We start from the raw sequence: 71,386 nt of genomic DNA on the forward strand, positions 1-71,386 counted from the left end.
ACACCAATCGACCTAGCAAACGCAATAGTCAATGGGTTCGTTCGCATGGACAAATCAGGCTCGACATGCTTTTTAGAACAAAAAGTTTACCCTCAATCTAACCTGCTAGTTTTTTTTTCATGTCGTAGTGTTACAACTCAAAATGCGGTTCTCAACTCGCAAAAGTTATGTCACATGATGTGAACAAACAACAATATGCTCACATTGTCGTGTACGAGCCAATAAATTACATACAAGACTGAGTTGCTGCATACGACGTTACCAAGAGTGTAAGGTAAGAGAGAGAAGCCAACTAAGACTTGATGGATAGGAAGGGTGGTCCTATCTTTTACTCATTTGGATTAAACTTCAAGTTTACTCTATGTGTGTTTTATTAAAGTGGAATCTTCTTTATGTGGTAGTGACATATCTGTGAACAACGTAATGAGACACTTATGGCGACTTCATTAACATCTAAACTCTGCACTTTAGATTTTTAGTAGATGCTATGTAAATACATAGAAATAGTGATGTGAGTCAGGGCCGTCTCTAGGAATTTGAGGCCCCGATGCGAAATACAAAATAGGATCTAAAATTAGAAAAATCATATAAAAAAAGCATACTTTCACTTAATTATATAACTTCAATACATATTATTTCTTACAATACTTAGAAATATATCAAATATTAATATTAAAAGAGTAAAGGTAGTACTCAAGCAATAAACTGACCTCATATTCTACTGAAAAGCATCACCTTTTTAGTACTTATTGAAATGAAATCTTCAATTATATTTTCATACTTAATCTTCTCCAAAACATTATTTTCAAGTGCTATTATCGTCAATCTATTGAGTCTTTCTTGTGTCATAGTAGAACGCAAGTAGGACTTCAACAACTTGAGTTTAGAAAAACTCATTTTCGCAGATGCAACAGTGACGGAAATAGTTAATAAAATTCTGTATGCAATAACGATATTAGGGACACAGCTTAGCTATTTCAAATACTTTAGAATATAGAGTGCCCATAGATTTCTTAATAAGATCTTGGATAAACTTTTAACTCCACATACAATTCGGTTCCGTCAATATTTGAATGTTCTCCACTCTTAAATGCAGCCTCAAGATTAACAGAAGAAGAAAATAAACTCTTATCATTTAAGGAGCGTAGCTTATCTGAATTAAACAAGAAATCAAAAATATTTTCAAAAATTAACACGAACAAACACAAACGAAAGCGGAACATACCATAGGCCACATACCATGATCAAAAATTAAGTATATACCTAATCAAATTAATTAGAATTTTAGATCCTAATTATTTGGAGGTCCTGTATGACCACCCATCTTACCTCTACCACTCGACGGGCCTGTGTAAGTATGTACATATATCAGCGTGTTGTAGTAAGGTTTATAGAAAAATATCAAATAAGAGTAAGACGCTGATCAATATTTGTCGGAGGGTTAGACCCAGACCCCTCCGATAACCCTAAGCCGAAATATCACCGCCGTGCGTGCGCAGCGACGGGAAAAAGAGAGAGAAGCATTGAAGCAAGCACACCCAACGCGAGCGCCTCACCCAGAGCCCCAGAGGACAGCGACCATGGGGGATTAGCGGGGCCGCTCACCCGTATAAAGGGAGCGGCCGGCGAAAGAAGCAGACTCCCCTCCTCCGCATTACCCAAACAACCCCTCGCCTCCAAGGGGCCAATCATTCCCTCCGCGCCTCGTCGCCCTCGCGCCGCCTCTCGCCTCTCTCTCCCGGGCGCTGAAGCTTCCGCGCCGTGGGCCGGCAAGTCTCCCTCGCTCCCACCCCAATCCCTTGTCCGCTCCGAATCCATCTCGTCTCGTTCGCGTGTTCCGCTTTGCTCGCGGGGGTCGATTTGGCTGGGAGGGTTTAGGGTTTTGATCCTGTCGCAGATCGTGCGTTCCGCTGGTGCTTGGTTCGGCTGGGGTATAGTGGAGCTGCAGATGTTTTTTTCGGTTGTTTTAGAGAATCGTGGTGTTTGATGTCTTGTGAGTTGCGCGTTTCCTTTTGTTTTGGTGGCTGGGCTAATTATATTTGGTGGCGTTGGCTTTTCGCCTGAGCAGGAATATGGCGGGGAAGTCCAAGGGTGGGAAGAACAAGGGGAAAACCCAGGGCGCAAGCCAGGCCGTCTCGGCAGAGCCAGTGGTGCCGGTGGCCGATGGGGCCGAAGTGGTGAAGTCCGAGAAAGATGAAGTAAGTGAACCCGCTGCCGTGGAGGGTGCTGCGGCGGATGTCGAGAGAGTGGATGGGAATGCGGCAGTGGCTGCGCAGGCTGCAAAAAAGCCAGCTGAAGGTGAGGTCATCGCTTGTTTAGTTTCGCAGTGATACTGTATTTGTGTTGTAATACTAGAAACGTAATACTGTGATCACGTTGGGACATTGGGTTTTACATGGGTACATGTGGTGCAATTACTTTAATTTAATGATGATGTAATTTGGACTGAAGCTATGCTGAATGAGTAATATGTTGTATGCTGCTGCCTTTCTGCATGTGACCGAGCTTACATTGATGATGCTGGATATATATTAAATATATTAGAAACCTGTCTCTGGTACTTGTGTAATGCACTCAAATTTTTCCGGCCAAACCCTATTAGAGTCATCATGGCACAGACGTACCTAGACAAAGTACAACATCTTCCTTGTACAAAACAGGGTGCCTATATCTGCACTGTTGGCTGTTAACGTTTTATACAAATGGCTTTTAGCTTTAGGTAGCTATCACCTATATTGGGTTACACATTTTCAGTTAATGGACTATGAGGATTTTGTATGTATGAAAATTTTAAGACTTTGTACGCAGGAATATTGTTTTTATATTATGGTGCCTTTATCATTGTGCTCGTATGTTTTTGGAACGGGAAAGGTTCCCCCGGATAAAGAACTTCTCTAACCGGGATACATTATTGTCTCGAGCAGGAGAGCTTCATCTATACCCTGTGCCAGTTAAGACACAATCGGGTGAAAAGCTTGAGCTGCAGGTACCTGTAAAAACCTGTGCTTTGTTTCATTCTTTATCTCTTTTTTTAGTAATTTATGTTATGCTATTATTTACAGCTAAGTCCAGGAGATTCTGTGATTGATGTCAAACAATTCCTCTTGGATGCTCCTGAAACTTGCTTCTATACATGCTACGATCTGATATTGCATACTAAAGATGGTTCAACTCATCAGTTAGAGGACTACAATGAAATATCTGAGATTGCAGATATAACTTCTGGTGGCTGTTCATTGGAGATGGTTGCTGGTATGTAACTTGTTTCATTTCTTTCTCTTTTGTTGTTCCAGTGAGAATTGGATTTGACGGAGCTGAATTTTTTTGTTCTTTCAGCAATATATGACGAGAGGTCTATTAGGTCACATCTCCGCCGTGTCAGGGAAATACTATCTCTCTCTAGTCTTCATGTTTCACTATCCACATCCCTAGCTCTGCAGCAGGAGTCTGCTCAGGGAAAATCTGCAGGTACATCAGGCACCATGTTGGTTTTCTTGCTCTTTTAATCTGTAGCTTTACTGATAATCTCTATATTTAGTATGAATGCCTCCTGCAATGTTAATGAATAGTTCTATGATTTGCATTCCAGTTTAAATGCAACCCGATTTTGATAATTGATATTTCTTACTTGCTTGTCCCCTCTTATGAGCAGATGCAGGGAAAACTGTCATTCAGGAGCTTGACTGTTTAAATTTTATGGAGGACACTACTGGTGCTCTCACTAATTTGTTGGCATCTGCACCAGCAGAGATCAAATGTGTAGAAAGCATAGTTTTTTCTTCTTTCAATCCTCCGCCAAGTTATAGGAGGTAATTATGCTGTTTGCCATTGCTTTCTTTGTCTTGTTATTCTTGAATAATTTTTGTTGAATCAATGTTCTAAAGATTAGTCAACTGGGCCTAATAATCAGTCCTAATAATTAGCTGTGCACAAGGGCTACTTGCCATTCCAGTTCCACCATAGTCAGCCTGTTATACGCTGTATAAGTTCTGAAAGGCGGGGTTAGCTTTATATACCACTGGGAATAGGGCAATATGATTTTATGTTCAAAATTGTTTCTTTGCAATTAAATGATTTTGATTGGCGCTTCCGTGCTTGATCCTTCCAATGGGAGTTGCTCAAATCTTAAAGTACTTGAAAAATCAACCTTTGGCTTGTGCTTTAGAATTTGCGCAACTCTCTTAAGGGTGAAGCATAGAAGCACATCTTAATGTTTTTTTTCTAAACTTTGGTTGGGCATTTGGCAGAATGTTGTTCCTTCTACCTTGGGTTGCATTGCTTTGCATATGTTAAGAATGCATTGTTATACACATGCTTTGATGATGCAATTCTGGATAATTTAGAGTACTGTTTTTTCTGTGTATTTTTCCAGAAACGATGATTGGTTTTGTTTCTTGTTGCTATATATTTGCCTAATGGGGTTAAAACCTGAACAATGGTAACATTGTCGTAAGCTTGTCAGCCACTAGTTTGGTTTCTGTGGAATTAACACTTCTTGATGGTGCAGGTTACACGGAGATCTCATGTATATTGATGTTGTGACATTAGAAGGAAACAAATACTGCATTACAGGAAGCTCCAAATCCTTTTATGTGAACTGTAGCACCGAGAGTATTTTGGATCCAAGACCTTCGAAACAGGCCCTGGAGGCCAGCACTTTAGTTGGTCTACTGCAAAAGATCAGTGCCAAGTTTAAGAAAGGTTTCTTATTAATCTTGATTGTATTTGTAATGCGTCAGTTGTATTACACAATGTTTTATCTTTGCTGAACAACTGGACAAATCTTTTGAAGGTTTTCGTGAAGTTTTGGAACATAGAGCGTCAGCCCATTCGTTTGAGAATGTTCAGTCCTTGCTTCCGGTGACTTCTTGGTTAGGTGCTTATCCTGTGCCAGGTAATTTTGTCAGTACATTCCCATGGTGATAGTATTATCAAATTCACCTCCAAAAAGTGAGCAGCTGTTCAGTTACATATTTTTCGGGTGTTCATTTCTACTTGCTCTTATATGTATTTAAAGTGCTCCGGTGCCAGTGTAGAACTATGCCATATGTTCTTGCCTAAGTTTAGGTTTTCCACACCTTTGTGGCATTAAAATTGCCCACATAACCTTAGGAAAACTTTGGCAAACACTCTAGTCTATGACATGACAAGTGGGCCACGCGGCTAGGTAGTCAGTTAACATATGTGTTTTTATGCGAGGGCATTCGAAAAAAAAGTTTGATGCCACCAGACAGATTGTTTCACATTCAACAATAACTATGTTCGAACTACTTCATATACCACATAGGCATTGCAGCCATGAGCTGTTAACTGGTTCCTTTTCAGCTGGTGCTAACCTTGGCTTGGAATTTCACACTCTTCTAATTTTCTTTCTTACTGATATTTGTGTAAAGAGAGACTTGAAGGAATAGAATATCCCCAAAGAACTATACACAGATAGAAGCGCGTGGAAGTTAGCAATCCACATGCCAAAACAATAACTTATGCATCTATCTCCTTCTACCGTTATTACTTTTTTTTTAACTATTACTAGTACCTTTATTATCATTATTGTTTTGTCATTATCTTTTTAGTTGGATCCTGTGGTTTCATCTCTAGCCTACCCCAACTTGCTTGGGACAAAGGCTTTGTTGTTGTTGTTGTACTGATATTTGATATTGATCTAGTTTGTAAATATTTGATATCATCTTCCTATTATCATCTGTTAATTAAAACTTAATGCACTCGACATTCTTATTTATAACAGAACATAAAAGGGATGCAGCCAGGGCTGAAGATTCTGTTGTGTTGTCATATGGTACTGAATTGATCGGCATGCAGAGAGACTGGAATGAGGAATTACAGTCCTGCCGAGAGTTTCCTCATGGCAATCCCCAAGAGCGGTACTTATTTACCATCTCACTTTCTGGATTGCCTGCTTTATAACTATAGTGACATATTATTTCTGGTTGTTGTAGGATATTGCGTGGCAGAGCACTCTACAAAGTGACATGTGATTTTGTTGATGCTGCAGTAAAAGGGGCAGTCGGTGTCATTAATAGATGTATACCTCCAATTAATCCAACTGATCCAGAATGCTTTCATATGTGAGTACACCGTAAATATAATCCCCTTAACTATTAGAATAATGATTTCCATAGCACTTCTATCCATGTTCTCTGCTTTAAGACCAGTCTGCCTGATGTCAAAGGTTATCTGTGATATTGAAGCAGTAAGGTCATATATGTTTCTAGCTAAGCATAGTTTCTATATGGATTTTTGAAGCCAAAGTTCTTGGCAGTTTGTTTAATGTTTAAGTTGATGATTTAAAAAACTTTGAGGAGGCTAGAGATTCAATCTTTGAACTGACACATATTCCAATTGTTTACTCTCCGCCAAGAATAGAGATCTGAATCCCTGCTCTGCCCTGTTCTGACCTGAGGCGCCCCGACCCACAATAGGGCAGGTTGTATGCAGCCCCGACCTGCACCGCCGTGAAGCACAACTATTACAATTGTTGGTAGCTTATCCCCTAAATAGTTAAGAGTGTTGAAAAATAGTCAAATTTAGTTGATAAAATTTAATTTTCAGATGAGAAAAAACGCTAGACTCATAACCTGCCCTGACTCCCTGGGACACTGTCGACTAGTCTACTCCGCCTGGACCTGACTACAGCCAGGGCGGGGGGCGGGTCAAGCAAAAATCCTGATAGTACAACCTGATGCTTTAAAATCTGTCACACACTGCCTATGCAAAGGGAGAAAAAGTATTTCAGGGAAATTAGTGATCTAAAATTAAAAAGTATTAGTTTGAGAAGAGCATCTGTTCTATATTGTTACTTCAAACATCTGAATAATGTCTATAGCTGGGTGCATCATGCAAACTCTATTTGGATGCATTTGACTTAAATCTGGCGGATTATTTGCAAATTTGCTCGTCCATTTAAAGCTCCACATCCAAATGACATCACTGGTAACATGTTGGCCATAAAAATTTGATATCAAGATACCTGTTCATTAAGTATCCTTAACTAGTATAATCCCGCTTGGAGGTAATAGCATGCAGGACGATTTGCTACATGCTTAAGTGCAAGTAATTGGATGATTGCAATATATTATTTTGTATTGCACATATGTGTTACTCAAATAAAAATGTTTTCAAGATCTTGCATTACCTTTTTTTCTGGTTAAAAGTATGTCATTTTTTCCTACTTGCATTTCCTGGAGTTGGCCATGTCAACACTCCTCAACTAGTCTGATTATTTTAAGTCCGTGCTATATCTTCTAGCAGTTTAAGTTTTCATTATGAATCACTCCTTAGTTTACGAGGTACTATATCTATTTTTTATGTTGCAACTTGCGTGTTATGCTAAAGATTTTACAATGAGGGTTCACAATGAAGTTCTCCAGACTATCCAATTAAAGTATCACCATTTTGCTATATCTCCTTTAGAACCTTCTGAGTGAGAAGTGTTTGTTGTTTGTGCTCTTGTACTAAGCTTAGTGAAATCTTTCCGTAAATGGTTTGAATCTCGGCACCAGTGTGGCATGGAGTTACTTTCTTCATGATGATGATATAGATTGTGGTGGGCATGCAACGTTGGGAGCTTACCTTCCTGTTGCAATGTGTGCATGCTGTATCGTCCTGTTTGAGTCTCTTGACAAGGTTATTTTAGTTTCATTTCCATCATGAGAAGCTTACCTCTGCTCTTACTACTTCAGGTATGTTCACAACAATATTTTCTTTAGTTTTGCTGTTGACTCCGACTACGAACACGTTTCGAAGGACCACAAGCTAGACTGTCGAAATGGGTCCAGCGGGAGTGCTAAAGTGTCCTCCTCAGACGTAGGGGCTAAACCAGATAAGAACCATGTAGCTTCTAGGGAGGCAGCTACTTCAAAAACTGAAGAATCTGCAGAGGCACAAATAGCAGACAGTGAGCAGGCAACATATGCTTCTGCAAATAATGACTTGAAAGGAACTAAGGCTTATCAAGAAGCTGATATTCTTGGGCTTTATAATCTTGCCATGGCAATAATTGATTACAGAGGTCATAGGGTTGTAGCTCAGGTCTGTACGCAAACCCATTTCCTGGTATATATCATTTTTAGAATATTTTGCTGCTTTTTTCATGCTTTTCTGCTATTCCACTGGACTCCTATTTTTGCATGCATTTTTTTTTTTTAAAAACTATCTCTTTCTCTGCTTCTGCCAATAAGTATACACTGCTATTGATGATATTAAGAGAGTTGCATTATGTGCTTTGTTTTGTCACAAATGGTAAGCTAAGTTCTCACTAATGTGCCTTTTCCAATCATACTGGACTTGCAGAGCATCATACCTGGCATTCTTCAAGGAGACAAGTCCGATTCCCTGCTGTATGGTTCTGTTGATAACGGCAAGAAGATATCTTGGAACGAATCATTCCATTCAAAGGTCAGTTAGCTTTTTTTTGTTCTACAGACATTGTGGTACAACAATGGATTACTAGAATTACACTAGAGAGTATAAGAAAGGTTTAGCGATTATACTCGATTGTAATGCCTTGGTGGCAGGCTGGCAGTGGTGAAGTTAACAAGTCTTCTATTATCATACAGCCCAGTATTTGTTCTTTGCTATGTGTCAGTCTGCTTGTGTTTGATTTTTAGTTATTGTTATTTCATGACAGCATTTTCATTTAAACTCTGAAGCAACTACTGTTAATGCTACTTTGGCTATTGATGTTTTAGGTAGTTGAGGCTGCAAAGCGACTCCATTTGAAGGAGCATGTGGTTTTGGATGGTTCTGGCAATCCTGTAAAACTAGCTGCTACAGTCGAATGCAAGGGCATTGTTGGGAGTGATGACAGGTAATTTAGTTTTGAAGTTAAGCATTGAGGTCTGTTTACTTTTTTGTACAAGTGGTCAAATCAACCGTTACCTCTTCTGTTTCTTAAAGGCCTTTTGTTTGGCTGCACTTGATAAGTACTTACGTTTTGTTAGGTCTTCGTGGCCTTGTTTAAGAAGCATTAGGCATGTAAACAATATAACTGTGTTGCTGAGCTCCTGAATGTTATTATCGCGTACATGAACCTTCAGGAGTCCCAATATTGTTTTCTTTGTTTTTGTTGTGTTTTTATGCTTAGCCGGTAGTCTTGTAGTCCTATCAGTTTATTTAGCACTGTTTGGCCTTTTTTTCTTTTTCTTTGTGTAGGCATTATATTTTGGATCTGATGAGAGTGACTCCACGTGATTCTAACTACATTGGACAAGAACACCGTTTCTGTGTGTTGAGGCCCGAACTTGTAGCCTCATTCGTTGAGGTCAGCTCATCACATATTTATTTTCTAATCCTCTGTTTCATCGCTACACAATTTATTTTATGGGAAATCCTAATTACATGCTTTCTTTATATTGGGCAGGCTGAATCCACAAAGCAGTCCTCTAAGCAGGAAGTTCCAGATGCTCCGAGTGAATTTAATGACCAAGTTGCAAGTACTTCTGATGCTACGGTTCGTGCTGAAAGCAATATCAGTGTTCTGGCTTTTTCTCTGTTTGTTCAGAAGCATCTGTACCTAAATAAGCAACTGGCAGTTTAGTTCTTACTATGCCACTCCAAAAGAGCAAAATCGTTGAACATGCAATTCTCCAGTCTTATAGCCAAAATATTACATTATTTTTACGACATTCATACGTCCCCCTTGCTTTGTTGGTGCGTGATCAGAATTTAACTAATTTGATTACCTAGAGGTCACTTCTCCATTGGCATATAACAAATTGCCCTTGCCAGTTTTACCTCCCATGGATACTAGATGAGTTTGTGCACTCATATATCGAATGATGCAACTGGTAAAGATCTAATAAAAGAAGGGTTATATGTTGTTTTACATATGTAACCTGGAAAGCTATCCCCATTATTTCAGGTTATATCTGTGGAAGGAGATGACAAGTCTGAGGCAAATTCTACTGTTAAACCTGCTGAAAATGACTCAATTGCTGAGATCCTTTTCAATCCAAATGTGTTTACAGAGTACAAGCTTGCTGGTAGTCCAGAGGTTAGTTTTGAAACTACTCTCTCCAGTCACAAACAAGTGTCATTTTGGGTTGCGTGCAGTCAACTGTTTCAAACTTTGGCTACAAATTACTTTTTATGTATTAAGTTTGGATATTTGAAAATGATGCAGGTAGATTTGTCTCGAAAAGTACTTTCATAGTAGTATACACCAATATATTACAACAAAAAGTAGTAGTCAAAGTAGTTATCATTATGTCGTCACCATAACGATGATATGGCGGCGTGGTGGTGATTTGCTCCTCGCCACGGCACCGGAGTGAATGGCGTCCGCCATATCGGAATGGCGTCGCCGTGGCGCGATAAGGTGTCTTTTGGCGTCCTTTTCCATATGGTGGGCGCCATAGTCGAGGGGATGAGAAGGGGGAGGAGAGCTCTGACGCCATACTGGTGCTGCTGCCCCTGCTCCTCGCCGTCCGCCACCCCTACTCTCAGACCCGTTACTGCAGCGCCGATCCGTCCACCTCTGCCACTCCGCCTGCACATCTCAGTCTGCCTGCCCAAGACCCGTCCACCTGCCCGTGCCCGAGATCTTGCAGTGCGCCAAGCCGCCGCCACCGCCGTCCTGTCCACCACTGCACAGACCAGCTCTGTGTGTCCCTGTCCGCCGCCCTCTCTGCCTCTTATTTCTTCTCTCTTGGCTACTTGTGTGCTCTGCACGACTGCGTCTCTGTTACTCTACTACTGAGCTGTGCTGGTACATGCGTGGGATCTAGCTGCTACTTGTGTTGCCTCTCTTAGTTACTCTTGCTGCTCTAGTACATGTACATGTGTGGGATCTAGCTGCTCTGGTGCTTGGTGCTCTAGTACTCTACTACTTGCTGCTAGTACTAAGTATAGCACATATCCCACTTAGCACATATCCTGTTAGTGTTAGCACTTAGCACATATCCAGTATAGGTATAGCACATATCCTGTTAGTGTTAGCACAACATGACAGCACTCAGTCACTCACAACATGTCAACAGTATAGCACAGCAATACCACATATTCTGTTACTTGAAGCATGTTACTTTTGAGAGATGAGAGTCTTCTGGCTTTTGTGCTACATTTACATTGCTATTTGTCTTTTATGCTACATTTACATTTCCTAATATCCTAGACTGTAACTATTGGGCTACATTTACATTGCTATTTGCTAATAACCTAGACTATAATGTGTGTATTCTCCACGTGTGTATGGCATTGCCACGCTATGCGCCATGGCACTGTAAAGTTGTGAAGGTGGTGGGCCGCCATGCCTCGCCATGCCGCCGTAACAACCATGGTCAAAGTTGTGTTTTGGGGACCATGTTGATGTCCAAAACAACGCTTACTTGTGATTGGAGGGAGTAACGCATAGCAGAGCTGCGCCTAATACTTTGGCATTTCGTTTAAATCCATATACTAATTTTGATAACATTCTACTGTTTGCTCTTTATAGGAAATTGCCTCTGACGAAGAGATGGTAAAAAGGGCTGGTACATATCTTCTAGACATAGTGATCCCAAAGTTTGTTCAGGATCTTTGCTCCCTTGATGTCTCCCCTATGGATGGACAAACTTTAACCGATGTACTGCATCTCCATGGGATAAATGTTAGGTATCTGGGCAAAGTGAGTCTCTAAGCTGATCCAGCTGAAATTGACATTATATGGAATCTACAATGTTCATAATATAAATCCTGTCTCAGATTGCAGGCATGATCAAACATTTACCACATTTATGGGACTTGTTTTCTGCTGAGATAATTGTTAGGTCTGCAAAGCATGTTATCAAGGTAATATATCTATCTTGATTACATTTTTGGTCGGGTAGCTTGCATGACAGAGTTTCTCATGATCCTCATCTGAATGGATGGTTTACCAAATGCGATTTGTTTAAACATTGAAATGTGTAAACTACTAAACTTAGAGTAAAATGTAAAAAATTAGGGCTTTTCTACTGTGCTTGAAATGACAGCAGTCCTACTCCAGAGTACCAATCATTGTTATTCATACTTAATACAGGATGCATGCTGTCATATCAATCCTTACAGTTCCCTTCATCAGACTATTAGACAGCTATTTACATTAAATTCCTTCTGTGCAGTGAACATCCACTTGTATGTTGACCAAATTGCTTCCTTTTTTTCTCCTTCCAGGAAATACTGAGGCAAAGCCCAGATCATGATATTGGACCAGCTATTGCTCATTTCTTAAACTGTTTCGTTGGCAAAGTTTTGGATGCCCCCACAAAGGGTAGTCTTGACATCACAGTGTCAAAAACTCAGAAGGTATGTTATCCCAAGCCTAGCAGTCTCGTGGTATTCATATGCGCTTTTAACTGTACTGTTGAATCTTAAGACATTAGTAGTAGATATGGAACATACATGTGCTAACTTTTGGTATTTCAGCTGGCATTATAACTATAATTAACAGTATCATCTTTTTTTATATTCATTTTTCAGAGTCATGAAAATAGTCAAAATCATAAATCCACAAAGGGCCAAAAATTAAGCCACGGTGCTGCTTCAAGAAAGGGCTTATCAACATATTCTCATCTAACAACTGATGGAATTTGGTCTAGTATTAAGGAATTCGCAAAATCTAAATATCAGGTACTTACTGTTCCTGCTTCTGTGTTTCTTTCAGTTCTTCAGTTTCTTATTTGAATAACATCACTAATGGATGCATTTTCTTTAGTTTGAAGTGCCAGATGATTCAAGGCTTGTGGCTAAAAGGGTTGCGGTCCTCCGCAATCTTTGCCAAAAGGTTACAATCATTAAGCCTTTCTTGATACTTCTGTTTATAGCACGATAATCTGCATGTAGAATACATGCTCTCCATATTATAGAATGCCTGCTGAGATTATGATATGTCATCATTTTGTACATGAACTAATTCAGGTCACTTGCCGCACCTTCCGCATGTAACAGGTAGGAATAACAATCGCTGCTCGCAAGTATGATCTGGATGATACGACTCCATTCCAGCCTATAGATATCTTGAATCTCCAACCAGTTGTCAAGCATTCAGTTCCTACCTGTACAGATGCTAAGAATCTTATGGAAGCAGGGAAAATCAGGATGGCTGAGGTATATTTTTGTGATATAATCTTGTCTTTTTCAATTTTCAACTTGTTTTTTACAAACTGATCTGCATACTTGTTTGATTCTGTCCTATTCTCTTCATTTGTACAAATTTTGTTCATGCATTTCAGGGAACACTGAATGAGGCCTATGCACTGTTTTCAGAAGCATTTTCACTGCTTCAACAGGTATATACATAATCTATTTAGCTTGAATGATCTGCAGAACTTCAGATATTTACTTGACATTTGAAATTATAGATAACTGGTCCCATGCACAAGGATGCTGCAAATTGTTGCAGGTAACATGTTAACTTCCTGATGCAGTGTTATTGGACTAGTATTTGCTTTCATAAGGAAAGTACATTAATAGGAGTTTGTACATTCGAATGGATATGTTGCACTGCATTTCCAGAATTGTGAATCATGCTATATGCTACATGCCAACTATTTTTCCCCTTCTGAAATACTTCTTTTTGTCACATCAGGCTATATGCTACATGCCAACTAATCATGCTATATGCTACATGCCAACTAATCATGCTATATGCTACATGCCAACTATAATGTTCAGTCAGATGTTCAATTGCTAATATGTAAAGCATGTTTAGAAGTGCATTTCCCACAATTTGCTTTTGTTCTTGTATTCGTACTTTATTCACATTCTAATCCTTATGTTTTTTATATTTTTCTTTTTATTATAGATACCTTGCTATGGTTCTGTACCATGCTGGCGATACAGCCGGAGCAATTGTGCAGCAACATAGAGAACTTATCATAAATGAACGATGTCTTGGTCTTGATCACCCTGACACAGCCCACAGGCATGTCTTTGTTTAATTTTATTCTTATTGCTAACTTTTGGTGTTGTCCTTAAATCTACAACAACAACAACAAAGCCTTTCAGTCCCAAACAAGTTGGGGTAGGCGTTGTCCTTAAATCTAGCTTAAACTAAACTTCATGTTGTCTTTGCAAAAACTTACCCCAGTGCTATGTCACATGTTTGGACTAAATCCTTAAATAAAGCAACTGTGGAGGTCGTAACTGAAAAACTGAGATGTGAACTGATGAGCAATTAAGTCTTGCAGAAACTTAAGTGCAGAGGTTAGCTGCGAAGTATATGCTATTTTAGTCGTGCAAGAAATATAATTAGTTGAACATTGTTCAGCTTGTTGGTGTTAAAGCATTTCTTTGATGTTATTCTTATATATTACTCCCTCTGTTTCGCTGTGTTTGTCCATGGCCTTGGGAGTATCCGTTTCACAATATTTGTCCATCAACCTTGTGCTAATGGTTGGTCTCTTGTTTCCAAGAGATTTTAAATGCAAAGTGTGGCTTTTAGAGGAGAAAAACCAACACATGTAGTGTAATTAAGGTAGGTTCACATGTTCCAAGGGGGTGGGCGCCTAATTCTAGGTTTTTTTTTTTTGCACCTTTTGCATTGCTTTTGAATTTCCTTGGTCTGTGCGCAATGGTGAGCTTGGACAAACATAGCGAAACGGATGGAGTAGTTTCTGTGCTTTCTTTTTATTTGATATCAACAATATGTTTAACTATTTTTTTGTAACTATATCTTTTTCACTTTCAGTTATGGTAACATGGCTTTGTTCTATCATGGGCTCAATCAAACTGAACTTGCACTGCGTCACATGTCCCGCACACTGCTTTTGCTAAGTTTGGCGTCAGGTCCTGATCACCCGGATGTTGCAGCAACTCTTATAAATGTTGCAATGATGTACCAGGATGCAAGCAATATGAATACTTCTCTTAGGTATCTTCAAGAAGCACTTATGAAGAATGAGCGGCTTCTCGGCCCAGATCATATTCAAACAGCAGTATGCTATCATGCTCTTGCCATTGCATTCAGTTGTATAGGTGCATACAAGCTTTCAATTCAGGTTAGTTCTAACAGAAGATTGGCAAAACAATATTTCAAACTGTTAACCTGATGTGTTGTCTTTTGATGCCAGCATGAGAAGAAGACTTATGATATACTAGTAAAACAATTAGGGGATGATGACTCGCGGACTAAAGACTCAGAAAATTGGTTGAATACATTTAAGCTTCGAGAACAGCAGGTATAATTTCTGGAATTGTTGATTTGCAATTTACTTTTCAGAATTGTGCAAGGGAATATGCTGCATATTTATCTTCGGAATAACAGTGGATTATGAGTGTTTGTTAATTTGGTTGTTATATCCTTTGTATTTTACAGTACAGCTAGAAATTTTCTAGGTTTCTTCTCTTTGCCCCCAAGATTCTTGTGCATTTTATAATAAGTAATTATGACGCGAAATCTCAATGTGTAAAAATTGTGTCTTCTCTTCTGTTCTGCGTGCCTTTCTTATCCACAGAAGATAAAACCTTTTTCTTTGCACAGGTTAACGCCCAGAAGCAAAAAGGCCAAGGAACTAATCCATCTGCTACTATTGATTTCTTGAAGGTAAGTTTATTAGTTGCAAGCCTTCCTGTTATGCCAGCTGAAACTCATTCCACTTGAATGCTGAAATAGCCATATGCCACAGAGAAAAGGTAGATGGTTCTTCGTCAGCCAATACATTTATAACATGCAAATGGAAACTTGTGATTTTCTTTCTGAGGGTACATGGAGAACTCACACACCCAACTCGCGCTACATACATGTGCATTACACATGCTAGTAATTTTGTGGATACTAAGATCTCATGGATTGGGGATACATGCTTGCTCACGTGTGTATGCTTTTTTTAAATAAGGTACGCCACGTTGATCCTAGGGTTAGAACACCTTCACTTCCATCGCAAGGCCATTGTTCTGTACGCTTGTTTTCCTATGTCTGTGCAATAGTTTTAGTCTTGCGCAATAGCTCATGTCAGGTGGCAGTGGAATATTGCCATCATTTTTGGGTATTAGTTGAAGTGAATGTGAATATGAATTCTGAATTTCTGATAAGGAATTTTTACACTTATCTAACTCTGTTTTGTATGTGGTTTTTGGTGGCATTCAATCCTTACCTTTTGTTGTGACAGGCAAATCCTGCACTTTTACAAGCTATGAAGGCTGCTGTGATCCAATCAGGTGATGGATCGGCAAATGTCAAGAGGTCACTCAATGCTGCAGTAGTTGGAGAAGGCGTTCCTCGATTAAGAGGGGTTGATGAGCGAGCTGCTCGAGCAACTGCTGAAGCTCGGAAGAAAGCTGCTGCAAGAGGCCTTAATGTGCGTGATGGATCTGCTGCCAACAGTGGGTCTGAACTACAACAGATTCTCAGGCTTCTCAACTCAGCTGCTTCTGCGTCTGCTACCTCTGACACTGCAAACGCTCAGAAATCGGCATCTGATCAGGTGACCAACGGACCTGCTCCAAACGGCACTATCACGGAAGCAAATGATGCAGATACCAACGGGCAATCCGCCAAGTCCGGTGGTAACGCCCCAGTAGGATTAGGGACATCATTGGAGTTGAAGAAGCAGAAATCTAAGCAGAAGTCATAGAGAAACAGCGGCTACAGAAAGTTGTTTGAAACAAACAATTTTGGGTTTCTAGGGTGATTTGGCGGTTCTTTTACCATAGGATTTTCACGTCCACATGGTGGCAAGAGTGATTTTATTTAATTTTTGGTGGGGTTCTTGGGATGGGTTCAATAATGATTACGAGATTGAAGACAATTGTTTTGACATTGATAGACCACTGATGAGACAAAGGCTAATCCCTGCAACTAATAAATCTGTAGTGAATACCCACTTCGTAATTTGTTAGGCTCTACTTTTTGTGTAACTAGTTACACTATTTTGTTTGACTACATTGGCAGCGAGTTATCATGCATTATACCCTTCTGGATTGCCTGTATGCGTGTGTGTGAAGGGTATGAACGACCCTGGTGATTATCAAAATAAAAGTACTCTTTTGCAATTGAAGACATCGTGTGTTTATTTCCTTGTATCGATATTGCATCGTGGGGTGTGTTTAAGCACTTAAAATTAAGTGCTTGTATTAAAGGAGACGAATCTTATTTTAGGATCTGCCACTCATACAACTGGTGCTTTAGGATTTGCCACTTTACCCAACAGTGACTCGTGTCATCCGGATTTGAGCGGCAAATTCTGAAGCGTCAATTTTTTGTGCGGCAAAATCTGAAATCTCCCTAGATGGGCTAGTTGAAACGGATTAAGTCAGAGGAATTGGATCCGAGTTGAAACAGCGGTACAACAAAACTTTTGTCCTAAGCAAGTTAGGACAGGGTAGAAATGAAATTTATAAGATCCAACTAAAAAGAGATGTGAAAGTAGTTTCTGTAAGTGCGTGAACTCAACAGAAAACATGTAAATGATTCATCGTCTTCAGGCCAATATTGATTCATGTCTTGCAACATGATAGTTACTATAAGTGCTCCAAGTCAAAATTCACGAACAACCAAAAAGCTTCTGGACTATATTGTTATTTCCGCACAGATTCCTGAGGCTATATCACGCAAAAATTTCTTCATTTCATGTTATGCACCAGGGGTAAATAGACAATTCAAATGGCAGTACAGTGTGCCATGTGCTTTTATTGTGATTGATGATCACAAGAAAGCAGATCTGATAGTTATTCAGTGTCGTATCTCTCCCTCAAGCATCTGAGATAAACATGTTGCCATGGATTTGCAAATGAACTAAGTGCATCAGCAAAACAAACATAAAACCGCACATCAGCTTCAAAATTCACCAAGCTGATGGTCTACAAGATTTGTGCTACAGGTACACAGCTTCAATCAGTGAGTGGGCTTCTTCTCGGTTGTGTACGCATAGTACTCCTTGCCATTGTCCACTCTGGTTGTATTGCCGCCAATGTCCAGTACAGCAGACGTGAACGCCAGGCAAGAGCCTCCGATGAGGGCTGACTGAATGCTCCTTCCTGCCAAACGGGCATTTCCAGATTAACACAGACACCAGTATTGCGAGCCAATATACTGGATATAAACATAAATACAAGTTATTTAACGACTGATGAGTACTGTCCATTGGATTGCATGCAGCAGTATGAAATAAGTACTGTTGACAAACTGACACTTGCATATAGGATTTATTAAGCAGGAACAAGAAAGATATATTATTTGAGTATCTGAGTATTCATCACTGCCAATATCAAACTTATTTAAGGACCTCTTAGCATAAGTTATGCCCATCCATGGGTTTGTATAATCGTATTTCTCATTTCTCAAGGGGTCAGGGGATTTATCTGCCAGTTAGGTTCTTGAAGTTGAAGTCAAGAAAAATATGATAAATTAAACAATTAAATAGGAAGATAGCAAACACATAAGCAACACAAAGTGCCAATATTGCCATTATGAAACAAGCGCTCTTCAACTATAAAGTAAATTGTTTACAAGATAGAATAGACGCTGTGCAGCAGATGTTCATCCTGTACCCATCACTGCATCACCCCTTATTGTCTAGTTACACCAAACTGATGTTGCCAGAATAAACCATGGTATTGTGCAAAACTATCAAAGAGCACACAGAGCGTCTTATATGCCCAAATTATGGCTCCGTTATCACTGCAGACATTAAAAGAAGTGGGAACTTCTATCACTCATAACTCATAATACTGGGGTTTCCTATGTTAAGTACTTCGAAATGAATAAACATCATTTAAAGTCAGCTAAGAGGCACATGAACATACTATTGTTATTGTATGATAGACTGATAGATATGATCGTTATGATGTTATCTGACGATGTCAGCAAGTTCCAAATATTTACTGGGCTGTTACGTCTAGTTTAGCCTTCTCTGGATTAATTAATAGAAACCTCAAAGAGACATTATTTGGTAATCTAGAAACACTTCCTAGTAAACCTTAGCTTGCATGTTCTTCAAAGCACAAATTTGTTTAGCCTAGTTTATAAGACTTCTAGGCTATAGCCATTAAGTTCAGTGAAATCACAGCTAAACCAGGGAACCCATCTTGTGAAACAAAGCAAGTATATTTGAAGCAAATGTTTGACCCGTATCTGTCCACACAATAACTCTTACTGTGTAGTCACCAGAAGTCAACTGATCTAGGAGCACAAACTATGCCATCATCCAAATTTAGGATGAACCAATCCATAATGCTCCAGCCATCTAAATATCAGTTAATTTGTATTTTTAGTAGTTAACATCCTATAGCTAACTTCAATTTTTAGTAATTGCTCATGGAACTATTCATGGAGTAAGCTGTGTATATTGTTAGAAGAGTTGAGCGTATCCAGTGACACGATTAGTACTCAGTGATACAAGAGTCAGAGCAAACATCTTCCCAACATTCCAGTCAGAGAAGATTGAATAGCATTTTAACATGGCCAAGATTGTGATCATACTGATCTATATCTTAGACCACAGAAAAACGTACTGAATAATTCAAACCATTGATTCTTTTCTCGTTCTGCTTTCAATCAAATAATGTAAGAGAACCTACCAATCAATTAGGGACCAGTTTGAACGAATCATCATATTGTGTTCAGTATACCACATTAACACTTCCGGTTAATATCTACATATTTGCATTCCAGTATCGCCATAAACACGACGAAGTGGCACAAGACCTATTTTATCACTAAGCATCTCCAAAATACGGCCCGAGCATGAGCATCTAACCTCTGTAGCCGCAGACGGTGGCGCCGGCGACGAACGCGCCGACGGCCCCGTTGACGAAGTCGCGCTTCTTGCGCTGGCTCTGCACGAGCTGCTCGACGCCGATGTAGAGCCCCCCGATGGCGGCGAAGGTGGCCCCGTAGTTGCCGCACATCTTGAGCGTCCTGATGAGGCCCGGGAGCGCGACGTGGCGCTCCACCCTCGGCACGTCGTACCAGGTGGCCACGACGGTGCCCCAGATGGTCCCCGCGGCGAGCCCCGTCACCGCGCCCTTCACCGTCTTCGTCACCGGCGAGTCCTCCTCCATCGCTCGCTCCTCCTCTTCCTGCAGGTGCAGCAAAATCCGCGCGCGCCCGCGACGGTGAGCCCAACCTCAAGTAGGACGAGACGAGATCGGGATCTAGCAAGAGCGTGCGCTCGATTCGGGTGGTGATGGGGAGTGCGGGGAGGCGCCAGCGAGGGGCCAGGTCTGGAGGGTACACGAGAGCTCCGTGGCTTACCTGGGGAGACTGCGCAGTGTGCGCCGGCGGCGGCCGCGTGCCGAGGCGGGGGCGGAGAAAGGTTGGGAATTGGGGGCGGACGTACGGGTTTCCGGGTGGAAATAGGGGGGATCGCGTCGTGGAGACTGCGAGTGGTCTCTCGGCGGTGCCCGGCCGCGGCGCTGGTGTACATTTGGGCCTGCTACTTCGTGGGCTGCTTCATCGTAGAGAAAAACCTGGTCGGGCCGAGTATTCCAGTCCAGACAGCCTTGCGAAGTTACAGTCAAACTGCGTAGTGACTGCTGAGGGACTGTGCTCTGAACTGCACTCGTGCCGGTCACGGTCGAGTGAGCGACTCGAGTCGAAGAACCTACAAGCCTTATTTTGCCAACGAATTCCCATGGTTTTTGGTACGAGAGGGTGCTCGGTGCACCCAACTGCTTTACCATGATACCATCACGCTCGCTCGTTCGTGCACTTCCCATGCATGAACAGACCATTTATGTGCATTTGCATACAGGCTATACAAATACGATCTGATCAAGTGCCAGCCACCGATGAATGAATCTGCCGGCTTCGCATCCTGTGGAGTCCGGACTTTGCTTGTGTGGGATCCCGGGAAGTACGAACCCTGGATGACGCATCCACTCCACCAGAAGAAAGTAGCAAACGCGCCTGGCTGTCTCCGGTGCTATGTCTAATTTTTTACCGAATCTAACGTACCGAATTCGAGTCGGATTTATCACTAGTTATATTTTATATGTCTAATTTTTTTTGCTAAACCAGACACTAAAATCCGAGTCATGTAACAATGGCGCTATCTCACTCAATGGCAGGACTCCCGGGCATGAACCGTGTGGCAACGTGCCGTGGTCAGCCGTTTGTCGTCCCGCCTGCCCACTCGGAAGATGCAAATTACTCGCACTCGACGTGAGTGTCCAATGGTATGAATAATGTTAGATATTTATAGCTATGTGCTTAAGGAAATAAAGTGTTAGATATTTATATAAAAATTATATTTGTTTAATGCAAATAAAATTTATAGGTGCTTTAATATAATTAATTATCTAGTTAGTACTAGTATAAATAGTGCTACTTAAATAAGCACCTCTATCTCTTCGTCTAAACACCTATACTAATGCGGTTAAGAAAAAAATCTGATTTTTTTTTTCTATAAACACCTCCTTTAATCGTACCGTTGTTTATGCTCCAATGGTTTCACCCGAGCGGACAGGCGGGGCCGGCCCTCAACAGGTGGGCTGATGTGATGTAGTGTGGCACCGTTTTTGCGAATGAGCTCTTAGACCATTCAAGGGTGTTCTTTCACGGATAAGAATCTCTTCGCGAAAGGATTTTCGTTTCTTTCAACGTTATAACGATTTTTTTCATAGTTACTGTTATGAAGGGATCTTTTTCAGACGATATTCTCTTTTTTTTTCTTTTATAAATTCTTCAAAAGAAAGCTGTTAAATATAAAAGAAAACAAAGAGAAACAGAATGTAAGAATAGAACGAAGTAACCGAGCGTCGGGCGAGACACATGTGGCCATGTGCCAGCCGCGCCGCGGCAGCGCGCAGGCAGGCCACCACCGGGTGGGCGGGTCGCAAAGTGGCGCAGCTTTTGCCTAAAAGCCCTCTGCCGACCCTGTCCCGTGTCGGATTCGACCGGGGAGGGATGGGTGCTGTGAACACGTGATGAGGTGATCCAAGGAATCGACCTGCAGAACCGCGTGGTAGTGCACTGCCAAACTGCCAATTGCCATGCCATTCTGTGTGTCAAGATTACGATATGTCGATAAGTTCGTGTTTTTACTTCCAATCTCGAACAACTGAGTAGAGAACTAGTAGTTGGCTAATTCAAAAAGAAAACTTCGAATTTTGCATGGAAATATTCAATTCAGATTGGAATGCAAGCTAACAAAAGACATTAAGTATAGATCGAAATTGGCTAAATTTGGATGTCCTACAGTCTCACCAAGCCCGAAATAATTCGTATATCGAGTTTGCATTTGCATTTCCGTATACAATCTATCAGTTACTTGTCTTATTTCTCATATATGGTTACGAATAATCAAATCGGAGTATAATCCAAGTTGAGCTAAACGTACTCAGATATACTTTCCTTATCCAAAACTAGCTATTCCCAGATTCAGTAGCTGGACTAATCGAACAGACTATTTCTATTTTCATTTTTCATTCAGCATGATCTAAAAGAAGAGCAGATAGCATAGTCTGTAACAGATCCACAAGACAGCTCGTGTGTCCCTTTTTGTTTCCTGAACTTGATAAATATAGATGGAGTTTCAATAAAAGCAAAGAAAGAAGATGCACTAGATGAGGAAAAATTGCAGGAACTTCTGCTAGTATCACCAGTAACCAGTGTTGAAAGTAAATCTCTGCTACTGTGTTACAAGCAGAGCGAAATAGTATTCAGCCTTAGAGCAGCTTAACAAGGTAGCTCTACCTTGTACCATTAGTTCAGATACTTGCGTCAAACAAAAATTCGAGGCATGCAATCAGTACATGCTTGCTTACATTTTTCAGAACTGGGAAGCTAGTAAACATGCGAATTTGGCCAAAAAATTTGAAGGCTACCTGGTACTGAAAATTGTATGGATGCTTCACTTGCATTCTAGTCCGGCCTCTGACGCTCGCCGGGGCTTGTTTTTCCTCCTGCTTCCAATCTGCCTGAATCCATTGGTCCTTGCTGATTCCTCACTGCTTGATCGAACACTAGAATTATTTTCTTCTAGGACAAGATTAGAGCCCTCTTTCAGCGGCCTGCCTCTCTTGTTACCCGCAGCTGCAGTGTTGTTCTTCAGCTTCGGATCATCAACTTCCTCCTCATCGCCATCGACCTTTTCTACAAAATTTTCAACGTCTGTTTGGTCGATCTTGTCGGCAAAGCGTTTTTGGGGCCTTCCCCTCCTCTTTCTTGCAGGCACAACTTCTTCACCACTGCTTCCTTTGTCTTCATGGCTCCTGTCGACGGTTGGTTTCCTTCCTCTGCCTCTTCCTCTACCCATTGATTCAATTTCAGCAGTGCTAAGATTGATTAAGGCGACTACTGGAACTGGAGCTGCAAGCTCTGCTGCTTCTGTTTATCTGATTGCTCGTTGGAAGTGAAGTATCTCAAAGAGAAAACTTGTTCTTTGATAATCCAGCCAAAAAGAAGATATGCTACAAATCTGCAGACATAGTATCAAAAGTATGCTGTGGCATCTAATTAGTTCGTGCCCAAAAATCTTATTGTGACGTGTAAGAATGATTTTTTTCTAAAGAAGAAGATTGAGCTACGAGGTCTATTGAGATCCATGGCAATCGAGAATCGATAAATTCAAATCAAACAGCATACATATATCCAAATGAGAGATATATAAAACAGCAAGCAATACGCATCGAATCAAAGATGAACTAAAAAAAAGACAACTTTTTTAATTTCTGAGAGAAAAAGAGAAACAGAAACAAGGGCTGATTCAACAGCCAACCCGTTTATTAGATTAATGGATTGATGAAAAACAAGAATCTTACCTTCCAAAAAGCTTGCGTCCACTCCAAGCAGCATCATGCATCCCATTTCTCCAAGTCTGTTGGCTAAAAGATGGAAGCTTTGCTGGTGGTGGATGAAAAGAAACGCCCAGTATCCAATGGATCGGTGGTAATATTTGGTTCGCGATGCCAGAGGTACCGCAGATCGGGAACCTGCAGCAAAGATTGAGATGCGGTGTGCGGGAAGCAGGAGGGTTTCTATCAATGAACAGCTAGCGCTCTGGAGTTCTGGATGGTGGTGAGCTCCAATAGCTGCTGGGGCAGCAGCACCGGCTGGGGTTAGAGAAAGAAGGGCGCAGAGAGGGATTTGGTTCTTTTCTTCGGTTCTTTTAAATACTTGTTGGGGAGTCATTAGCTATTTCTTTATGCTTTTATTTACAGTCTACCAACCGTTGAAAAATGAGAGAGAAAGAGAGAGAGAGAGAGCTCAGCCTCTTGCCAATTTCTAGGTTAAAAAAGGTTCAGCAAGAAGGATCCCTAGGGACGCGGTTAACTTTTACCATGATGGGATTTTTGTTCCATGTTGGTGGAAGTTTTAACACCAATCGGACTAGTTACTCCAACACCTGACAATCTGACATCCTAGGCCATTGCTTCTTTCCGAGAGTAGATGCCAGCCACAGTTCTCTCTGAACTTGGCTCCAGGTGAACCATGCTCCTGTAACTTCTGGTTTCTTTTTATCTGAACTTCGGGTTTCAAAGAGCAATCTTTTGCAAATTTTTAATGATCTTAACCGAGTAAGTTTTGTTTAGGCATCATTCTTTTCAACAGCTCAACAATGGTTAAGCTTTCAGTTTTTTATTATTTTAATATGTACTTCCTAGTGTAAGCCATGGCTAGTCTTGTTTTTTAGAAAATGGAAACTCGTTCCATCCTCTGCATTATATAATGCATACGACTGGTTCATTATTACATAATATTAGCAAATTGCTGAGAATCCAACGGAAGCAAATAATAGACCATATGATATATGATATATCATCCAACACAAAGCCTATTGCTAAAACTCCACTCATTGTTGAAGAAGTCGGCTAGTCTTGTTGTACTAGTATTTACCATGCTGCTAGTGTTTTAGCCGTAACTGGGACAACACTATCAGCACCCATCTGTAAGAGGGCGTTTCTACTTGCCATACAGGCGATTAGACAAAGCGAAGACCACTTCAGCCTTTTGTGGCAAGTGGCTGTATTAAAATGTACTGAATCCTGACACTATGATTGTTTTTCTTTTCCCTTTGCTTTGAATCTGAACTCATCTTCTTTCTTTCACAACTGCCGACTGTGGTATATGGATTTTTTTTTGAGAAGTTTACTTTTTTTTTTCTTGAGGAATGGTATATGGATTTAGATCAAAGGTTACTTTATCCAAATCAAATGCCCCAACTGGGAGGGGAGCAACTTGTGAGGAGCTGTGCCTGTACTACTGACACCTGCAACGGCACTGTCGTATTTCTGAATGCATACCCTGTATATTGACACAATTTTAAAGCGTTGGAGAAAATGTACTTGCTGCTCTCGGTGTCAGATCCTTGCTGAATTATGTCCGTTTCTCCTAACGCTAGCCTGTGATCTGTTGCCCTGTATGCATACCCTGTACATGCTTGTTTGGACACAGCTGTTGGTTGACCAAACCAAATTTATGAAACGCTTCTGCATTCTGCACTGATTCAGTACAACTGAAGATGAAGTAACTTTTACGGAATTCAATAATACTATCTGCAGAGTCTGTTTTCAAGAGAATTCATTTCCATATGTATGCCAACGATGATGTTAGTTAGCCTTCCCAGTTGGACAAGTTCTTAAGCATACTAAGCTGCATCAGGATACATGAGATGGACAAACATAAGCCTGCGTGTCTCATCACCGTATTTGTGTCTGCATGTGCGTTTCATCAGCATGGCATCAGCTGGATGCAGATTACACCGAGTCTGAGCAGCGGATTTTGCAAATAAAGCGAGGCAGATTTGGACCACGCCCTCGAAGGCACTGCATCCTCACACCATCTGCCGACAGAAAGAGCAGGAAATTATCTGGGCACAGACCAATTTACAGGAGGATTACATCTAGGCAGGCCGTGTTTGAGCAAACCGGATCCAGCTTGGACAGCCTCATGTTCAATTCGAACACAGTCCGTTCCCCTGTAGAATTTGATCATGTGTTTCTGATGGCAGGATGGCATGCTCAAGAACAGCAGGATGACAGTAACCTTGCAAGCTTCCAGGTATACGGTTGCTCATCATATGTGTTTCCGTAGCTGAGGAAGAAATCCCTGAAAACCAACTTTTTAGTTGAATTTATCACTGCCGGCCGAGATGGTTCGGAAGAATATAATATGGATTTGCAGAGTTCTGTGCATCTCAGCTCTTCATTCATCATCATTTATGAAGGTTACTTCTCACCAGCTTGACAAAAAAGAACAAATCACGAGAAGACAATAGCATAATCTATGATAAAAGATCCCATGTAATGGACGGTTTCGGATTTCAGAGTGACAGATACCATACCTGAAACATGTAACATGCCTGAATCGGTTATCAAACATCGGTACAAAAATCTGGACGTGTAAGGATAGTGACCGCTCACAGGTAGAAGCATGGGTTTATAAGCATCTTGGATGGGAAATATCTGGATGAAGTTGATGATAATGATAGTATAGGAGTGCCATGATGGAACTGAGATTTTTCTATAAAGCTTGCATTTGAAAGTCAGATTACATCGGCTTCAATAAAAAAAATTACATTAGAATACAACAGTGTACATCGTTTCAAACAACAACAGACAGTGCACATGTGCAGGATGAGAAATGCACACCATGAAGACACTATTCAAATACCATGTTTTGCTCATCACTATAATTTTTTGCAAACATGCACACAATCACAGTTAATGCTATTTGGGCAAGGATTTGATAAAATTAACAATAAGATCTACCATCTGGGCATCAAAAGCAGGGCCCTCCATTTGGAAGTGGCCAGCTCCTTCAATCAAGTGTGTATCAACCCATCCAGCCGCAGACTTGAGCTTGTTTTGCAACTGTTTGACGCTTGTGAAGCCGTCTTTGGTCCCCATGATGAAGAGCTTTGGTTTCTCAGACTTGAGTATAGCATCATGATGCCTCCCGAATAGGATTGAGGCCATTAGACCAAACGGGTACCCAATACTAACATAACCAATCACCTGATCAGCTTTATCAACTGCAGACCCTGCAATTGGCGCCCCTGAATCAGGAAGTTGCAGTTAGATACATGTCCAAACACAATCCAACAGCTGCATCAGTGGCTGAAGAAAACTTCTATGCTGAATAATGTCATCTTGATCATTGTATGCAAACTATTTAACTGACCTTCGTCCAGTATTCAGTAGCAATTGCGGTGCACAGGGGTGACATAAATAAATTTTAATAGGAGATAAGGAAGCCTGTACTGGGTACAAGGCAGTCAGACGAAGCGAACATAGCATTAGCAAGACGCACAGCACACCACATTAATCACAGGCCAGACTAATTGTTAGTCTGTATTAGAAGAATTCTGTCTAGATATGTATAACAGATCTAGCGGCAACCAAATAGGAACAGGAGGAATTGCTAAAAGATAGTGTTGGTAATCTAACAAGAAAACATTTTGCCATTATATCTTCTTAAAGATAGCTGCCAAATATTCAAACCCCAAATAGAAGTAGATGAAGGGTTAACACCTAGCCACTAATGCAAGATTCAATGTTTTGAGTTCATAGACTGAAATAACGAAAATCCATGAGGCCAAAAGTTTGAGCTTCCTATGTTGATGCAGTACATCAACTGTTACTATTTGCTTGCAGGTCCAAACGAGTTCCAAATGAGTTATCAATTTGTATATTCCATTTGATCAAATACAGTTTCAGAAGAGCTGTAGCTGTTCGGTCAATTTGTTCTAAATGTGCTACGGTTCACCGAGAACAGCATTGTGGTAACCTGGACAATTATGGACAGCGAGAAGGTGTCTTTGGGGGACGGGGGTGGGGGGGGGGCAGAGGAATGAACAACGTACCAGCGGAGGATCCGACGAGGAGGACGCCGCGCGGCTTGATGTTCTCGGCGACCCATCGGCAGACGGCGACGACATCCCCGACCTCGGTCGAGCCCGTAAGAGATGCCCGCCCCGTAGACCTCCCCGCCCCCCGCATGTCAAAGGTGACGGCGGTGTACCCCCGCCGAGCGACGCCCTCGGCCATGCCGCGCAGCAGGCCCTGCACGCCGCCGAGGATGGTGTAGGGGTGCACCAGCACCACCGCCACGTCCTCCGCCCCCGGCTCCTCCCCGGACGCCGGCGGCTTGAACAGCCGCACGCTCAGCTTCGCGCCGTCCCCGGCCTCCACCGTCGTCCACTCCATCGCACTCACTCGCCCAGTCCACCTCGGTGAGTCGAGCAGCTTCCTGTCCCGATTCGATCTGTCTGCTCGGGTCGGGTCGGGTCGGGTCGCGTTCGGGGCCTCGTCACCCTTAACTCCGGTTGGTTTCGGGTAGGTGCAGGTAGTTGCTGAGTTATTGCTGCATGGGCCGTGAGTTATTGCTGCATGGGCCGTGATTAGGATATAGTCGTCCGTTCAACTGGAAGAATAAGATATCGTCCGTTGAATCTGTTGAATCTTTTGAGCTTTATGGTTAAATCGGTCTGAATTTAATAAGGATGGGGACCTAACAGCCACATCAAGGTGTTGGCCGTTCATCCTATTGAACGGGTGAGATCTTTCTCGTAGCGTTTCTCTGTAGGCCCACTAAAAGGTCCGTCGACCTTTTCGGAATATATGACGTCGCGCGTGCTCGGACGACATCATCACTCTCATTTGGTTTGCGCCCAGCCAAGAGAAGAGGCATGGAGGGCGCTGAGAGAGGGAGGAGAGGGGAGGGGAGGGAGGAAGAATAGAAAGCGAAATCCTTATGGAGGAAAAATGTAATTTTTTTACTCTGTATTTTTACAAACTTAGGAGAATAACCACTAGTATTAGATTTTAACATAGGTTATATGTTAGATCTAGGATTTAGATGTAGGTTAGAATGTAGATCTAGGTTTAAAAATACCGTTAGACGTAGTTTAACTACTAGATTTAGTTAGTAGATATATGTTAGCAATTAGATATAGTATTTAGACATAGGTTATGTATTAAATGTAGGATTTAGTCACAATTTAGATAGAATTTAGGTAATAGCTGTAGTATTTAGAGGTTTTAGATGTAGCTACCTGGAGACTTTTTTTTTACAACGTAGAGTAACTGTTGGATCATGATTTTAATTAATGTTGCAATATTGTACATGTCGGTTTATATTTTTTTTTTCTATCAGAATAATGATAGGGTTTTATATCAATAAATGGTAGGTATATCGGATAAGTGAAAGTTTAAGTGTACCCACTTAGGGATAACTAAGTTTGGAGAAGATACCTGCATGATGTTGTGGAAAGAAGTTGGACACCTATGTTGCTTGTGCAATGAAAGAACAAGGAGGGAGTTGGTGAAATGCAGGATAGGGGTATGTGAAGGAGGAGAAGGGTGATGAGGGTGGTAAATTGGATGTTTGAGAGTCATTAGATGTTCAAATTGACCCGACTGGTGAGGCAGATGAGGGGGAATAAATCTCTTCTCTAATTGAACAAATGGAGCGGGATAAACTTGAGGCTGATGAAGCTCCTAAGTATGACACGTATGATGATGAGGACAATCCTCCTATTCCCGCGGACTAGAATAATCTAAACTTTGACAACTTTGTGGTGAATGAGGGGAATTAGGTGTCTTGAAAGTATACGTAGAATGAGGTGACCGAGAGGCTAGGTACCCTATCAATTAGGCCATGAAGGATGTTGTGATTCAATGGGCGACATCGCTTTGACGACAGTTTTATGTTGTGAAATCAAGCACGAAGGAATATAATGTGAAGTGCGTTAAGGAGGGTTGCCCGTGGCGGATGCACGACTTCAAGGGAAAGTTGGTTGAGTATTAGAAGGTGTTGATTATGGTGGACCACACTTGCACACTGGACAAACTTGATCCTAGCCACAAGAACATCGCATCAATCTTTGTTGTCAATGTGATGCACGCCCAAATTATGAACAATCTATACTTGGACCAGTGTCTATAATGAAGGCAATTGAGAAGTAGTATAAGTACACTATCAACTACAATAAGGTATGGAGGGGGAAGAGAAAGGCAATTGAGATGAGGTTCGGGACCTACAAAGTGTCATATCATAGGACCCTCTGATCATCCTTAGAAAAACAGGCAGCCTTGCTTCATTTTATCCCGAATTTGGGCCATGCTCTTATCATCCTTTTGAGCTTCTCTGATCTCATCCAGGAAGGTGCATTTGATCTCCAAGTTTATAAGGAACCTCTCTGGGACCATTTTAAGTCTAAGCCTTTAGAATTCATCACAAGTATGGTATTTTCGGGCTTGACCATAAGACAATTGCATCGAGCTTTTTGACTCAGTACATCGGTAACCACATTCGCCTTGCTGGGATAATAATGAACTTCTAGCTTATAGTATTTGATTAACTCGAGCCATGTTCTCTGTCTCATATTCAGATCAGTTTGAGTGAAGATGTATTTGAGACTTTTGTGGTCCGTATATATATGGCAAATATTTCCTAGCAGATAGTGGCGCAAAATCTTCATAGTGTGCACAACTGTTGCAAGCTCTAAGTCTTGGGTTGGGTAGTTATCCTCATGACGCTTCAACTGGTATGAGGCATAAGCAACAATCCAACCTTCTTGCATGAGGGCACATTCGAGGCCTATGCAGGAAGTGTCATAATATACATCGAAACCCTTGTCCACTTTAGGCTGAGCAAGAACAGGATCGAAACCCTCTGTTTCTCGATCACTCGAATACACTTCCTTGCTTCAATAGCTCAGACATTGGCTTGGAAATCTTGGAGAAGTTCTCGATGAACCTACGGTAATAACCCACAAGTCCGAGAAAACTCCAGATGTCGGTGACAGTCTTCTGTTGAACCCAATTAAGAACTTCTTGCACCTTGCTCGGGCAACAGAAACACCGTTCTCGGATAAAACATGACCCAGAAAAGCAACTTCTTTGAGTCAGAATTCACACTTGTTGAACTTGGCATAGAGTTTTTGATCCCAAAGTAGACCAAGAACAACACGGAGATGCTCAGAATGTTCCACTTCAGTCTTGAAGTATATAAGAATGCCATCGATGAAAACCACGACAAACTTGTCGAGTTCCTACAAAAAGTCTGTGTCATCAAGTACATGAAGAACGCTAGTGCATTAGTCAATCTGAAGGATATGACAGTGAACTTATAAAGCCCGTAACGGGTAGAGAAAGCTGTCTTTGGAATATTCTCTAGTCGGACCTTATTTGGTGCTAGCCCAATCTCAAGTCAATCTTGGAAAAGATCCTGGCACTGGTCAGTTGATCGAATAGAATATCAATCCAAGGATTCGAATACTTATTCTTGACAGTGACCTCGTTCAACAGATGGTAATCGATACACATATGAAGAGTTTGATCATTTTTCTTTACAAAGAGCGTCGGACATCCCCAGGGTGATGAGCTCGGACGGATGAAACCCTTTGAAAGCAACTCCTGAAGCTATTTCTTCAATTCTGCTAATTCATTTGGCGACATTCGATAATTCTTCTTCGAAATTGAGGTCGTACCGGACAAAAGATCAATAGAGAATTTCATTGCTTGGTCGGGTGACATCCTAGAAGTTCTTCTGGGAAGACATCAAGAAACTCACTGATAACAGGAATATTTAGGAGATCTGTGGCTATGGCAACCTTCAAGGCATACATGTGGAGACCACCCTCTCCAAGGTGAAGAGAAATCCACACACCACTTGGATTCTTGAGAGAAACCACCCTTGTGGCGCAATCAATACAAGCATCATATTGGGTTAACCAATTCATTACTAATATGATATCCACTCTCTAGTATCCAGGAGGATCAAAATTACCAAGAACAGAACTCCCTCAATGAGTATCTTGGTCTTAGGAATAACCCGGTTAGTTTGTAACATATGTAACATCTTGAGTTTTAGTATGTTAATTGATTGCAAATTTCGCTCCAAATTAAAACTTTTTGTGATTAATTAATCTAACTAAAATCAAGGAATTATGTATATGAATATATATATACTGGTATGTATATATTCATATATGTTAGTTTGGCTAAGTATTCCAAAATGCACTACTATAATTTCTAAACTTCTCCGTACATTAAATTCATTCATGTGAATTGGTTTATTATTTTTATAGTTCTTATTGTGGAGATTTGAAATTGAATGTCTCTCAATTTCAAATCTATTCTTAAATTCTATTCAATTCAAATGCAATTTGAATCATTCAAAACATATTCAATTCAAATACAAATTGAATTATCCCAATCCGATCCAATTCAATTCATTCATTGAATCATCATACAATCCAAATTCAAATTTGAATCTCATAACTCAAATGCCTTTATTCAAATTGAATCTTTACACATCCAGTTTACAATTCAAATACATCAATTCGATTATGACACAAATATCTCTCTCAAGATCTTTCACTCTTTCTCTCACATCTCTTCACTGATCTCTCTCTCACTCATCCTTGATCTTTTGCTCAGGCAGCAAAATTCCTCTCTCAGCTCTCACCGGCCATCACTGCTCTCCCTCTCTCTTTGTTCATCTGCACCGGCCAAATTGCCCCATGCCTCTCCATGATCTTTCCATGAGCAGGCAACTTTCCCTTCTCCTCCTCCATAGCTTCACCTACAAGCCATCTGGCCATATACATATACACAAGCACATGGCACCAGCCCCTCACAAACATGGCAGCAACACTCCCCTCTGCTCCACTCTCCTCTCCCAACACCAGGCAACCACAACCATACACATACAAGCATACACACATGCGTACAACACATAGAGCACACACACGGCACAAGCAGCAGCAACACCGGCCCCGTCTTCCACTCCTCTCCACTCTAGCCCTTCCCAGTGGAGCTACTGCACGCACCATCGCTACGCATTGCCGTGTGTGCTGTCGCCGTGCTGCTGCTGACCTCCAAGCGTTGCCACGCTGTTGCTGACCCGCACCGCGTCACCACATCGTCATGTGCATGCTGCCATCATGCCGCCCCAGTGAGCCTCCCTCTTCTTCCTCCACCCTTCTCTGCTCCTTCGCACGCGCTGCACCTCCGTCCTCTCTCCGCCATGACCTAAATTCGAGCCATGGCCATTGAGCTTCGAGCCCCGGTCTGCCTTCCTCCTCTGCTAGGTCGAGACGCCTCCGTCCTGCGAGTGCTGCTGTTCAACCACGTCGTCGCATCCACGCCCTCCACCGCGTCACGTCACCGGCGCATGTGCCGTTCTACGCGAGCCATCGCTGGCCAGCTCGCGTTGCCGCCCGTGCGCCCATTCACACTGACGCCGTGCATGTTGTTGCTCACTAGCGTGCAGCCGCTGCACCGTCGTCACCGCCTGGCTATCTCTTAACCGCACCACACCTTCATCGCTCGGCCTCGAGCCTAGCCTCTTCCATTGCGCCATGCACGCCTCCTCCCGTGCCGTGTCCACTCGCCGCTCGCATCGCGCTGCACTGCATCGTCTCTCACCGTCCTGCACACGCACGAAGAAACCTGCCGTCGGCAAGCTAACCCCCTCCGGCCTTCTCTCTCTCCCCCACCACCGCCTTCTCCTTCTACTCCGATCAGCCACCCATCCTCTCAGGCCACCTCCCTTCCAACTCTGGCACCGCCCCCTTTTCCCAGCGTCGCCTTCACTCCGGCCTCCTGCTCCTCGGCTGACCACCTCTCTTCTTCCCCACCGGCACCTCTCTCCTTCGCTCCTCTCCGAGCTGCACGTGAAAAGCACCCGGCCAACCTTATCCCTTTGCCCTCCTCACCACCATGCAGGCCCATGGTTGGGCTGGCCCTTGAGCCAGCCGGTCCATGATGGACTGCTCCCTACGCCCACCCTCGGTCCACCGAACTGCAGACCAAGTCCACCAAATCTGGCGCACCATGAACCCCACCTCATAGCTCCCTTAGTTCAGAAAATCCCATAGACCAAGTCTGCAGAATAGTAACATTTTTGTTTTTCTAGGATTTCTTTTCCAACAAATATTTCGAGCACCACATCTCCTCCATTTCAACTCCGATTTCAACAACTCTTTCACCGAAATTCATCTAAATTTGAGATCTACCTGTCTATCATAGTGTGATATCCTATAGGGCTCACTTGGTTTTTCATTGGGTGTTAATTGTTTCTTCTCTAGTTGTCTGTTATTGATTGTAGTCGCGTTTGCAGAACCAAAAGACTTCGCGGAGAACCCAGAAGATCCAGATTTTGACCAAGGCTTCGAGGAAGACTTCGAAGGGGGACAGTCCTATTTCCTTGGTCATATTGAACATATGTTTTCAAATAATCTACATGATCCGCTAAAATTGGATTTATTATCGCATGTGCTATGTATTGCATTTTCTTTCAAACTACTTGTAGTAGTTAATCCTATCAACACTGTAATGCCTTACATGCCATCATCCAGAATACATATCATCCTAGGAGTACCTGTTATTAGATATATTAATGATGGGCGGCGCCTTGATATATAGCATGCTTAGGATGGAATACACGTCCTCGGAGATGTCGCTTTTAAAATACGTCTCTTCGGAGATATCGATTTACTGTTATCAATGATAACTCATATACCATGAATCATTGCTGGTTCTAAATTCTGTGATGGTTGTGAAATCCTTAATGTCGTATGGGATATGGTGGGAGATGTGTAAAAATGGGTGAAAACTGTTTTGGCGGAGGCAAGCGGGATAGTCTTCAGAGTTGGAGGCTATCTTATACGTTTGGGGCTTGAGGTGATACTCATTGCCAATGCTGAAGATGCCTACCCCGGCCGCTTAAGCACCGAGTCTTGGGCTGTCATGCTAAGCTACCCCAGTGTAATCATGCATCCTGAATGGGCAGGACTTGACTCTTCTTTTATCGGACTGGGTTGGGCATAATACTAGGAGGCCTGAGAGGCAACGTTGAGCCAAGTGTCTTCAGGTTCTGCGCGAAGGAGTTTTCGCCCCAGTCGATCATTGGGGGGTCTGTCCTCTATATGAGACCTAAAGAACTCGACGTATCATGTAGAAAAGCCCAGCAGAAAAAGTGATTGAAGTGTCTCAGTATGATTCGCTGCTCTGCCTGCAATGGATGGAGGCTGAGTGTATCGCGTGGGTACAGTGTATTACCTCTGTAGAGTGTAAACCTATTTGAATAGCCGTATCCACGAACATAGACATGTGAAGCTTTGTCCTCACTTGATTAGTCTAAGGGATGAATGTGTCTTTATGAATGAGTGTGTGAACTAGATGTCCATGTGATGAGGTTTCTGGCTCGATCCACCAGAAGTTGTGTGGTACTAGAGGTACACCAGATGTGATAATAGGGACTGCAGAGTGAGGTGTAGCCTCTCTCAGGACCGAAAAACCCTAGATATACTTGATGTTTGGTTTTGAATGATTTAAACTATTTTAAAGGTTAACCGTAGAAATACAATGGAATACTTGCATAAAACTGATTGCCCTTCTTTAAAACTAAACCGTAAATCCTTGTCCTTATGTCATCCCTTATGCATCTATCGAACACTTTGAAGTAGTATAGAACTTGCTGAGTACCTTTCATACTCACTCTTGATGTCATTTAGATTAAGAAACCGACATTGACTTCACCGAAGGTGAAGGCAGTGTTGAAGAGTAGAGTTAGAAGTTACGTTCGCACCTTAGCTGCTTGTGGCTTTGGGTAGTCGCTGTTTTTCACTGTGTTTTGTCGGCTGTCTAGCCAGGTTTGTAATTTATATTATGGTTTGTAAACCTTTTATACTTTGAACCATAATACTTATGTACGAAGTTTGACTGTGATACTACTACTGTTATACTGTGCGTATTAGCTACTTGATCCAATGACTGATACAAGAGGTACAGGAGATCCTGGGTTCAGAGGGCCTTACAATCGGGCGCTTCAATGTGAAAAGCAGTAGGTAGGATCTCGGTGAATATACTGTTACTCAAAACATAACCATCCTTCATGAATCAATGAGATGCACCCGAATCAAAAAGAACAACTACGAGGTGAAAATTCACAAGCAGCGTGCCGACTAGCACGCTGTCATCCTCCCGAGCTTCATCGGCATTGCCGTGGTTCACTCGGCCATGCTTGGGAACGTGCCCCGTCTTGTAAGCTTGGGGAAGGGGTTGAGCTGATAGTGATGGCCTATGAGTAGTAAGCATGGCTCCCGGCTTCGGGAAATAGCAATCCCGTGCATAGTGACTGACACGGCTACAATTGTAATACGAGCCACCGAGTCCATCTATCGCACTCCCCTAGGAACTAGCGGGTCTTGGAAGCTGCCCTTGTGGAGCAGAGAAAGATGGGTATCTCACTATCCACATTAGTCATGGAGTAGTCAAAGACAACTTGTGAGATAGAAGAGGTTGACTCTCCATCTGCGTATGTTGAGAGCTCCCGCCCATGGAAGGTGACAAAATCCTCTTATGCTTTTTTCTCCTTCTGGTGGTTCTTCAGCTTGAACTCAACCATGAGGGAGGTGTTCATTAGCTTGTTGAAGTCGGTGAACTCATGAGTCGACAAGCGGTCTTGCATCTTGGAAGAGAGACAATTCACAAAGTGGTATTGCTTTCGCTCGTCGGTATTTACCTCATCCAGCGCATACTATGCAAGGTGGTTGAACACCTGCACATACTCCATCACCGACTTGTCTCACTGCTTGAGGTCTAGAAATTCCTACTTTTTGATCTCCATAATCCCCTTGGGAATATAATAATCACGAAAGCCTTGGTGGAACTCCGCCCAAGACACCTAGTGGTTGGCGGCATGTATGGCCAGAAAGTTGGACCACCACGCGCCAACAGAGCCCTAAAGCTGATGGGCGGCAAAGAGAGCCTTCTCGTGGTCCTCACATTGGAGAAGTGTGAGCTTCTACTTGATGGTTTGGAGCCAGTGGTCGGCATCGAGAGGATCCTCAGCTCACGTGAAAGTGGGCGGCTGAGTCCTAAGGAAATCCGAGAAGTCGTCCCGGCGTCCAGCTCCACCTCCTCCGTGAGGGGCCGTGTTACGCACGAGAGCTTCGAGGAGAGTTGTCCGAGCTTGACATTTTTGTTTAATTTGCATTAAGACATCCGTCATACTCAACGGTGGAGGTGGTATATGATTGTTCTCATTGTAACCCTCAGGAAGATCTTCCAGACTTTGGCGGGTTCTCATCCTATTAGTGACGGCCAAAAGAAAAATAGCAAAAGGTTAAATTCTGACTTGATGAAAATGACACCGATCGAAGCAAGGCAAAAAATGCACACTAGAGAATCTTAATATAAGGAGAATGCAGTATCAAAAGTGTAGTGCAACATATACGTGAATGTCAACTCACAACATATTCTGTGCAAGTGTAGCAGTCAGACTACCGCCTGGCGGTCATGCCTTAGGCAATGTGGCGGTCAGACCGTTGCATGCCTGGCGGTCAAACTGTGGGGAGTCTGGCGCCAACAACATTTTTGCTGCTACTTCCTACACATGATGAGCTTCTCAACAGCGGAAATGACTCGATTCTTATCTACACGTTTCTTTCTCGAGCATACCTCTCCGGAACAAACATCAAGATTGCATGCATTCATACATACCACAACTACACTACTTCTTCTTTCTCGCATGAACGATACTTGTGCATCTCGCAGCACAAACGACATTTTATATGTTGTTGCCAATATATTCACTTCCCGTACCATCGTCTTATGGGAAACCCCATGTAATCGCCACATGGGTAGACGACTAGAACTACCATCGTATGGTGGATGTTTATACGTTATTGCTAACGTATTCACTTCACGTACCATAGTCGTACGGGACAAACCAGGCCCGTGCCTCTCACTAGTTGAGCCCGCAATATTTACCACTATCGGGATGCACTCCTTACCTTTCTCGTCGATACAACATCATTCACAAAGACATCACCATGCGGAAATAAACACACAATGCTGAAAACAACCGTTCATTATACTTAGAGACATAATATAACAAGTTTATGCATATTAGCATGAAGAGGTAAAAAGAAATTTAGTGGTTGCTTAGTGATGTTGACACTCTACTAATCCATGTCTTAAGTGTTTTTATGCTACTTCATTAAATCAAGCTCTAATGTTACGCTGTGAGGAACCAACCAAATAGTATTCCAACTAATCATTGAGAGGATTATTTTATTACTCACGACCATGATGATTAACAAGAATGCCATCCTGGTAGTCCCTTTACGTGTTTAGTGCCCAAGATCGGAGCACATGCCTTTCTAACGTATAACATCATAACAAAGCTTAAAAAAGAGCGAGTAATTAAATTATATTACAAGTTCTTACAAATTTAACCATTTACACAATTTACAACAAAAGGAAGCTAGGAGGATAAAGAACAGTTCACCTCCTAACCAAAACTAAAAACTATGCAGCGAAAGATTAACATCTATGAATCAACAGAAGCTAGGTGAAGCCATATGCCCTTAGACTTCACCCAAAAGCCTCACGCCATGAGTAGTTTGCACTACTCATTCCCGCCACTTACATCGGTGGGCGTGAAGTAGCCAAACACGAGCTCCTCCTCACCGGTATATCATGAAAGAGCAGCGTGAGTACGAAGATACTTGCAAGACTTAATCCATACTGGGTACATATAAATAACCTGACTCCAAGGAGAATGCATTGAGGTATCAGTAAGGAATCAGCCACATGGTTAAGTAACTTTCATAAGCGAAATGCAACTTGACATACACATGTGAGCATCCATACATAACCACAAGTACCATTTTATCCCATAATCACCACAAGGATATATGTAACTAGAACCATAATAATCATATATGTAAATAGAATCATCTCAACCATAACCTAACATGACATACCATGCCATCCTACATTCATGACTCTACGGCCGATGCAGGTGGACAGAAACATGCTCATGACCGAGAGCGTGGTAATTTAAATTGATTTTACACCCTACAGAGTGGTACAACTTTACCTACATGACCCGGGTCCATCCTCTTGGCCCTCGAGACAACCTTTCTCATATCCGAAACTACCCACTTGCACATATCCCTATGGCACTGGGGTTACCGCGAGCATGTCCTGGACACCTTCGGCTCCCCGCGACCTTGCTTCTCCTTTATTTTTCTTAAATGTCATAGGGCCGCAAGGCAAGCGTCAGCACAACGTATGATACTCAACTCATTTGTACATTATCCGAATATGTGGTTGTATGGAAAGTGGTAAAGCCAACGACATCGATGGACGGTGATTAAACGATGCAAGCGGTCTATGACATACGGGCTCATCTCCAGATCTACCCCTAGCACCACCCACATCTCGTCTCATCCTCACATGTCATACAACCCTCATCATTGTCATTGTGTTTGTAAACAATACATAAGCTCTAAGCTCGTGAACAATGGTTGAACCATTGTTCGACTTCTACAGAGGACCTATGTATTGCTAAGCATTTCGAATAACTCTTAAGTTAAAGATTAACAATGTTATCAAAGCTACAGTGATATGGATCATCAACAACTCAAGATAGAGGTAATGCAAATCAACATAGGTTCTACCCATCTAAACCCGACAAATGACGTACTAATCATGCAAACATACATAAAGTGTAATTTATCAAATTATACAATGTGAGATCCAAAGTAGTAGATTGAGTATGCTTAGATGCTTGTCTTGCTTCTCTGGCGGTTACCTGATACTCCCGGTGCAACACTCACAGAACTCCGGTAGATTGGCGTCGCCTTCACTCGCTTGGATCGTCGGTGTAACGCTCTCTGAACAAATCAAGAATGCATTGCATAAAACAACCAAATGGTTGAAAAGTGTGCATATGATGCATGCTTGAATATTAGTAGAGCATTGTGGTGCGAAAACATTTGTTAAAGACCACCAAATGATTAGGGTTTAAAGTTTGAAGCCTCAGATAAGGTAACCTAAGTAGACACAGCTTTGCATGGCTGGTGGTCAAACCGATGTGGAGTTTGTGGCATGACCGTTGGCCTGCAGAAGGTTTTGGTGCCTAGAGGTTAGACCGACAGTATGTCGACAGTCAGACCGCTGTCTGGCGGTCAGACTGGCCCTAGTGGCGATCAGACTGTGAGACTCTACTGGTGCCACTTTGCGAGGCCACTAGCGAAGGATCCGGCGAAACCTTCGACCATGAAGGGTACCAAAATACTCTATGTGACTAGTGGAGTGCTTCTAAAGTGTTTTGGACAAAATTCACCAAGCTAAACTCAAAATACCCCATGGATAAGTCTTAGGCTAGGGTTAAGCTTGGGTCTAAATGGAATGAGGATCGATTAGAGCTTGGAAACGATGGAAAAATAGTAGGAGACATATCACCTTAGCGTAGGGAAGCCTTCTATTAGAGGGGATCACTCCGGGGAAGCTCGGATTTGGAGATTGGGCTCCGAAGTGGTTTGAGGCTTGAGGTGAAAGGGACAGGCATTGGAACTCCTTCGACGAAGAGGATGAAGGGGATGAGCTCAAGGAAGCCTTCCGGGGGCTCGAGGAAGTTCCCTCAATCAATCTCTAGTCATGATGGACATCAAGGTGATCTCTCCCTCTCTCTTGGTGTGGGTGAAGGAGTGAGAGTGAGAGTGTGAGAGAGTTGGCTGATTTCCTTAAGTGGAGTCTCTACGCTGCGGCAGTCAGATCGCGGGATGGGTCGGTTAGACAGCGGGAAGCCCACGTGGCAAGCCTACGTGATTGCCCCTTGGCATCAGACCGCGAGAGCGGTCTTGTGCTGAAAACTGGATTCTATTCCCTTTTTCTACTCTTCTTCATCTCCAAGGAATTTAGGGTTTTCCTAATGGGCCCTAAACTATCTCCAAATAGTTTTGAAACAAGTTTAAACTCAATTTATCAAACGAATATGCATAAACATAATACCATGATGATTATGAATGCTTAATCAGGTGATTAGCGTTTTGGGACATGACACATTTCTTAGTATGATGATTCATACAACCACACCTTTGACAATTTTGAGAATTTGGCTTGTGGTTTTGTTTCTTGAATTTGCCTTTTCTCTTGTTGAATCCATGAAACAACTGCTTATTATCATTTTGCTTCTACTTTCCTTTGAACTTCTTTTGGTGCTTTTTGTGACCACCAAATTTGTTCTTGTTCTGAATGTTGCTATGTATTTCAAGCAGTGAAGTTGAACCTATTGGGCGTTGATGATGGTTCTTTAATATAAGTTCATCATGTTTTTCTGCCTGAAGTAGTCTATAGATCAATTCAGAATACTTGTTGTACCTTTGGGTATGGTATTGTTGTTGCAATACCCTATTTGCTGGTAAGAAAGTAGATAGGGTTTTCTCGATCATGTCCGCATCCGAGACGGGTTGATCACAGAAGCACATCTCGGAACAAATCTAATGAACAACTAAATTATAGTCTGCCACAATTTGAAATACTAATTACAAATGAGAGGCCATTCACTAAGTGCTTCAGGCAGAATCATAGTTTTTTTTGCTGATCATAACGCTCTTTAAGGGATACCCAAAGAGATCTTGGATCTTCTTGCATTCTATACCCATTTTTGAGATCCGGATGAAGATGGTGCCTTAAATAATATAAGGCTCCATATTTGGTTATATCTGGTATCTCGGGGGCATTAGGTAGAGGTTGTTCAATTTTTGAAAAAATACATCTAGATGACATAGAAATCTTGACATCCATTGCCCAAGTGAGATAATTGTTCCCATCTAATGAGAGCTTCTGCAAATATTTTTTGGTTATGTGTGCCATATCCTACAAGAAATACCACGAATGTAATCAATTCACTATGAAAGTAAATTAGATATCATGGAAGTGCTGTAATAATGCAAAATTAAAAATCAATATGAGTATTGAAGTACTAATGGTGTAGTCCTTCATGATTGGTGAAATATTCGCTGCTAATGTATTGTACTCTATTTCTAAGGAAGTAGGAGACACGTGATCACTGCCAAATACATAGACTCTATACATGAAAAATATAGGGAAACACATTGAAGGTAATCACTAAAAAGGTGTAGACTTCGCAACAATAGGCGATAAAATCGTTGCTTTAACATGGACTCCATCCAATTGAGGTGGATGACGCTACAATCGTAGCCAATGTTATAGACTCTACTACCTTGTATTTTTCCAATATTTTACAAAAAAGGTAGTCACCAATTTTTTTGCATAAATAACTACAAATTATTTAAGCTATTGCTTAAAAACATAAAAAACTGTAGAATAAATAAATAAAATTAATAGATGCACGAAAGAAACATGTATATAAAACTGCAATTATATTCATATATGAAGTATTACCGAGGTAATACATTGGAATTGCATAAAATATACATCACAATGCTATTCCTTAGAGCCTGAGGGTTCGGAAAGCATTTTTACATTAGTAAATAGAACAAAACATAAATTACACGTAGTTTGAGGACTAAAATATAAAAAACAAAGGTTCTTTATTTTATTTAACTAATGGTGTGCAATTTCACAAAAATAAGAGGACTTTTATGTTAAATTTCATGTCATATTATGTAATCAGGCCATTTGGGCCTGTTTTGGCCCACTTCGGCTCATTTGCAGCTCGGTGGAACCCATGACGGGAGCGGCCCATTGTGTCATCAGCCTGAGGGTCCGACTAACACAACCGCTATTGCGGCCCATCTTGGCGGCACCTTGTGCGACCCGTCTATGCAGCCCAGCCTAGCCGGATGCTGCCTGCATTAAAGTGGCGGCTGACCTGTGTCATCGGTGCCATATAAAAGCCAGCAGGGAGGCCGGTTAGGGTTTTACCCCACCCTCTCCCCCTTATCCAGAGGAGAACCCCTCTTGGGTTAGCATCCACCGGACTGCCACCCTCAGGTGGTGCCGGCCTAGGACTAGCCGCCGTCATCGATGGCATGCTTCACATGGAGTGTGTCTGTGCCACCTAGGCCTCGGTGCGGTAGATTTCTGGAAGGATGCTGCTGGTGAGGTCGAGGCCGGTGAGGTTCCATGGGTGATGGAGGCTCGGTCGTTAGTTTGCTACCACGGCTACCAAGCGATGAAGCCATAGATATGGAGGCGGAGCCGGTAGATCAGCAGAGGGAGCTGGGACAACGACAACCATCTCCGTTGGCAGAGGTTTTGAAGAGGAGTCGTTGGGTACAGGCACCAAAGGTGTGGCGTTGTTCTATGGTTGGCATGACATGCTCTACAGCTGGGGCGGGCAGTGTTGCTGGTCCATGTACGGATAATACAATGATGTGTGGACCAGACATGTAACATCCCAAATTTTTAGCAATTCTGAAATCAACAAATCATTGTTTCTTTCAAATCCAAACAAAATTTCAAAACCTCTTCCTCTCTCATTTCTTTCTCTCCTTCCCTGTGGCTCGTCAGCTGCTATCCCGATCGCCAAGCCGCGACAATGCCACTGCCCAACTCTGCCACCGCCTAACTTTTGCCACCCATCGTTGGACCCCATCGCCGGTCACTGTAGCCCTCGCTCGGCTATAAAGGCCCGACCACTCGCTCCTCTGCACCTCACCACTGCTTGCGCCGAGCTCGCCGAGGCAAGCTCCCCCGCCAGAGACCATCACCGGCCAATTAGGCTCCATGGTGAGCTTCACCAATACACCCTTCACCTCCCTCGCTCTACTGCCTAACCCCTCCCCCTCTCTCTTGAGCCACCACCAAGCCACCATGGCCGTCGGCCTCTGCCTCCGTCACCGGTCTCCAATGGTGCCTCACCAGCCAAGCCAAGCCCGAAGATCCCTCCCTCGCACCCCATGCTCAGTCCCGGCACCCAAAAACACTGCCCAGACCATCTCTCCACATTTTCCCCTGTTAGCTGCCGTTGCTCCCAACCCCACAATCGACTGATGAACAATAACCTATTTCTTTTTTGGAAGCCCATTTCTCCTCCGTTTCAGCTCCTATTTCGACAATTCTTTCGCCGATATTCATCTAAATTCAAGGCCTATCCTTTCTCATCATTTTCATGATTTTTTTGAAGTTTATTTATGTTTTTATGTCTATTTGTTTGTTGTGTTCCACGCTTTAGAGACCGAAGCGTTCGAAGAGGAGGAGGAGTCAGGAGCACAGAACTTGGAGCAAGACCCGCTCGAGGTCATCAGTGGAGGAAAGTCTCGATTCATTTTCCCTTGTTGATCATATTGTATCCAGTTTTTATCACCACAACTCGTAGTAGCTGTTTTTCACCAAATAATTGCGTAAAATATTATTTGTCAGCATAATTTAAATTGTTAATCTAGTTATACCCAAATTGTAGATTAGCCATCCTAGTTGCTATCAACCTGAATATTACCTTGATAATCCTAGAATTATCGTGTCGGCAATTTAACTATGGTAAGACGAATACCTTGTTACTAGTATGCTTAGGGCCATGTATTAGTCTATTACTTTATGCTTAATCATAATTAGTTTTGTGAACTGTGTGAAATTCGGTGCCTAGTGTTGTGTGGGTTATCGGGATGGGAAGCCTCACCAGAGAGCTATTAACAAAAGAGAACATGTTAGAGCAGGGGCAAAACAGGACTCCCGTCAGGAATGCCTTGGGAGCCTAAGTGTTGTCTGTGTGGCAAGCTTAATATGGAGATATTTCCCTTGGTTCGATTAAGGACTGAGTTGATGTGACATCTTATCTAATCTTTACAGTATAACTATATGACCTTATATGTGTCAAGGCTTAGTCTAAACCCAGCTAGCTAGTTTGTTAGTCGTCTAGAGGCAGGAGTGCAAAAAGAGACCATGGAGTAGGTGCAAGCAGGTGCACGCTTGTCGACCCGGATGGAGGCCTAGCTTGTAGGCCAGGAACCCTTGGTTAGTGCCCGTAGGTGATTAGTGTGATAATGCTATGGTGGGTAATGATTTTGTTGAGTTGCACTATCACAACGGTGGTATGCTGCCAAATTCACCTTATGGGTAAAGTGTACCACTCTGCAGAGGTAAAAATATTCGAATAGCTGTGTCCAAAATCATGGATGAACTACGGTTTGGTCACAACAACTAGTATTAGTTGCGTGCATTTCTTTGGGGTGTGAGTGGGAAAGGTGTGCCCATTTTTGGGAAACAGGTTCGGCAGTATAGCGTGGGTTGCTATGGACAGAGTGTTTGACAAAATTAAAACTTGGACCCTAGCGTCCTTCCACCATGGTCGAACCTTCCTTCATTTAATAATGATGTTATGGTTTTTCACAAAATCTGCTTTATAGAAATAAATCATTGCATGTGTAAACTTGGCATTTCCGCAAAATTCAACTTATAGCCATGCCCTTATCAATATTGTATGCATGTGTTTATACCCCCTTGATGTAGGGCTAGGGTTGGGACTGGCTGAGTACGTTTGTACTCACCCTTGCTTATTATTTAAGAGGAAGATCCAAATTTCATCAACGCTGACGGTGAGACTGACGAATAAGTCTTGGTCACATCCACACCCAAGTTGCCTGTGGAGTGGCATGTCCCCATGCTGATCCTATTGTGCCCTTTGGTGTTATGGACTATGTTGCTCACGAGCCTTTGCGGAATCCTTTATGTATTGTTAAGTTGGTAGATTCATTTCACTACTCCCTTTGTGGTATCCTCTATTGTAAGACTTGTATTTAACAATGACTGATCTATGGACTGGTATAATAAAGTGTTAAGCACTGGGGATGACCCGGGGCGCTTCAGGGTAGCACCATGACTGGTGTGTGGACTCCACAGTAGTATGAGCCCCACGGTCATTGGTGAGTAGTGGTGAAGCCGATGGGGACCGCTGATGAGCCACACATAGTGCGGCATAGAAGATGCGGGCCGACCCATCCTGGTTACCGCCATGCCGAAGACGACGCGCAGAAGATGTACGGTGATGGTGACGTTGTGGATGGGAGCAGCAAGGATGGCGACCGTAGATCGGAGATGGAGGCCGACAACGCAAAGGGAGGACGAAGAGTAGTGTTGTCTCCAAAGTCATCGGGTACATGCGTGGTGAATCTCCCATCTTACAGTGTGATGCTACGATGATGCTCCTTCTTCTCTATCGAGCGTTTGCTGATAACGTGTTTGAGTAAAATTGTAACAGAGAGATTGAGACAACAAATAACTAAGAATGATTCCATTGATTGAATGTTATGTGTGTGTGTGTGTATACACACAGAATGTAGGGGCATGTTTGTGCCCGTTCAGAAGGCATCCCTTCCAAACGGGCAACTCCCCGTGAAAGGTCGTAGGCAACTATCGGTAGTTATCCGATGGTCTGTGTCGGTGTTGATCCCGCTCACAACACTAGGTACTATATTTGTTATTTTTTACTTCTCGCTTAGACCATTGACAATCGACACGGTTTTCAATATATATATTTTAATATTATTGTTATCATTATTTCTTAGTGAAATTTATTAAACATGTAACTATATGAAAGTATTTTTCAAGGCGAATCCACTCATATTGTTTGCATGTGCCGAATACTAGCAATTTCATGTATATTAATGGTGATTTTTTTTAAAGTTTGACTGCACGTAGTATAAAAGATATTTATTTGAGAATGGATATAGTATATGTAGTATTATAGTTGTTATAAATATTGCTTGGCAAATCAAACATGAAACATGATTTTTATGCAACAGCCTTTGCAGAAAAAAATCATGGATATCAATCAGCGATCTTCACCATATAAGGAGTTGTGTACAAACACAAAGTAATTACAATAGGCTGCTTACTCTTTCCGTGTGGCTTACAAGATGTATATATAGGGTGAACAATAAAAACTCGAGTCTAATATAGATTATTCTGAAATATGAGCCTAAGGAGTCTCTTGTATGATCCAACTAGAATTCAGATCACAATCCAACAAACTCCACTTTAACGAAATCTATCTAGTAGCAAATAAAAAATCATCAATAAACTCTCTTGTCATATTATGTCATTATTGTCTATTGCCATACCTGCAGAATTTATCATTGTCTTTTGATTTTGAGAAACTTTAGTAACCATTCAAACTTTTATCTCTGTAGCCATTATGAGATTTTTTTTCCTTTGTCCTACCATACACAATCAGATATTCTCCATTGGAGGTCGAGCTATTAGTAGACACTATCTATTTTATCTTTTTCTTAGTATGCAAAGCCTTATAAACTTTTTTCTAAGTTAGAGCATCATGATTGTATAATATCATATCTATGAAGTTTACAAAAGAATTGGGCAATGAGAAACAAAAAATAAGATTCAAGTCCTTATCATCATATTTTACCTCCATATATTATAGGATAACAACAATCTCCTTTAAGACCGAAAGATGATTTACATGGAACCATCCGCTTATAATTTGTGCGTGAACAACTATATCTTTATATGCATTTTGCCGGTCAGATCCTTTTACATGCGGATCGATTCTAGCTTTAGCTATAAAGCGATAACGATTTTTTCTACAAAACCTCCTGTAAAATATTGTTTGATAAATAAAGATAAATTTGAGTGAAAACCTTGCGATCTTTTCTCTTCACCTAATCGGATCAAGACATTTTATCCTTGTTGTTAAAGCAATCAAGCATATAATCCATATTAGTATGAGCCAAAACTATTTGCATCTTGACTCGTCATGATCTAGCAACATAATATCATACTTTAACAAAGCCATGGAGAAAAAAAAAATCCCTAAGTGCATGGAGAAAAATCAACCCAAAAAGTGTAAAACACAAAATTCCAGATACGCGCGTAGCAAAAATCGGCTGAACATATATTCGTTTGTGCAATCTTCGGGTGTTCAACTGACGTCAGCGATGACATCAGCGCTGACATCAGCATGGGCAATATCCTTTTTAGCTCGGCCGGATCCGGTGCGAAGCGGATCTTTACGTTTGATCATGTGGTGTCTTCTCGACTGGATCTCAATTTGAGCGACCGGAGTTGGGTCCCGACAGCCAGCCGGCGATGGTCACCAGTGACGATGTCGGCCAATGGCGTGGCGAACAATGCGCGGTCGGCGTGTTTAGCTGGCGAGTCGGACGACGTCCGGCGGATCATGACGATGTCAACTAAGGTCGATCCCGTCAACGGAAGGCGGTATCGGCCGTACAGAAGAGGCGACCGATGAGGGCCGGCTCCGATAGCGTGTCGAAGTGAGCTAGCCGAGGCGGACGGTGTCCGATGGTGTAGCGTCCCGGTAGAGGCGACAACTGGGCGGGCTAGGTCCCGGTGACGTGACGTCGGATTGAGTGGTGGTGAAGTCGCACTATAGATGAACAATTTTGTACTGTAGCAGATTGATCCGATTTTTTATGATCGTCTCTCGTTAGAATCCGACCCTAATATCATAGGTTATAAATATTGCATGATGGATAGAACATAAGACACGTTTTTTTACATAAAAATCTTTACAAGAAAAAACCAGTGCACCGATCAACGATTAAAGCTATATGATGAGTTATATATAAATATATAAGAATTATAATAAACCATATAATTTTTTTATATGGTTTATAAGATATATATATGTCAGATGAATAATAGCGATTCGATTATAATACGAATGGTTTTGAAACGTAAGACTACGAGACTAAGACGTACCCTTACGTGGCCTAACTGGAATTTAGATCACAGTTCAACAGTAGCATACAACAACTTGGGTCACATGCGTACAACTTGATGCGTTTATTAATCTGAGCTCTGGAAGCTGAAATGGGACATACAGAATATAATATAACTCGGCGATGAACTTGTCTGTCTTCGAAATAGAATATCTCCACCACGTATGGACTTCAGGTCGAGGAAGCTAGCCGCGTAAGTCAAATCGCACAAAATCATCGGTAGGAAAAAATATTGATAGACTGAGGATAATTTTTTCGCATCATGCATACATGTAACACTTAGTTTCAAAAGGAAGAAAATCACGTAGAACACATGTATAAAAGATCAAGTTTTTATATATATATGTTACATCATCAGTGTATCATCACAGTGTCATTATTACAGTAACGTTATTAATTTATTATAAAAGGACATAAGGATCTTAAAAGAAAACACAGCGGAAAAGACAAACTCCAGCGCCAAAGTATCTTCCATCTTCCATAAGCGTTAACCGGAGACACACTAGCCCAAAAAAGACATTAGTCAAGATTAAAATTTACCCCAACCACAATACCAACTAGCATATCTACCCTTCATTTCTCATAATTTACCAACAGTGACAAGGATAATCATTCAAAATCTAGTAAACCCTAATCATAAGCTTTCATTTTAGACAAGTATGCAAACAAGGTTAAATAACTACGTATAAACCCTAGCATAGGATCAAGATGTTTAAGGAAACTTACCTTCAGCTGAGTGTTGCTCAAAATCTTCAAAAACTTGGTCTTACAGGTGCACGAACTGCTCACCTTGTAATTGGCACACCAGAAAAGCATACAAGGTAAACAACTAAGAACAGTACATCAAATAGTACTAAAACTAGGTAAAAACCCTATAAAAAGATTCTACACGTCACTACGAGATTTTCAGTGCGAAAATCGTTCAAATCGGAGCTACAAGCAAAAAGTTATAAGCTTTTGAAGTTCTATAGGCTTTTATGCAAATTTTACATTATTTCAGAGAATAAACTGACTAAATTTTATACTTAAAATCTTGATTATGATGTCATAAAGAAAAAAGAAAATATTTTTTTATTGAAAAACCGACAGAAAAGCTTCATGGACCCATAGACTATGGCCTGAAGGCTGGTTCATAGTCCATGATGGATTGATTACCTATGAGTGAAAGGGTATGCGATTTGGGCTGCTAGATCTTGATTGGACAGCCGAAAATCAATGGGGGAAAAGAACTCGGGCCAGCGGCGTTGGGCATGGCCTCCGGCCGGCCAACAGCAGAAGGTGGCCGGAGCATCGCCGGAGTCATTCGAAAATGCGCATCCAGCCACAGAACTCGACTGGAAGAAGTGCAAAAGAGACAGGAGGGCACGGGGATCTTTACCGAGGCGGTCTCAACGGCGGAGAGGGGTGGTGGACGGCCAGCAATGACGAGAGGCGGTCGGTGGAGCTCAAGCTCGATGCAGGTGACGCTTCGGGGGTTGGGAAATGCCAAGAAGCGACCGAGAACCTCTCCGGCGACCCTGTGATGCCATAGAGGGGAGAAACGGGATCAAAGGTGGCTCCATCGCAGAGAATCGACGTGGCAAAGCAACTCACCGGAGTTCGGAAAGAAAGTGGTGCCGACGGTGAATCCGAGCGGGGAAAAGGGGTGAGAGCGGGTGGAAATGGTGCGAAACCTCGCCAAGAAGACGAAGGACGGCTTATATACGCAAGAGGGGAAGCAAGTCGGTCGGGGCTCGAAGAATTGGCCGGTGGCTTCAATGGCCATAAAGGCGGCGGTTTCCGGTATTAGAGAGGTATTAGGAAGGGGGAAATGGGTGGAGCACTTGATTGAGGGGCGGGGGTTGCGGGAGCGGCTTTGAATCGGAGAGAAACGACCCAGGGATGCGATCGGATTTTGAATCATAGCGGGATTTAGGGGCGGTAATGTCGAGGGGATCAAGCCGGCAGGAGAAAGAAGAGGGGGCACCGGCTCAAGAGAGACGGCTCGGCTGCTCGGAGGGCTTCAACCAGGCCCACACGGCAGAGAGAGGGGCGAGAGGGGGTGAGCGGCTCGGCACGAGCAGCGGCCGGCTCGGGTGTGGAGCAGGCTGGCTCGAGGCCCAGGCGGGAGAGGGAGGAAGGCGACCCACATGAGGAAGAGAGGGGAAGGGGGGTTGGGCTGGATTTAGGGGAGGAAATCGGTCCGGGAGCTTTTATAAATTTTAAAATGGCTTATTTTTATGATGTGAACCATTTTCAAAAGTGGTTTAAGCAAGCGCCTTCTAACAAACTTTTGTATATATTTTTCACACATAAAAACCAATTACAACTATGACAGCATGAATGCATTAAACAAAAATATAACCTATGACAATTTAAATTTAAAAATTAATTTCCTTCTAAATTAAACTAAAATTGCAACTTCTATTTACTTTTAGTAAATTTTAAACTATTATAAAAATTGAGAGTTTAAAGTGTTACAATGCATCTCGCTGCAGAATATGCTAATGCATTATTATCAGATGGGTTCCGATCAGGTTCTCTGAATTTCTAAGGGATGATACGGGGTGCAATTTTACTTAGGTGCTGCGAAACACGAGGCGGCGGATTACTCTAGGCCGACGAGGATGCCGACCTCTGTTCGATCCGGAGCAATCACCTGCTTACGGTTGCCACCATTTCAAGACATGATCAAGAGGACTTGGCTAAGTGGGTTGCGTCTACAAGAACCACATGACTTTTATAGCAAGAACGTACGACTACATTAGATATCCAGGTCGATGTGATACGTTCATACAAGTAACAGGTAGACCAACCACATCTACTACAACTGAAGTGCCTGCATAACATATACTTTAAGTTGATGTGTAGTTGCAAAATACCTCTACCTAGGTGGTGCACGCGGAGGAGTCACTTAGCACTACTATAAAAAAAAGATTATCATTGTCGATACAAATTTAACATCACTGCTAATTTTTAATTGACAGTGAACAAGTGACTATATATATCACTGCCGGTTCTAAATCTTATTCCGTTCGATTTGTATACTTATCACTATTGATTTCAACTATGAACTAGCAATGATACTTAACCTCGGGTAAAAACATATAGAATTAAACATTCATGCATTCATTTCAACAAGATTAGCATTATTAATGATCATATTAATATAGTTTATACTAATTACAACAGAAACTGTCGTCATGCAGCCAACAACATAAAAACCCTAACTCACGCGAAAACCCACGCGCGTAGACTAACCTAGCTAATTAGTCATGGTCGAGTTGAAACTCAACCCACGAACGAAAGTCTGTGGCCTCGTCGTCACCGCCGTAGTCGCCGTCCTCCTCATCCTCGGCGTCGTTGCCGCTGTCATCCTCGGCGTCAACATCCTCCTCCTCCTCTAATGACGATGACGACAAGCTCGTTCGGGCCTTCTTGGCCCTCGGCTGCTCATCGATGAACACATCCTACACCTCATCGTCTGATGAGGGGGATCCCGACAAAATGCTAGAATCGAAGGTGGGGGCTCCGCCTCGTCTAGCGGGGCCTCCTCCTCCCCGGATGAGGACGCGGGTGTGGGAGGCATCCTCGGAGAAGGGGCTAGAGGCGGTGGTGGAGACGGCAGCGGATCCATGTGGATCACGCGAGAGGTGGAGGGAGTCAATGGTGGGTGAAGGGGGGGGGGGAGAGAGAGAGAGAGAGAGAGAGAGAGAGCATTTAAAGTCGTTGGAAAGATGAATGAGCAGTTGGGCACATGAAGACGTACGGTTTTTTTAGTATCACTATCGGATTTTTTTAGTATCACTATCGATTAGTAATCAAATCTGGTAGTGATACACATTATCACTGCCGGTTATAAAAAGCATATCTTTTGATGAGCCAATATCACTGCCAGTTTATTTTATGAATCGGAACTGATATATCACTGCCAATTCTTAGTTACAACCGGCAGTGATATTCAGTAGCAAGAACTGGCAGTGATACATCACTGGCGGTTCGTATAAATAACTGGCATATGTCGAGGGTTAGTCACTGATAATGATTTCGGGGTGTATCGGTTGATGGACGCATGAACGATGCTTATGGTGTGATAAACTCAAGAACACCAGGGACTATCAGGTTTAGGCCTCACGAAATATTACAACCCTACGTCATGTGTACTTTGTTATGAGTGTTTGTGAGCTGGTTATAGATGAGTTCCTCCTCCCCTCCTAGACATGTTCCTTTCTCCTTTATATACATGAGAAGTAGAACTTACAAGTGGACCCCTTCAGTAGACCCATACCTATCTAGATATCTTTTCTTAGACCATCACCATGGGAAGCATACGCACTGCACCTTGCACCAGTGGTACTATGAGGCCCATCCTATTCTATTGGATGCCTCCACTTTTACTTTACCTCGGTAGCCCTGCCTGTCCCTTCGCCGTGAGTAGCAAGCTTACTTGCCAAGCCGTTCCGTCCGAGCCTTTCATGAGCTCGCTTACGAACTCATTCACTTGCCTGGTTGTTCTGCAGACCCTATCCCATCTGTCACGTGGCGCCAAGTCGGTCCATAAATTCCCACTCCGTAGCATTTAATGCTACGGGACGAGGCACTACCCATATGCGCTGGCCACGACTTTGTTCGCTGAAGGAGATGCCTTGGGAAAGAAAACACTTGAGTAGAAACCAATAAGTGCGATTAGATAGGTTAGATATGGATGTCCTATGACCAGCAATAGCTGGTCACGAGATCACAATATATTACAAGGAGGATGGTCGTGCAAGGCTTGTGCTGGTCGAGCGAGCCTTGATCTGGTCGCACAAGCCTTGACCTAGTCGCGCAATGGGTCAGGGTTCAGAAAATATCCCCCGCTGATCGCCACATCCCTCGTGGAGCCCGTTAGTCAGGACGCCCTCTTACTCAATACTCCAACAGTAGCCCCCAAGCTTCCCCATAGACATGGTTAGGTCTAGTCGCACCACTTGGGCACTGAGGAAACATAGTCGAACTAGAGAGTGGTCATCAACGCCGTTAGATTTCAGAATTTGATTCTGAACTTCACGTCACATAGGGAGGTTAAGCGTCCAGAGAAGAGAAAGAGAGAGAGAGAGAGAAACATTGATTGTCGCTGGACACGAGGGACTTTTGGATCCCCAAGCGCACCCCCTTGGATTTCGAGCGGTTCGGATCTCGCGCCTGTTGAGGTTCCACAGTACTCCCTAGAGTGAGGTGTCATGATGAGATATGTATAAAAGATGAAGGTGTTGGTGCCCAAACGACGCCACGCATGCATGGGTTTGACCGGGGTGTCACCATGAGCCCCCTAGGTAGTAAATGGTAGGATCACGATGACATTTCCCGCAGTGGTTCTGTCTTCCACCCCAGGCAAGAATCAATAGCTAGCTGGCTATAAAAGCACGAGTATACCTAGCCGACAACCCATCAATATTTTTTGCAAGGAAAGAAGGAAAATCTCCTTGTGGATCATGGCGTCCTTCTCCCATTCTTAGTCAGAAAGGTCGGTGATTTTGGAGGATTTGGCAAGGTCTGAGTCGCTTCTGATGTCGGCTCCGCTTGCTGTGGTGCCCCTAGGGGTAGATGATCTCAAGGACCTACACACATCATTGGAGCCAACCGCCATTATGCTTCCTTCTCCATAGAGAGGGTCTCCCCCTGCCGCTCCTACTCTAACGATGAGGAGGAGGTCGACTTGTCTGACGATGAGGAGGAGGTCGACTGGGACCTTCTATAGAAGGAGATCGACGAAAAGGAGAAGGTAGAGGAGGAGCAAGAGGAGGGTCAACCGGGTTTGCCCGTGTCGATCACTGACTCCAGTAGGGTCTTCGAACCGGCCACTGTCTCTGGCCCATACGCAGGCCGTCGTTCGATTCCCAAGGTGACCAGCTACCGCCTGAAGGAAGAGTATAAGAGGTTCCTCGACTTGTTTAGGGGCAAGAAGGAGTCCACATACATCTGAATTCTTAGAGCTGGTGAATCTTTACGACTTGCAAGAGTTAGGTGGAACCTTTCTGCCAACTTTGCGCCAGCCACGCGAATCAAGAGGGAAAGGCCAAGCATTTAATAAGATAGTTAGTCCGATCAAATGTAATCGTGCTACTTGTAACCTATTTTTTCCATAAATGAAAATATTCCAACCATTTCTGATGGCCTCACCGATGGCCGGAAGATCATACGGGAGCCTTGTGGTTTTTGGACCATTTGGTTTGAACCACTATTCAGAGTGTTCTTGCGGCGAGTAGGCTCTTATTGTTCCGTCATGCTCGTTAGTTAGGCTTTCGAAGTGCAGGACACCACTTAGCACGACAAGTCCCTCGACGGCGACCAGCGCCCAACCCGAATGGAGACATATGGCCTTGTGGTCATTATCCTGAGCCATTCTTGCCTTTTCCATTGCACGAGCAATGATCTCACACTGTTCCAGAGCTCTCGACCATCTTGTTGTTTTAACTTCCTAATCGCCAGGTCCCATAGTGGTTGTTGAACGTTATCATGTGCGGTGGTCCGTTGTTGATCGTGTGCAAAACAGAGAGTCTGATCTTTTGAATTTTTAAAAACTTACAAGTCATATTCTACGCTTGTTTAGAAGGTTCTGCAAAATAGAGAAACATGCCCATCTCTGAGCAACCATACATATAGAACTTGCACAACAGGGCAATATTCCACGAGTTGTGTAATTCATGGCCGTCCTACATGGCTAGCTTGACCGTACCAAGTCGAGTGACATATACCACTTTGTAGTACCCTTTGTAACGAAAATGGCCCTATTAGGCCATGATTGTAATTTTAGTGATTAATGACAATATACTCATTGGGACTAACATGTTTGTCAAGAATATATGTTAGTAGGTCTCATGGATATAATACATCAAGAAGTCATCGCAACCGAGATAAAGTTTGATTGAATTAAAGAAGTTCCAAGAGAATTGACCTCACTGGAAGGTCCAGTGTAGATGGGTTTGCACTCACCGGAGCATTGTGCATAGAGACTGATAATCTCACCAGATAGTCTGATGCTCTGTGTGTTGAACTCACTGGAGTATTTCTGATAAAAGGGGATAAGGCTAAGGACCTCACCGGATAGTCTGGTGATCTGCACAGGGTAACACTAGAGTATTTTTTTTGCATAGAATAATACGAGTGTAGAAGACTGAAGATCAACGCATTGGAAGGTCCGGTTCTTGGTTTGTGCATACCGAAATATAGCACCAGAGCATTTCTTGCAGAGGCGACTGCAATTGCTGAAGAATGAAGATTAACTCACCAGATAGTCTGGTGATCACAAAGATAGTTACACCGGAGCATTTTCAGGAAAAATAAGAGAAGATTTAACTCACTGGATGGTTCGGTATGAATGGAATCAACACCGGATGAATGCACCAGGGTAGTTTACTAGATAAAGCTAGATCATATTTAGATAGAAATTGATATAGAGTTATCTTGTGAAGTTTTTGGAGTTAATGTGTTTTAGGTTTCTAAGTGTCCTAATTCACCCCCCTCTTAGGATGTCACCGTTCCTCACACCCTTCCCACTTAGGGAAGTGTTTATTTCGACTGGCCTTATTCTGAATTTGACTATGGACGAGGTCGCCTATGACCAGTCTCCACTTCTGCACATTGCGGCTGTGATAGCGTCTGAGGCTTCGGTGATATCGGGCAGCTCGAATTAGAGCACGCTCGTGGAACTCTTCGATCAGGTTTACATCATCCTCTCATCGCACCACCTAGTCGTCGTCCAAGTACTTGGCCACTCGAGGCGATTGAAAGACGATCTCGGAGAGAAGCATTGTTGTTGTGCCAAAAGAAAGGAAGAAATGGGTTTCGGCTGTAGCCTTACTTGGAGTCATTCGCAGCGACCAGATTAGTGTGGATAGTTCGTCCACCCAGCGTCTTGAATAGCTTTTAAGCCGATCAAAGACCCGAATTTTGATCCCTTGCAGTATCATCACATATGCCCTTTTAACCTGTCGGTTGCTCTGTAGGTGTGCCACCGACACATAGCAAACTTTGGTCTCGATCTCTTCGCAGTAGTCCTAGAAAGCACTACTAACAAATTGAGTCTCGTTGTCCATAATTATACGATTTGGACTACCAAACCGCACTACCAGCCCCCGTATGAACTTAATCGCTACTACGGTAGTGATCTTCCTGACGAACTCGACCTCTATCCACTTGATGAATTTGTCAGCTACCATGAATAGGAATTCAAAACTGCCTAGGCCTTTAGGGAATGGTCCTACGATATCGAGCCCCCAGATAGCGAAAGACCAAGAGAGTGATATAGTTTGTAGTGCTTGGGCTGTTAGATTGGTTTTTCGGCCATGGTATTGATATGATTAGCACCATTTCACCAGCTTGCAAGCATCCTGTAGGGTAGTGGGCCAATAAAATCCTTGTTGGAATGCTTTTACGACTAGAGTGCGGTACGAAGCATAGGTACCATATATGCCTATGTGGATATCAGAGAGCATTATGCTCCCATCTTCCTAAGTAATGAATTTTAGTAAAAGATTGTTGCTCCTCCGACAGTAAAGGCGACCCTATACCAGGGAATATCTATGAGCTTTCCACGAGACCTTTTTTGTTGACGTATCATCATCAGGGATTGTTCGATTATGAAGGTATTATGAGATCTGATCCATCCTGGTCGTGCCCTAAACGAGTAGGGCGAACACATGATGGCCACCTGAGGTCGACGACACCGAAGAAGGCGTTGCCTCCAGTGCTTCGTTTCCATGCAGAGCATCCCCTTCACCTTGGCCCGAGACCACGATGGATCATCGTGTGAGTCTTTCTTCAAAAATTCTGACCGGGATAGGTTCATGAGAAGAAGCTAGATGGGCTAGCTCATCCGTTAGGAAGTTGTACTTGCGAGGGACGTGATTGACTTTGAATCCGAAAAAACATCACTCAAGTCTTCTCACCTCGGCTAGCTAAGCCGCAATTATCGGATTAGAGCACTGAAACTCCTTATGCACTTGGTTAACAACCAATAGCGAGTTCCCTATCATTAAGAGGCGTTTAATCCCAAGTGCGAAGGCTGCTCATATTCCAGACAAGAGCCCATCGTATTCCACAATATTGTTAGTGGCTGGAAATTAAAATTAAACTACGTACCTGAGGATATCGCCGATTGGTGAGGTCAGGACCACTCCAGCCCCCATTCCCTTCAGCGCGAATGATCTGTCGAAGTGCATGGTCCAACACTCATTCACCTATAGTCGTTGTACCTAATCGGGCTCAAAGGATGACCACTCAGCCACAAAATTGACTAGCGCCTGGGACATCATAGCTGTTCGGGGGATGAACTAGAGATCGAAGTCAACGATCTCTACTGCCCACTTTGATGTTCTTCCTGCCGCATCCCTGTTGTGTAAAATTTCTTTAATTGAGAGCGAGGAGATTACGTTAATTTTGTGGGCCTGGAAATAGTATCTGAGCATGCGAGAAGCTATTAGAATGGCGCATAGCAGCCTCTGAACCTGTGGGTATCGAGCCTTCACATCGTGTAGGACCTCACTAACGTAGTACACTGGTTGTTGAAGACCTTCACACTTGACGACCTGTACTGCTCTCGCGACCTGTGGGGTAGCTGCAACATAGAGCAAGAGCTCCTCCAGTCGAGGTGCGGTCAGTACAGGAGGGGAGGTACCTTTTTAGATATTGGAGGGTCGTTTCCGCTTCTCGGGTCAACCAGAAGTGGTTGCCCTTCTTTAGGAGCTTGAAGAGCAGCAACCCCTTCTCTCCTAGTCTTGAGATGAACCTGATCAAACTGCTCAAAAAGGACTTCTTTTGTTTGTTCAGTTTGAACCACTGCACCATGTTTTTGGGTCCCATGTGTATTGAATAGACTGTTTAGAAACAGCCCCCGGGAGCTGGCCGGGTGGTCGCTTTGTAATGAGAGGACCAATCTTCATGTAAATTTCTCCTGTGTTTGAGTGGCGAGTAGGTTCGGGGTGCTCGCTAGTAAGGTTCCTGGCACTTAGGATGGCCCTTAGCATGATAAGCCTTTCGGAAGTGACCAGCGCTTGACCTGATCTAGGACTTGTGGTCTCATGGTCGTCATCCCCCGAACGCATATAGCTTCGAAACTACGCGAACATCAATTTTGACTCTCACTAAATCGATATGATCGATCGGGTAGAACAAAACATGTACGCTGCATAAAAGCAAATTGTAAATCCTAAAAGCTCTAGCCCCTGACCGTCTGGTCGGCCGAAAAACTGCCGACCAGGCGGTCAAGCCTATAAATCATTAAAACTTACAATTTGGTGAGACCGTTCATACCCGAGTCATCCTACAAAACAGAGTCTAGTTTTTAAATTTGAAAAAAACTTACAATCCATGTTCCACGCTTGTCCAGAAGATCCTGCAAAATAGAAAAACATGCTCGTCTTCGAGCTGCCTTACATATAGAACTCGTGTTCCGTGAGTTTGTGTAATTTGTGGGTGACCTTTGTGGCTAAGTTGATCATGTAGGGTCAGAAAATGCAAACCACTTTGTCGGACCCCTACCCCTTGGGGAAGAGCCCGTTACGACCTGCCTTATTCCTGGACTCATCTAAGGTTGAGGTCATCTATGACCAGTGTCCGCTTTTGCACCCTGTGGTCGCTATAGCCTCTGAGGCCCTATTGGTATCAGGCTACTCAAATTTTGAGCATGTTTGCGGGATTGTTCGCTCAGGTTCGTATTGTCCTCTCGCTGTGGTTTCTGGTCATCGCGCAAGTAGTTGGTCATTTGAGGCAACCGACGTGTGTTCTCTGATTGACAAATTGAGTCTCGTTTGTTTGTAATTATGCGGTTTGGACGTCCAAATTGCACTACATCGCTCGTGTGAACTTAATCACTATTGTGGTAGTGAATTTCTGGACAGGCTTGGAATCGATCATCTTAGTGAATTTGTCGACTGCCACGAACAAGAATTCAAAACCGTCTGGAGCTTTTAGGGAACGATCCCACGATAACGAGCCCCCAAACAGTGAAATAACAAGAGAGTGGTATGGTTTGTTGTGCTTAGACAAGTAATTTGGTATGTCGCCCATGGTTTTGACATGACCCGCCACCGTTTCACCAGCTCGTAAGCATCCTGGAGGGCCGTGGGCTAAAAGAATCTTTACCAGGACGCTTTCTCGACTAGAGTGCAGTACGAAACGCAACTACCACATATGCCTCTGAGGACGTCGTTGAATGCTGTGCTCCCCCTTCCTGAGTGATGTATTTCAGTAAAAAGCCGTTGCTCCTTTAGCGTTAGAGGCGTCCCTCTACCCAGGAGTATTTGTGATCCTACCACGTGACCCTTTTTTCTAACACATCATCCTCAGGGGCTGCTTCATTCTAAATGTAGTCCAAGATCTGATCTATCCGGACCGTACCCGAATCGAGCAAGGCGACCACTGATGGCACCTGCGATCAATGACACCGAAGGAGGCATTGCCTTCGAATGTGTTGCATCTGGTGTTCCGTTTTCAAGCGGAACATCCCTTCCACTCCTGAGACCTTGGTGGGTGGTCATGTGAATCTTTTTTCAAATACTCTGACCTGGATAGGTGCTTTAAGAAGAGGCTAGACGGGCCAACTCATCTGCTAGGAAGTTATCCTTGCGAGGGACATACTTGACTTCAAAACCGATGAAGCGTCGCTCTAGCTTTCTCACTTCAGAGAGGTATGTTGCCATTGTCTGGTCCAAGCACAGGAAACCCTTCGCACTCGATTTATGGCTAGTAGCGAGTCCCTCGTTACCAGTGGCCATTTTTTCCCTCATGCGAATGCTGCTCGTATTCCAGATAAGAGGCCCTTATACTCCGTGATATTGTTTGGTGACCTGAAAATTTAATTGAAATGTGTACCTGAAGGTGTCATTGGCTTGTGGAGTCGAGATCGATCCAGCCTCCAGTACATTCAACATGAACGGACTATCGACATGTGTGGTTCTGTGCCTGTTTGTCTCTGGTCGCTGAAATCCTCACCGCTCAATGACCAGTACTGCTCCCGCGACCTATGGGGGTAGCTGCAAAATAGGGCAATGACTTCTCGTCTGGTCGAGGAGTGGTCAGTATAGGAGGAGAAAAAGGGTCACCTATTGAGATCCTGGAAGGCTACCCTCATTCCTGGTATCCGCTGAAAGTGGTCATTCTTTTATCCTCGAGATGATCCTACCCAAAAGATCAAAAGCCCGATTAGTTTTAGAGTACCCTCTTACCTATTTGGGGATCTTGCCCGGTGTTGGTCTGGTTCCCCTCTGGGCGTGTGGCCTAGAGATCATTGCCGGCACCCGAAACACGGGAGCCTCTGCTGCCCCCCCCCTGTTGCATTAACTGTCATGCAAACTTCCCGTTGAGCCTCGGAGTCTTCGAACTCCGATTCAGTATCCTATACCTAGAGCACATTTGGCTCATCTATGTCGTATCCTATGACGAATACCTCACGCTGACCGGGGTCCTTGGAACATGACTCAGTGGTTGCTATGGATCCAGCCATGAGTAGCCCAATCTAATCTTTAAAACTTACCGAAACGTACAAACACACCCCTATCTGGCGCGCCAACTGTCGAGGGTTAGTCCCTGACAATGATTCCAGAGTGTACCGGTAGCGTGAATGGTGCTTACAGTGTGATGAACTCAAGAACACCAGGGGCTATCCAGGTTCAGACCTCCCGAAGGATAACAGCCTTATGTCCTGTGTATTTTGTTATTAGTATTCGTGAACCGGTTACAGATGAGTTCCTCCTCCCCTTCTAGACCTGTTCCTCTCTCCTTTATATATAAGAAAAGGAGAACTTACAAATGAACCCCTTTTAGTAGACCAATACCTAACTAGATATCCTTTCTCAGACCATCACCACGTGGAGCGTGCACACTGCACCTTGCGCCGGTGGTACTATAGGGGCCATTACATCCTCTTGGACTCCTCTACTTTTACTTTACCTCAGTAGCCCTGCCTGTCCCCTCGCCGTGAGCCGTCAGTTGGTCTGCCAAGCCGTTCCGTCTCAGCCTTCCGTGAGTCCGTCTATGAACTCATCCACTTGCCTGGTTGTTCTAAGGACCATGTCCCATCTATCGCGCGATGCTAAGTCGATCCGCAAAACCTCACTCCGTAGTATTTAATGTCACGGGATGGGGGCACTGTCCATCTACATCAGCCACGACTTTGTTCGCTGAAGGAAGTACCTTGGGAAGAAAAACACTTGAGTAGAAATCAATAAATACGATTAGACAGGCTAGGTATGGATGTCCCGTGACCAGCAAGGGTTGGTCACGAGATCATAATATATCGCAAGGAAGCTGATCGCATAAGTCTCGTGCTGGTCGAGCGAGCCTTGACCTGATCGCACGATGGGCCAGGGTTTAGAAAATATCCCTCCTGATCATCATATCCCCCGTGAAACCTGTTAGCTAGGACACACCCTTACTTAATACTCCAACGACAGAGTTAATCACAATCACTATTAGTTCTTGCTAGTTTAACTTTTTATATGCCGTTGAAGCTTATAAACCGACACTACCTGTTCAAAAGAGGACACAAATGATTTTTCTATAATAGTATTAATATAGGAAAATTTATCCACTTCTCTCTTTCTCTTTTATTCGTTTCCCTCGTTCATAGAAAAAAAAATAGTAAGGCTAGAGCCCCCAGGCCGATCCGCCCCCCTGAACCCTGACGATATGTGTACATCAATGGCCAACAGTACTGTAGCTACTAACAGATGAGGACAGATTTCAAATTATAAATCTCGAAAGCGGGAGAGAGAAATGGTCGAGCTAAAAACACATGTAGCGCTCCACGTAGTTTTATTCATACAAAGCGGTAAAGGAGTATATATACGGGTATATCTCCAGTCGATTTCTCCGGTTTAATTGCCGTGCTCCCGTCCGTCGGATGGAAGCAACGGACGGCCCGTGCCGCACGCCGCGCGATCTGGTCACGCCCCGCCCTCCCGGAGCGAGCGAAACAGAAGGCTACACGTGTACTGGGCCAGATTGCGCGTCTCCGACGTGGTTAGTGCGCCCCATCTGGCAACGGGGCCCAACGCGCCAGGGAGGCAGCGGGTGCCGCGACGAGGTGGACGGGCGCTTAAATAGCACCTCTCCCACGGCGGACTCGGAGGCGGCCAGGTTCCTCCTCCTCCCTGGCTCCCTGCGCATAGACCACCACTCGTTCCTCTCGAGGAGAGGAGGAAAGGCAGGGGAAGGGAAGGGGAGAGTGCGGTGTCCGCCCGATCTGCTCCGCCCCGACACAGTCGCGCCGTCCTTCCCAGTCTCAGGTGCCCACATTAGCCTTCTCCGATTGCCTTTTATTGTCACTGTTTCATAGATTGTTTCGATTCGCTGTCGATTGGTGCGGAATCAGTTTCTTGTCATTTGTGGGAGGCCGATTTGGGGGAGATGCTAGGGGCGCTGGGCTTGTGAACAGGCTGCCAGGTCGGCCGTAGACCCAGCGGCCGAACTCGCTGTCGCGCCGGCGGGCTGAGCTCGTCGCCGATCTTCTCGTCGTTCGGTTTTTTATTTATTTTTATTTAGAACCGGGCCCCGCGGAGCCTTCAAGGAGGCTATTTGACGGGGCTTGTGCGCAACGGGGGCTCGAGCCCCCGTCGGACTGGCTCCTCCCTCGTCGTTCGGTTTGGGGGAAATAATGGGGATGCGGCGCTCGGGGACATGCATATTGGAAGTTCGCCGTCGTGGGCAGCGGCCGACTTCGACGTCGATCTCATCGCCGGGCACCCGTGAGGCCTTTCGATGTTAGATTGGTCCAAAGAAATCGTAGCCAAGGACGCTTATTTCTTACTAGATCTATATGATTTAGCGAGCGGCAGTGTTCAGATATTTCTGCGAACCATTGAGACCATGATCCCTACATGTTGGGCTTCGCCACAAACTTTTCGCAGTTCCCGATCTTGATGGAAAAGCTGGCACCTTTACATCTTTATATACCCCCAAAGCTGGCCTCTTTCTTTTGGCTGCTTTTCAGGAGCTTAGGCCCCTCCATGTTGGGCTTCGTTGCACCGCTATGATGCTCAGTATTTGATGATCCACGGCTCTGTTTTCTTTCCTGAGCTACACGCGGAGTTGACGATGACTGCACCCAACAACTGACCTTTCAGCATGAGCAATTGTCGTATGGACTAAAAATCGGGAACTGCGAAGTTGTTGCTTTGGTCATGGTTTCTGACATAAAAAAATCTCTTTCCCAATGGAAAGAGTTGCATATGCTTTCTCGTGCTCAAACGATGAACTTAGAATATCTAGGTTCATACTAGAAAAAAAAAATATAAATACCGTTTCTTTCAATCTCAGTCACGCCCTCGTGCGCCGCCGCCGCCTGCTCTACAGGGTGCTTGACCTAGGAAAAGGCATCGTGATTAACGAGGCGTCGCCGTCAGATTCCGTTCATTGTCTTTGGACGGTGTCGATTGTCTCTTCCTTCCCATGTAGTACACTAGTACTAGACTACTACTGGTATAATGGCCTACGTGCATGCCGAGCGTCAGGCCACTGGTGTGTAACTGCGCAGCGGTACAAGGCACAAGGGGTCACCGCCTGCAAAGCCGCCAGGGTGGCACCGAACCAGGTCCACATGATGGCCTGCTTCACCGGTTCGGTTCACCACTTTATTCCTACCATTTCCAGCCGTAGATAGATAGATAACTTAGCTGGACACGGACAAGTGTCCAAAGTCGTGGATCAGCAGATCTGGATGCGGTGAGATTCGATAACTGCAAGTCTGCAGCTGCAAGGGCCCTCTGATGACTGGCTGGCCTTTCACCCTTGCTTGGACCTGCACTGCAGCCTGCTGTGTGAAACTGATGCTCTTGCTAGGAGACGGCCATGGCAGCCGTATGTGCCGTTTGCTACGCTCTGATAATCCAATCACGGGGCTGGAAATCCTAATCAGTTGGTAGAGTCGTCTTGTCAAGATTAATGCTTCGGATCCGCGCAGCGGAGCGTCTCCATCGACGGATCAGATTCCTGTCTCCATTTGAACTGTGTGGTTGGCCGTGGGAGACGTGCCTTTCTGGCCAAGGGAGACAGCATCCGATTCCACAACCTTGCGGAGCACATGTGTGGTTGTATGCCATAGTGGATGTTGCACTTAGGGTGTAATACCATCTACCAATGTTTGGCGTTAGCAAAAAAATTGATCATGTTTTTGGTTATCATAGACTGCCAAAATTGGAAACAAAACGAACCAGAAAGACAATGAAAACTGAGTCCTTCCAAATCTTTGCACAAAAAACAATGCTTTCTTAGATTTAGCTCTGTTCCTTAGTCTCAACCACTGTTCAATAACATGCGGTGAGAAGCTGTGTGTGCAGATGAGTAGGTGTCTCTGAACGGTGAACGCTGGATGGTAGGTCGGTGAACGCTGGATGGTAGGTGTACAGAAAAATTGACGGTCTTCAGATTTGCTAGCTTGTGAAAACTGACCACTCGTAGAGATGTAAGCAAATATTTCTTCTATAACTAATACCCAAAGAAATGTTTGACCATACAATGCGTGTGGTAGGATTTGATGACCTTATCATATCAGATATAGTACTATTTTTTCCTCAAACCCGGTCATGATTTTCTTTTCACACGTTTTTGGTGCACCCCGTCTGTGCCGGCTGCTTCTTCCCTGGGCTTCAAACTACTTTGACAAAGCAAGCCGTCAAATTATACCAACATCACATTTTTCTGGAAGGGGGTTGTAATATTAGTTAGTATAGTACGTAACATCACAAGTAACAAGACCTATTACTTTTCACTTATTTAATGGATTACCATCTCTTTCTTTATCATCTTGGGTCTCTAGTGTAAAATTTTACAGTTGATCACTTCGTGTGGTGATTCAAAAGCATAGGGTAAGGCAGATCTGAAGCAAAGCATGTGAACTTACGCTGCACTCACTCGAAAAGCGAATCTGAACATGCGTGTCACAGATGCCATTGGGCTCGCACAAGCTGCGATCCCCAACTTGCTGTGTCATATAGGAATATTTATAATCATGTTTAGCCACGAAAGTGGTGCATCGCATCATGGCACCTGCCACCTTTGTAGACGGGAGACCCCCTCGTGCCGTGCTTTGTTTCTTGTGTTGATGCTGCCTCGTGCAGTCGTAAAATATAAGCAAATCACTGCCAGCTTGCTAGATATTTTTGTTGGGTGCAGTTTTGGATCGGATGATGTCATTTAGAATATTGTTCTTGGTTCACAGTTCTGCTATGAACTCGTTGACCGATCGTATTTGTGTTTGTTGTCAGCAGCAACATGGGTGCCGGCGGCAGGATGACGGAGAAGGATCGGGAGAAGCAGGAGCTGCTTGGCCGTGCCGGCGGCGGTGCGGCCGTGCAGCGCGCGCCAGTGGACAAGCCGCCGTTCACGCTGGGTCAGATCAAGAAGGCCATCCCGCCGCACTGCTTCCAGCGCTCGGTGATCAAGTCCTTCTCCTACGTGGTCCATGACCTCGTCATCGTCGTGGCCCTCCTGTACTTCGCGCTGGTCGTCATCCCCGCCCTCCCGAGCGCGCTCCACTTCGCCGCCTGGCCGCTCTACTGGGTCGCGCAAGGTTGCGTGTGCACCGGCGTGTGGGTCATTGCGCACGAGTGCGGGCACCACGCCTTCTCGGACTACTCGCTCCTCGATGACATCGTGGGCTTGGTGTTGCACTCGTTGCTGCTGGTCCCGTACTTCTCGTGGAAGTATAGCCACAGGCGCCACCACTCCAACACCGGCTCCCTGGAGCGCGACGAGGTGTTCGTTCCAAAGAAGAAGGAAGTGCTGCCGTGGTACACCCCCTACGTGTACAACAACCCCGTCGGCCGGCTGGTGCATATCGTCGTGCAGCTCACCCTCGGGTGGCCGTTGTACCTGGCATTCAACGCTTCGGGCCGCCCGTACCCGCGCTTCGCGTGCCACTACGACCCATACGGCCCGATCTACAACGACCGGGAGCGCGCCCAGATCTTCATCTCGGACGCCGGCGTCCTGGCCGTGTCGTTCGGCCTGTACAAGCTCGCGGTGGCGTTCGGGTTCTGGTGGGTGGTGCGCGTCTACGGCATCCCGCTGCTGATCGTGAACTCGTGGCTGGTGCTCATCACCTACCTGCAGCACACCCATCCGGCGCTGCCCCACTACGACTCGAGCGAATGGGACTGGCTGCGCGGGGCGCTGGCCACCATGGACCGCGACTACGGCATCCTCAACCGCGTGTTCCACAACATCACGGACACACACGTCGCACACCACCTCTTCTCCACCATGCCGCACTATCACGCCATGGAGGCCACCAAGGCGATCAAGCCCATCCTCGGCCAGTACTACCAGTTTGACCCCACGCCCGTCGCCAAGGCGACCTGGCGCGAGGCCAAGGAGTGCATCTTCGTCGAGTCCGAGGACCGCAAGGGCGTCTTCTGGTACAACAACAAGTTCTAGCTGCATAGCTGAGATGATCACATCCATACTCGCAGGAACGGGAGGAGAATTCGAGAAGGGAAGATAGTAATCGTCCTACCAAGTCTCCATCTACCTATCTATGGTTAGTCATCAGTCTTTAGACAGGAGAGAGCATTTGGGCACAGAGAAGGCTTATTGCAGTGTCATTGCTAGAGTTGCCATCAAGTAAGTGGGCAAATTGGTCAATGTAGCGTGTGTCCGTGGCTGTGCTGTGCTCATATCTCACAGCTTTGGCCAGTTCTGAGTTGGTTTTCCTTCTTCGCGTTTTAGTCGCCGGTGTAGGCTGGCAGTGGTGGTCTTTGTGGTTCGCGTCCTTCGACCAGTGTCGTGTGCATCTGTCGTTGCATTGGTGTCATCTCTCCGTCCCCCCGCGTGTTATTGCAAACCATCTGGTGCTTCTGGCGAATAACAGATCGTCGAACGGCAACTTTTCGAGTAGTTGTGTGAACTTGCGATGGTTTTCCGACTTAGCACTCGCATGACTTCCGTGTCGCTTTGCTCGTTTTGTTGGATGCTTGCTTGCTTGCTTGCTCTCTTTCTCGGCCAAGACTGTCCCTCCTTGTAAACTCATCCACACAAAAAGACGTGGTAAGCAAAAGCTTGCTTGCTTTTCTCCTTGCCGAGACATTCTGCTTGGGCTCTACTTTGTCTGTTTTGCCAATTTGCAGCATCGTGGTCCAATGCTTGTTTGGTTGTAAAGGAACTGCTCCCGGCGCCAATGTCCACGGGAATCAATTCGCAGTATCGTGGTCCAATGTTTATGTGGTTGTTAAGGAACTGCTCCCTGCGCCAATGCCCACGGGAATCAATGCTTGCAAGGACTAGTGTTGCTCTCCAGCATCAGCTGCATTACGAATGGAAGCTAAATTGCTTATACATGAACGCGTGACCGTAGTACGTGTGAATTCATGATGTACGGTATCTAGTAGCTGGTGCTGTACTCTCCATCAGATGCGCATTCCCTTCGTCGTAACTCTGGGCACGAGATCCACGACACCGGCAGCGAGGCTCCATCCGCGCGTCTTTTCTGCGGAGAAGTTGGCTAAAACATACGAAACGTCGACAGGAGCCCTCAACATCACCGGGCGGCGCCATCCATCCCTCTCCCGGCTACAGTGCGGAGTAGCGGTGGCTAGTAGCAGCACTACAGTAGCGGCACAGTCGTACAGCGCGAACCGTGCGCTCCCATGTGGGTATATGACTCCACGCCACTGATACGTGGAAATGGCACATGGTCATCAACAAATGCTCCCCGCGCCACCGGTGATCCATCGTTGGACATTTCTTGCGATTACACGCGTACGCGCGTACACCACTACAGTCTACACGTGCACACTCGTATTGGCACTGCACGAAGGCTCGATTATATACATGAGAGCAAATGAGCAGCTCCCGAATTACGAATGGATCTCCCTAACCCAGATCCGCCCTGGGCCACAGCCCGGTCCAGCAGTCGTGCTTCTGCAGAGTCGTGTCAAGCAACCTCGACTAACCAAAATACTTTAATGGCGCATGTTGGGCACGAGGATGTTTTTCTCTCCCCAGCCGTGGCCTCGCAGAAACGAGCTGGTAGCTCGCCCCACCCATCCGGGTTTGAACCCTCGAATTGACCCCGGTGTTCACCTGGGATTTATCTTCCAAAAATATATTTCTAGTGTGAAACGCGTGGAGCTACAATGGGACTGTAACGTGTCCATCATCTGTGAAGCATGTGTGACTTCGTAACTTGAGGCTAAAAAGGAGAAGTTGTGGCCGCGCAAGCAAAAGCCCGGCTGTTGAGCAGGGGGCAGACGTGCCGACCCGAAGCACAAACCCACATAAGGGATGGCAAATGACTCTAATCCCTTTACAAATAGAATTAGAGATACTAACCTCATCAAAAACTTGCCGCAGATGGTGACGTTGTGGGAAAAGCCGCCGAGGAACGAGACCCTCCTGTAGTTGCCGCTGGAAAGCCCTCATCAGAGACGCCACAGACGAACAAAAGCCGGCGATGAATCACTATCAACGACTCCACCCGAAACCGTAATCTAATCTTCCTAATCTACACCCTAGCAACTACTATAATACTATACGAGCTATTCCGTACATCTATCCACTGTTTCATCCTTCCCTCTGGTCCCGGGGAGGTGGCCAGAAGAGGTGAAACAGGCATATCGACGCCAAAACAGAATCACCGGCTCACCGCTTGCTTCACCTATCACTACTCTTCACTCTCGCTGATGTCAGATGAAGAGAAACGTGTCCTTAAAGTCGGTAACAGGGCGGGGTGGGTCGGGGTCTCGCGGGTTTTACACTCGGTGGAGGCAAGGTCGGGACTAAGTTTTCACCCACAGGGTGTCGCGGGTCAGGGTCTAAATTTTGGGTTGAATCGGGGGTAGGAGTAGATGCTCGCCCACAGACCCCTAACGGGTGCCAAAAAACCGCGCCAACAGTCTCTCAGCCTCCGTCGCCCCGTGTGGCCGAGCCTGCCACCTCATGGCCACTGACGTACGCACGGCTGTGCCAGCCGCTCACCCATTGTCTCTTGCTCGTTGCTCTGTACCCGCCTTCCGCTACCACTCACTTGTCACCACTCGTGCCCGCCTCTTGCCCTCCGCTCACCTGCCCTGCGTCCGTCTCCTAACCGCTGCCTGTGCCGACGCTCCCGCCCTCCCATTAGGTTCGGAGTCAATGGCATTTTTGCACCCGTTAAACAAATCGGGGCTAGATCAGTTTTTTTAATTCGGGTTTTCAGATCGGGTGCGCAGCCGCTGCAGGCCTTACCCGTCCCGTTGCTAGACCTACGTGTCCTTGTGCCAGGCCAGTAATGATCTGCCGCGCCTGTGCTGTTCATGCCGGCAGCGCACGGGCAGCGCGGCACACCGCGAGCGTCCGGAGGCCGGAAGCAAAGCTAGCGTCAGCCACGCGGGCATGGACCGGCCCATCTGCATAATGTGTCTGGTCTACATTAGCGTCGGCATGGAGAGTTGGGCTTCCAAACATACTACGCTTTCTCAGGCCCAGCAGTACGCCACTGGGCATTTTCTCATACTGGTCCGACATTAGTGATGAGTGTTTGGGCCACAAAGCCTAGATCCGTCTGCACAAGTGTCCCAGCCTAACGCGTATGGAAATCCTTCACTGGCTTTTGTCGTACAACAGCATGCTGCATATGTATAACTACAGATATCTCTATTCCTAACAGCCCCGTCACATATTTTATGATTTTGCCGAAGAGGCCGTCACGCTATTAAATCATATTGGAAAAGGAGGCACGGGTTACACACATCTACGACACACAGTTAATATAGACAGACAATGTTGAAGAAAGTTTAAAGTTAGCAGTGGAGGAGCTCAAATCCAGTGGATCAAAGCTGCGCCAAAAACTCTCGAGTTAGAGACCACTCTCTTTTATCACTCTATATGTTTCACACAATTTATGCTTGCTATAAAGGTAACCGAGAGAATAAAACCAAATACACTCAAGTATAATTAATTTTAGGCCAAATGTGAGGACGTGCATGCAACCCGACCGCACAGATGCAGAGTGCAGTTCAAAAAAAAAAAAAAAAACTTACGCCAAATGTTTCACACAATCTTTCCCGCTCATATATTTCTCAAATATTTAATGCCTGCTATATATGATTTGAGAGAAAAACCTTAAGCGTTTTCTGAGGACATGCACGCAGGTTTGAAATCTGTTTGGTGCCTACTATTCGAACGTTACTTGAACAACTCATAAGCATGTACAAAACTATGTGCAAGTATCTAATGTCTTGCAAGAAGATGCATTGAACACGAAGCACCCACAGACATATTTGTTGCCGTTTGGTGTTTGCAAATTGCAGTAGTACCGGAGCAACTCATGAGCATGTATGACATGGCATCATCACTGCCATGCGTGACATGGCAGTATTTGTGCAATGCACACTTCATCTCATCTTATAAGCATACAGAGAGTTCAACGTTTTTTTCTTCAATAAGAGCGAACGGGATTTATATTTGGGCTTTGAGTAGTAGAGAAAGAAATACGACCTCATGTTTCTACGGGATTAGACTACATTATAATAAAGACATAATAATTAGGGTCTGTTTGTTTGAGCTTCTGCTTTTGGCTTTTTTGAAAAGCTGTGCTTTTGGTTTTTCTGAAAAGCTGTTTTTGAAAATAGGTTGTTGGCTTCTACAATAAATTTTTAGTTTCTCAGCACATAACTTTTCAGAAAAACCACTCTCAACGAGCTTCTTAGCATCTAGTTCATTTTTCTCAAAAGCAACTTCTGACTTCTCCAGAAGCCACCTTTTAGCAAACCCGTTTGTTCTGTCTTCTGACTTCTGACAGAAACAGCTGAAAACAAACAGACCCTTAACAGTGCTCCTGCTATACTTGGAGACGCTGCTCATCGTACTCCAATCATACGAACCACACCTCCTAGTCTACGCCATGCAAGTCGTGAGCCGATCAAGTGCCCTAGCTACTCTCGTGCATTGTGTGCTTACGTACGACACCAGTGTTACAGTTGTTTACAGGCACATTTACGAATTACGAGCTTGACTTATTGTCCTCCTCGTTGCCACCCATCCTTCGTCTGCATCCGTACAGCGAGCAAAGCCAGCGCTCTCGCTTCTCCGGCCGGCCG

General features: G+C 44.1%; 5 protein-coding genes across 6 annotated transcripts; 2 read left to right on the forward strand and 3 right to left on the reverse strand.

Moving 5' to 3' along the window:
* Positions 1-1,575: 1,575 nt before the first annotated feature.
* On the forward strand, positions 1,576-16,892 carry LOC133921371 (clustered mitochondria protein-like). Its single transcript, XM_062366212.1, has 29 exons — positions 1,576-1,769; positions 2,069-2,298; positions 2,925-2,986; positions 3,063-3,252; positions 3,337-3,468; positions 3,653-3,809; positions 4,508-4,701; positions 4,793-4,894; positions 5,747-5,882; positions 5,958-6,086; positions 7,701-8,049; positions 8,311-8,415; positions 8,709-8,827; positions 9,172-9,280; positions 9,380-9,469; positions 9,881-10,012; positions 11,453-11,623; positions 11,701-11,787; positions 12,151-12,282; positions 12,457-12,606; positions 12,692-12,760; positions 12,925-13,083; positions 13,209-13,265; positions 13,338-13,378; positions 13,781-13,900; positions 14,666-14,975; positions 15,048-15,155; positions 15,458-15,520; positions 16,086-16,892. Exons 2-29 carry the CDS (start codon positions 2,073-2,075, stop codon positions 16,548-16,550), a joined length of 4,164 nt encoding a protein of 1,387 aa, XP_062222196.1. The 5' UTR covers positions 1,576-1,769; positions 2,069-2,072; the 3' UTR covers positions 16,551-16,892.
* A 630-nt stretch (positions 16,893-17,522) lies between these two features.
* Positions 17,523-20,328, reverse strand: LOC133921372 (outer envelope pore protein 16-3, chloroplastic/mitochondrial-like). The gene is made up of 3 exons (XM_062366213.1): positions 20,171-20,328; positions 19,674-19,995; positions 17,523-17,952 (listed from the first exon to the last, which is right to left on the reverse strand). Exons 2-3 carry the CDS (start codon positions 19,975-19,977, stop codon positions 17,810-17,812), a joined length of 447 nt encoding a protein of 148 aa, XP_062222197.1. The 5' UTR covers positions 19,978-19,995; positions 20,171-20,328; the 3' UTR covers positions 17,523-17,809.
* Positions 20,329-22,455: 2,127 nt separating this feature from the next.
* LOC133921373 (uncharacterized) lies at positions 22,456-23,672 on the reverse strand. The gene has a single exon (XM_062366214.1). The coding sequence runs from the start codon at positions 23,172-23,174 to the stop codon at positions 22,770-22,772; it is 405 nt and encodes a 134-aa protein (XP_062222198.1). The 5' UTR covers positions 23,175-23,672; the 3' UTR covers positions 22,456-22,769.
* Positions 23,673-26,361: 2,689 nt separating this feature from the next.
* LOC133921374 (uncharacterized) lies at positions 26,362-28,160 on the reverse strand. Its single transcript, XM_062366215.1, has 2 exons — positions 27,723-28,160; positions 26,362-26,915 (listed from the first exon to the last, which is right to left on the reverse strand). Exons 1-2 carry the CDS (start codon positions 28,063-28,065, stop codon positions 26,587-26,589), a joined length of 672 nt encoding a protein of 223 aa, XP_062222199.1. The 5' UTR covers positions 28,066-28,160; the 3' UTR covers positions 26,362-26,586.
* Positions 28,161-62,418: 34,258 nt separating this feature from the next.
* LOC133921375 (fatty acid desaturase DES2-like) lies at positions 62,419-67,205 on the forward strand. Of its 2 annotated transcripts, none has more exons than XM_062366217.1 (2): positions 62,419-62,599; positions 65,576-67,205. In XM_062366217.1, the coding sequence occupies exon 2, from the start codon at positions 65,583-65,585 to the stop codon at positions 66,744-66,746; it is 1,164 nt and encodes a 387-aa protein (XP_062222201.1). In that variant the 5' UTR covers positions 62,419-62,599; positions 65,576-65,582; the 3' UTR covers positions 66,747-67,205. The 2 variants fall into 2 exon arrangements, with proteins under 2 accessions (XP_062222201.1, XP_062222200.1); XM_062366216.1 differs by having other exon boundaries at positions 65,579-67,205.
* Positions 67,206-71,386: the final 4,181 nt, after the last annotated feature.

The sequence above is a fragment of the Phragmites australis genome, chromosome 6, assembly GCF_958298935.1.
Source record: "Phragmites australis chromosome 6, lpPhrAust1.1, whole genome shotgun sequence".
NCBI classification, from domain to species: domain Eukaryota; kingdom Viridiplantae; phylum Streptophyta; class Magnoliopsida; order Poales; family Poaceae; genus Phragmites; species Phragmites australis.

Bases quoted from the DNA above. Each gene is read 5' to 3' on its own strand.
- LOC133921371 (XM_062366212.1), top strand. From the start codon at position 2,073: ATGGCGGGGAAGTCCAAGGGTGGGAAGAACAAGGGGAAAACCCAGGGC. The intron at 9,470-9,880 runs GTTCGTGCTGAA...CCATTATTTCAG, and splicing joins CAAGTACTTCTGATGCTACG to GTTATATCTGTGGAAGGAGA. The intron at 13,084-13,208 runs GTATATTTTTGT...CATGCATTTCAG, and splicing joins GGAAAATCAGGATGGCTGAG to GGAACACTGAATGAGGCCTA.
- LOC133921372 (XM_062366213.1), bottom strand. From the start codon at position 19,977: ATGGAGGAGGACTCGCCGGTGACGAAGACGGTGAAGGGCGCGGTGACG. The intron at 17,953-19,673 runs GTTAGATGCTCA...CCCGTTTGGCAG, and splicing joins CACCGTCTGCGGCTACAGAG to GAAGGAGCATTCAGTCAGCC.
- LOC133921373 (XM_062366214.1), bottom strand. From the start codon at position 23,174: ATGGGTAGAGGAAGAGGCAGAGGAAGGAAACCAACCGTCGACAGGAGC.
- LOC133921374 (XM_062366215.1), bottom strand. From the start codon at position 28,065: ATGGAGTGGACGACGGTGGAGGCCGGGGACGGCGCGAAGCTGAGCGTG. The intron at 26,916-27,722 runs GTACGTTGTTCA...TTCCTGATTCAG, and splicing joins CCTCGTCGGATCCTCCGCTG to GGGCGCCAATTGCAGGGTCT.
- LOC133921375 (XM_062366217.1), top strand. From the start codon at position 65,583: ATGGGTGCCGGCGGCAGGATGACGGAGAAGGATCGGGAGAAGCAGGAG.